Source organism: Streptopelia decaocto (assembly GCF_964273445.1).
Source record: "Streptopelia decaocto genome assembly, chromosome: 1".
Lineage (NCBI taxonomy): Eukaryota > Metazoa > Chordata > Aves > Columbiformes > Columbidae > Streptopelia > Streptopelia decaocto.
The window spans coordinates 200072022-200143011 of NC_138663.1; the positions used below are offsets into that span (position 1 = coordinate 200072022).

The 70990-nt window shown below is 46.2% G+C and overlaps 2 protein-coding genes across 3 annotated transcripts; one reads left to right on the forward strand and one right to left on the reverse strand.

Annotated features, from left to right (window-relative positions):
• The first annotated feature begins 1729 nt into the window (after nucleotides 1–1729).
• Nucleotides 1730–46210, forward strand: SESN3 (sestrin 3). 2 transcript variants are annotated; one of them, XM_082043317.1, is made up of 10 exons: nucleotides 1730–1965; nucleotides 25771–25836; nucleotides 28154–28351; nucleotides 29059–29241; nucleotides 29617–29853; nucleotides 31364–31532; nucleotides 33761–33876; nucleotides 36550–36740; nucleotides 37135–37279; nucleotides 38356–46210. In XM_082043317.1, exons 1-10 carry the CDS (start codon nucleotides 1867–1869, stop codon nucleotides 38440–38442), a joined length of 1491 nt encoding a protein of 496 aa, XP_081899443.1. In that variant the 5' UTR covers nucleotides 1730–1866; the 3' UTR covers nucleotides 38443–46210. The 2 variants fall into 2 exon arrangements, with proteins under 2 accessions (XP_081899443.1, XP_081899444.1); XM_082043318.1 differs by having other exon boundaries at nucleotides 31385–31532.
• Nucleotides 46211–58308: 12098 nt separating this feature from the next.
• ENDOD1 (endonuclease domain containing 1) lies at nucleotides 58309–66168 on the reverse strand. The gene is made up of 2 exons (XM_082071565.1): nucleotides 65686–66168; nucleotides 58309–59853 (listed from the first exon to the last, which is right to left on the reverse strand). Exons 1-2 carry the CDS (start codon nucleotides 65977–65979, stop codon nucleotides 58720–58722), a joined length of 1428 nt encoding a protein of 475 aa, XP_081927691.1. The 5' UTR covers nucleotides 65980–66168; the 3' UTR covers nucleotides 58309–58719.
• Between the last annotated feature and the right edge of the window lie 4822 nt (nucleotides 66169–70990).

The following is a 70990-nucleotide window of genomic DNA, read 5'->3' on the forward strand; positions in this document are numbered from 1 at the left end:
GCATTCAGATTAGATGATAGAACTAAGCTGTTTGGCTTTCCTTTGTCACTTCAGTTGTAATAGCACCACGCTCTACTATGTGGGATGCAGACACGGCACAGCAAGTACCTGCACTACAGCAAATGTTTTCTCATGTTGAGATGTCATTTGTGCTATACTGCTTGGAAAAAAAAAAAATAGAAGTTTTGTATGGCTGCCTGTGATTGCAGCATTTGGATATGTTCCACAAGGACTGGACCAGCAATAGCAGAGTCCGCAGTGAGCCCATCTGCTGCAGGCAGCTCTGCCTCAGGAGGAGATCCCTTTGGAAACAGATGGAGGAGGATGTTGCTGTAGATGCGGTTTTACTCACAGTGGTGAAGTCTGATCTGAGAAACTTCTCAGTAGTTCTCAAAGACAGTCAGATCTAGGTTCAATTAAGTCTCCTTTAAGAGATGTAAATTACTAATTGCATTGTGCCCTTTTTAGGCAGCCAGTTGACTAAATTATGCAATGCCTCATTTTGCAAAAATAGAAAGTATTCCCAGGCAAAGCAGACCGTAGTTCTCAAGCAGCTGATTTACAATTGTTTTGCCAGGAGAAACCTTGAAAACAATGTATGTAACACCCCTAATCTTTTTGGAAATTTCCTAGGGTTATGGCATACTGTTTCCATAAGAAAATCAAGTCCTTCTATATCATCATCTTTCAAACTAGGAATTATACAAGGCTCGACATTTAATAAGCAAACTTTTCTTGATATTGGTGGGACTACTCACATTAAAGCCCATATATGCATATTTAAAAGCTAAAGAGCAAACAAACAAGGAAAACGGCAGCGATGCTATGATGTAAAAAAGAGGTTTATACCCCAGCTATCCCAGGCTGCAGATTAGAGATTTGTTTCTATCCTAATTACACACTCCACCTCCGTGCATTAGCATGGAGCCTAAAAAACCTGACTCATCACTTCTAACAATCCCGGCGACCCGAGGCAAACACACCCGCTCGCATGCGCACTCCGAGCGCTCCCCACTTCCCCCGGAGCGAGCGCCCGGTCCCGCCCGCCCAGCGGCACAGCGGGGCTGTCCTGCCGGGCAGAGCGCGGTTCACCCCCGCACAGGCAGCCCCCGCCCTGGACGCCTTCGGCCGGCAGCAGCGAGTGCCCTCCCCGCGATGAACCGACCCGCGGCTCTGGGGAGGGGACACCCGGGAGGAAGGTCTGGCCCCAAGGCCGGCAGCCAGGCGGGGCTCATCACACCCGTGATCCCTCGCCCTGCTCTGCGCCCCCAAGCCCGGGCCCGTGAGGACCATCCTGGCGGGGAGCGCCCCCGACCAGGGCCGGGGGACCGGTCGGAGCGGCTCGGGAGACCCGAGACCCCGCGGCCCGGCCACCCCGCTCACTCCCAGCCCGACGGGCCGCGACCCCCGCTCCGGGGGCGGGGCCTCTCGAGCCTCGTTTGCATAGCGCCCGTTGAGACACCCTATTGGCTAGGAGAAGGCACGCGCCGGAGCACCGGCCCCGCCCCTCTCCCGAACGCTGCCCGGAGACGCGGCCGGCCCCGCCCCTCCGCGGCATTGGCCACGCCTCTTTCCCCGCCCCCTCTCGCAGGCTGCCTGGAGATGGGAGCCGGCGAACGCTCTGCCCATTGGTCGGCGGCCGGCGGCCTCCGGGATTGGCGGGGCGCGGCGGCGCTGGGCGGGGCGGCCCGCGCGGATTGGCGGAGCGCGCAGGGGTGTGCGCGGGGGGCAGCGGCCCGGCGCGGGTGCTGGGGCCGCGGCTGGAGGATGGGGGCGGCCGGCGGCGCGGGCTGCTGAGCGGCGCGGAGCCTCCCTGCCGCCTCCCCCCGGCCCGGCCCGCCCGGCCAGCGCCGCGCTCCCGCCAGCATGAACCGGCTCGGCTCCGGCACCGTGGGCAGCGCCACCGCCGCCTCTGCCGCCGGCCAGTACCGGGTGTGCGGCAATTGCCGGAAGGTGCCGAGACAGGTACCGGGGGGGGTCCCGCTGTGAGGCGGGCGCAGCCGAGGGGGCTGCGGGAACGGTGAGGTAGAGACTTGGTGCGGGGCTTCGGGGAGCGGGGTGGTGGGGCAGAGACTGCGGGGGGGCAGTGGCCGTAGGGTGGCATTGGGGTGGGGGGGGATCTGGACCGGGGGGTTGGCGCTTTGGGGCACCCGGAGCGGTGCGGGGGTGCGGATGGGCCGTGCGGGAGGTGAGTGCCTTGGGGAGCGGGCAGCGGAGGTGGGCAGGGTGGGGGAGGCGACCCCAGGTGTGCCCGGCGTACAGAGGGGTGCCAGGTCTGCACCCTCATCTCCTTCCCCGCCCGGGACAGCTGTCACTTGTCCTTAGGCTGCCCCCCCCGAGGGTTTGGGGGGCACCTGGCCTCCCCGGTGCTGTGGGGGGACTGACCTGGGGGCCCAGCGGTACTTGAAAAGTTTATTCACGTATCTCGCTGGCAAAATCCATCCCCGCGATCTCCGTCAAGCCCTTACGTGGGGACATTCGAAATCAGAGCTTTGCATGTTAAAAACCACCAGAAAAGCCCCTGTCCCCCCCAGTCCTCTAGACCCCGTCCCCACAGCTTTCAGCAGCTCCCTGGGTGCCCCAGGAGCCCGGAGACCCCGCACCCCCTGCTCCCCACATCTGCTCTGTGGGGAGCGCTCGCTGAGGTGCTTTTTGTTTGTCCAGTGCAAATGAATTAAAATTGCTGAGCTGTGCAAACGCGCCCAGTCCGAGCGCCCAAGATGAAGGCGATGCTGGTTTTGGTTATATTTTAATTCAGTCTCTCCGGATACATTTTGCACCAGGTTGGTTCTTGCAAGTGCTGAGAAAGCCTGTAAGTCAATGAGCTCAAATATTTGCGCTCTTTGTCCAAAAACTGTTTTTCTTCCTCTGTGGGTCAGGCCAAGTGCCAATCAAAGTTGTTTTTCAAGCCTCTCTTCCCTGCAGTAGGACTGCTTTTTTCTTTCTTCTTTTTTTTTTTTTTCTTTTAAGGGTTTGGTTTTTGGAAAGGAGGTGTGTGTTTAGGGGAGGGGGGAGGAGAAACGTTCACAGTCGGTCAGAGAAGCAGATCTTAAAAATCATGTTTCTTGAATATTTTAATGGAAACAAAATCTTATTAAATGTGCATGCTTGGTATGTGCAGTTATTTTTTCCATAAACTCTTGGATCATATTACAGTTGATACTTGGTGCTCAGCTCTTAGCTCAGCTTGCAAGAAATGTAATGGATCAGAGAAGCGCACATCAGCAGAGTCTCATTCTTAACCATTTCTTTGCAGGATCAAATCCCCTCTTGGCTTTAGCTTGCTGCTGTTACTGCTTTAAGAAAAACAAGTACTTAAAAGAGAGAAGTTCTGTGGATTTAAAGCCTGAAGCAGCTTCAGACTTGACATATGTCTAAAGACATACAAATTAACCGATGCCAAATATGTCTGTGGAGAAAGCAGGGAGGGAGCTTGCTTTGTTCTGCCAAATGATCAAAATGTTTTGTTGACAAATAAAGTGGTGCTTGGCAGAGCTTGTAGATCTAAAATTAAATGTAAATTATTTTATTTTTTTGAAGCCAGAGCCTCATCCTGCTGGGTAGGACCTTTTTGTATACCTCTTTAAAGATCACTGTATACCACTTAAGATCACTGGGGGGTGGGGAGGGGGCTAGATGCTACTTTTCCTGGTAACAGGAAACTTGCAGGATTGGATTGTTTTTTTTAATTTCATTTTTGTTTTGTTTTTTAAGTAATTTAGGGAGGATGATGGTAAAACGTAGGTGCTCGGTTGGGTCTGTTGAGGAAGGTGGCTCAGCACTGTCCTGCTTTGTGGTCATCTCAACTACCTTTGTTGCAAAATTGGAGGAAGAAAAAAGCAACCCAGCAACAGCTGGTGAAACCTTCTTGAAATATCAGTGTTTGTGCTTGCAGTGGTTGTACTAGGACATCATTGCATCTGTGTTTTAGGCTAGACAACAAACATAGAAGTACAAAGCTTTTGACTACATCTGTGCTTATTTAGAAGTTGGTATAATAAAATCACTGTAAATTTTAACCTTTTGCGCTTTATTGGCAAGCACGCAAGTAGAAAACAGGAAAAAAGAAAAAAAAGCCTTGGTGGAAGTGAGATGCAAATTTGACCTATGTCTCAATGTAATAATCTTCAGATAAGTGCTGCCTGATCTGTTCTTTTGATGGTGGTGGTGGTTTTTCTAATGCTCACGTGATAATATAGTGGAAAAATGATTGGCCTTAAAACATATTGAATCTCTTCTGCCCTCCTCAGTCTTAAGTTGTTATTTGAAGGCACTCGAATGCTCGCAGTTGAGGTCGTGCTGTTGCCACGATGATAAGGGGCCAAGCAAGCTTTCTACTGGGTGGCCTATAAGGAAATTTGAAATAGTCTACCAGGTTTTGTGTTTTTGTGGGTGAAAGGAAGTTTCTCTTTCAACAGGCAAAGAGGAGAAGCTAGATGCAGTGCTTGAGGTTCCAGCTAATTTCAAATCAATCAAAGTTATGTTTTATCATGGAAAGTTCTGTTAAACTTGCTAAGGATCCATGGGTTTAAATTTGCCTATGAGGAAGTTTTTCCATATTAAAAAGGTACAATTTCCGGTTGAGTTTATTGTTACTCGATACTTTAAATAACCAGATCTACTTGCAGAACAATTGTTGCTAATCAGAAGGGCTTATAGAGTCATAGAAATGACATCTACATCGTTACTTGATGTAGAAAAAAAATGACAACTGGAAGTAGGTGATGCTGGTTTGGATTTGGCGAGTCAGCTTGTCGAGCAGACAACCAAGACTAATGCTTTGACTCAGCTTAAAATAAAAGGAAGAATGAGCAAAACGAGATGAGCAGCTCTGGTTCGTGGGATTGATGGGCAGGCTTTGTCACAGAACTGTGGCGTATCAGTATGGAAACGTGCTTAAAATGGCCCATGAGTGCTGAAGCCAAGTGTTTCCTAGAGGTGTTGCTGTTGCAGGATCCAGGGCAGGCCCTGGGCAGGGATGCTCAGCAGTAGAAGTCTGGAGCCTGATGGAAACCCAGGGTTCTCCTGCCTAAACAAAATCAAGAGCCTAAGCGAGCAAGAAGAGAATAGATAGGAAGGGCTCAGTGTTTCTTTGGACAAATAGCTGCTTTGGGAAGGCTTTTAGGAATAAACAAAGAGTCTTCAGGGGATGGAAAAATCCTGATCTGTCAGGAAATGTAGGAGCAGGGAGAATTTGCCAACTGTTCAAGCTTAGTTGCAAATTGCAAAGCATGTGAAGTAAAAGGTTCTTTTGCATGTACATACAAGTCTGTATGATAGAAAAGAAAATGAACATAAATGCGGTTCCAGGATTAAATATTTGTTTTGTGTTAGATTTCAGTGAGGGAGATACAAGGGCAATGGCAAAAGAGGTGCTGGAGGTGTGCCGTTTATAAGCATCCATCATTGTTGGCACACTGGAAGTGAACCCAGCTTATCTGAGCCTCCTGGCTTAAGCCAGACTCTTTGCTGGAGTCCTGGATAAAGTTATAGGTAAAGGTATAGGAAATCTGGGATCTGCTCCTGGTTTTCATAGACCTCCCCAATCAGGGTGATCCTGTCAGAGGGAAATACATGTGCCATCAACATGATAGGCATAATTTTCAGTGCTCCTCATTTCCCCCCCCCCATGCCAGTCTCCTCCTTCAGTACAAATCTCAATATTATGCAAGTTACCAAAGCAAATTTTGACAGAAAAGCATACAGATATATGAAAAAAAAAATGTATGACATGATACCACCAAAAGTAGGTCACGCTAGACTAATGTTGTAGTCTTCCGTTGATGAGACATCTGCTAGAGAGTCCTCTTCTGCAAGCTTTAGATGGACTAAAACTAGGCTTCATTCATTAAACATCTGAAATAACGTCAAACATTGAATTCCTTGCTGCACTAGCAAGTCAGCTCAAATTAAACCTTGGGGTTTACTAACACAAAATGTTCTAAATTCTCAAAAGTTCAAGTGGGTTTGGAAAGTATTTGGGAAAACATAACAAAAAAATTGAACGAGACCTGTAAATAGCAATAGCAACACTTTCTAGTACAGTTTTTGTATGCTTTCCTGGATGTTACATGTCTGCTTTTGCCCCCTGGCAGCGATGGGTTAGTGGGCAATAGGGACCTTCCCGTCAGTGACAGAGCAGGGGCTGGGGAGTGGGGATGGTGCTGGGGCCGTGCTGGAAGGAGAAGGCACTGGGCTGAGAGGAGACTGCCCGCGGGTTTTCAAGGGATCCTTTTGAAACTAATCCGGTTTAACACTGTCCCCAGTCGCGATGTGAGACCCTTTCTAAAAGACAGACGCCCGGCAGAAGTGGTAAATGTTGTCGGTCCAAGGAAATTGCAGAATATTTCATAGAAAGCTGGGAGACCTTGAGTGCTGGCATGGAGTTGGGATGAAATCCGGTGGTACGAAATATAAGTTACAGGTTTGGCTGTGTGTCACTCATAACTTTTTTAATAAGAGCGGCTTCTTTGAAGGAGAAGGGAGAAGGATGTCGGTGTGCAGGAGGAGCAGCAGCTTTGTGTCACCTGCAGGGCAATGTCCCTGGGGAGGAGGGACCCAAATTAAACAGGCGCAGATGTGACCTGGTTGGGTGCTGGGAGGCACAGAGTCCTGACTTTGCAGAAGGAAACTAAGAGTTTGCTTTTTCTAATCCAGCAGAAACAAAGGTTGAGAGGGGATATGATCTGTGCCTATAAGTACATCTGATGGTAAGAAACAGTGAGGAGAAATTAGCTCAGGCACAGATGGATGTAAAATGGGCGTAAATGCATTTAGGATGGAAAATTAAACTATCCAGAGGTGTGAGGTGCTGGAAGAATTTGTTCTAGGTCTGGTATTGTCAAAAAAAGCACCTACTTCTAAGACAGAAAAGTGTGTGATCATCATTAAATGATGTGGTGCTTACAATAGCTCCAGCCTAGACTCAAGGAGCTGAGGTCATATCCAAACTTTCATTCATTTTATTGTTCTCTGTGGGTGAGTAAGAAAGTAGCCCAAAAGTGAACTAAAAAAAGTCTAATGTCAGGTCTCATAAGCCTGTGTAAGCTAAAATATGTGTCACCATGAGTCATGGAGCTGCATGGAGATTCTATTACCTGTTCTGTAGGAATCAAGAGGCCTTTCAAGGACATCTTGACTATTTTGAGGAAAGTCAACCTGTTTCAATCAGTTCTAGACACAAACAAATGAAAGTTGCTACGCTTTTGCTTGGGAAACACCCCAGTTTTCCACACTGCAGCGTCTTTGTCGTTGGGTTACATAGTGTAGTTGGCTTTGGAAACCTGCCTAAAAAACCTGAGTGTCACAGAGAATCTTATTTTGTAAAATCAAATCATGTCGTCCATAGTTCAACCATTCTTAATAATAGTCATGTCCTGCTGTAGTTGTCCTAATTTACAGTTGCCTAAATGGCTTTCAATCTCTCAAGCTCCTTTTCTAAAGGAGTTCCCAAAGCGATTTGCAAACTCCAGCATGAAAACCTAGCTCTTTTTTTATCGGCTCTAATTTTAGCAACTTTCTGTTGTGTAAAACATGGTATTTGTGTCTTCCAGTCCCCTGGAGCGCTGCCGCGGCGAAACCAGCTCGGGTCACTCCTCCATTAATCCTGCGAGCACAGCTAGGCCGAGAAGATGGGCCTTTGAAGGTCGGAAATGTAAAGCTATAAACCAAGAGCAACAAACCCAACCTTTTAGGCCAGTTAAGATTGTCAGCAGCAGGCCCCTCACCCTCATCATTTGTTTTTGTTTTCTGGAAAAAATTTTGGTTGAAACAACTTACAGAACAAGATTCTTTCCTGTGAAATAAAGTGAGTGAAAATCCAGAGATGACCGTTTCGCTCCTTCTCCACCCATATGGGTCTTGCAGTAATTGGTATCCTTTCAGAGCCTGACCCTTTTAGATAATTATTCTCCTACCCCCCTGTGGTAATTATTGGCTTCATTGCCTGGAATGGGAGAGCACTTCTGCCTTAAAACCTAGTGTAAAAACATCTTCCTTGTACCTTTCTAGTCTTATGTGCTGAAAATGAGAAGGCAGAACTATTAGATTTTCATTAGACGTGTAATGAGAGTGGCGTGAATGAACCTCTGGTGAAGGACGCTGTTTTGCAATGAACACCTGTAAGAGGTGGCCTCGTAGCAACCACACTCATTTAGAATAGTCACACAACCAAAAAAACAGTCTTCCTTGAATTACAGGGAGGGAGTGGACGCAGGGAAGGAAAGTGAGGAGGAAGATTTTCTTCAAAAGAAACTCTGAGGTTTGGTGCTGGGAGCGGGTTAGCCAAGCGTGGAGGTTGTCTGCTGTGAAGACTTAGTGCTGCTGGTAGGAGGGGTGCGTTGCATTAGCCAAATCACAGGCTGTGGTTTGGAGATGTGGACTCTGTGAGCATTTGCTTTAAATTTATGCGTATTACTTAATTAGTGCTTCAGATTTCACATCTCTTTAAATGGCGGTGTTTTGAAACCTGGAAAAAATAATATGGTTTGTTAAGGATCCTTGTGTTTTCCTTTCTCCCATGTTGGCAAGGGAGATGTTAATACTTGTTTGGTTCTTTATTTGAACCTTTTTTCCTGGCTAGGGGGATTTGAGCAAGAGAGAATAGTGGTATAATTCTCTGGCTTTGTGTAACGAAGGGAGCTGGTCTGGAGATTTTATCATCAGATTTCCATTTCCAGGACTGCAGAATAAGAAGGAATTGCAAGCATAGTTTGCTTGGCCAGGCTGAATATTGGCTTTTGTCTAACTGGGTCAGGATAGACTGGGGGGAAAAGGGGCGTTTTCAGTAGAAAAGAAATGCAAATTGTCAGGAGTGAGACCTCAGTTAATGAGAAATTGCACATCATCAGCTTTGGAAGAACCTGTATCGAAATAATCTATCCAGTTGAATTTCTCTGTTCTTTGCAGGTATTTGTACGCAGAGCTCCTTCCCCATGTTGTCTGTGCACTTGAGGTAGAATCTATAGGGAACGTGATGCTGATGACTCAAATACCTTGTGAAATTCCATTATAGGGACACAGTTTATTTTCTGCTGTTTCTCTATCAGCCAGTCAGTCCATTGAATAGGTTGAGGATAGTTCAAGAAGTTTTATAGGGTTCTCCATGTGCCATCCAGGACTAACTAGTGTTACTGATGATAGGGGAGGCCGAGATCAAGGGGTATTAATTTTAAATGTCTCTCTTAACCACTAGTTTGAAATTTTTATTATAGGATGCTGCTTGTATATCAGACATTGGATAACCATCGGTTGGGGCAAAATACTGTTGTAGATGATAGTTAATATTGCGTGTTTAAGGTCCTGAGAAACTATTTTGTTCTTAGCATAGACCATTTCAGCCATTGATTTATTCAAATATCTTAATTTTCACCTCTTATTTAAATTGAAAGCAAGATGTTTTGACGCACAGGCTTTTTTCATCTAGGACATAGTCTTTGTTACAATTGGAGAATTAAGTTAGGGAGAGGCTGAACAGGGTGTAAGTGATGGTGCTCAGGGTAAGAGATGGAAGTCAGCGCTTTTAATCTAGAGAGGTGTCTTACATCTTTCCTGAACGTCCCTGGTTACCTGAATTAGAGTGAGATAAATAAACAGATACAACTTCCTGATTAAACACCTGTTTGTTTTTTTTTTTCTTGTGAATGGCTCTCTCATGTTTCTTTCAACGTAAGCATCTTGTTTTCTTAGACGGGCAATGGATTTCTAATGGATTCTGAGCTCAGCACCCAGCTTAGTGAACTTGGTAGCAGCGTGAGGCTCCCTGCAGTCCCTCAGGGGATCGGCTGGGAAAAACAATATGGAAAGGAATATGAAGTATTCCTGGCTTCGTGTGTTGTGAGTAGGCTAAAACTGAAGGGATAACCCTGCATCACACAAGATGTATGTTCCTCGTGGACTTGCTTATATTGTGTGGGCTGTGTGTGGATCACCCTTTGGGTTGTGGTTTAAGTCTTCCAGCGTACAGAAGTGTTAGGTTAACGTGTATGAAAGCCAGGAGAAATTGCATTCTTGAGAATTATGTAGAACCGTAGGTCTCTATTATCCCTTCAAGCGCAGAAAACATTTGGAAGAAAAGAGGTGACTTTGAAATGAGGCCTTCATCTATTCAGAATGAGCAATAAATGCATAAATACAATCAGTAAGATTCAATTGCTGCACTTCAGAATCAAAATGCATAATTGTCTATCTGTTTTAAAGTGTATTAAATTTAAACTCAGTTTTGATATTAAAGTAGAGAGAATTGTGGATTCTTTAAGAATCAGCTGATACTTCAAAGGATTAATTAAGTTCTTCCTTTGAAGGGAGGAATGTTTGCGAGGATGACTCCTCACTTAATGTTTTCACACACAAAATGTGACTTGTAGGTTACCTGGGAGTTAACAATTTGTGGTTCTGAGCAATTCCACATAACCTCAGTAAAACAGAGTTATGTTGATGATAACAAAGAAGTACTAGCTGTCTTGGTGTAAGCCGTTTTTGAAGCAATACAGAGCTGCTTACTCAAAATCATCTTTTATCTGTTTCTGGGCTGTTTGTTACTGCATTGGATTTGCTCTGGCTGATACCAACAAAACAACTGAAAGCCAGCATATGTTCTCTCTTCTGTATGAATTGTGCAGTTAAAAATCATTTAATAAGACAGTATCTTAACAGCATTGAACCTGATTTAATAGCATGTGCTTGTAAATATGTTTAATATCTCTTGCTTTAGCATGTGGTGAAGGGAATATAGTTACTTTATTGGCTAAATGTATCTGGAGGGGTTTTGGCCATATGGTTCTAAATCTGTTTTATTGTAATTATCCCTATTAACTACAAAAATAAAAAATATTCCCTCCAAGTTGATTGACATTCTTCTCAGTAAAGCACCCTCATTGCTGATTAGAAGTGTGGAAATAGTAATTTGTTCTAGCATTTAGAAATTTGATTAGACCTCTAATGAAATGGAGCGCCTACACGCTGTCTAAATATTCTACCTGATGCCAGTTGGATCTCATCCACTGTGGAAGAACACTTGAAATGTTGCTTTACTACAATTTGTTTTGTGTCTTCGATGTCAGCTGTGCTGCCTGCATGCAAATAGCCGCTGGCTGCTCTGCAGGCAGCGTGAACCCTGACCCTCCTGGAAACCCGCATCAGGATTTGATTATTCTGCTGAGAGCTCATTGCCTCACTGCAATAACTGGCTTAGAGTTAGAGAATTAAGGCAAGTGTTAATGTGGAAGGATCCGTACTACTAGCTCTGTAAGCTGGGCTTTAGAGTGGCTGTGTACATACGTTATACATCGTATGATGTGTGTATGAGGTAGAAGCAGGCTGGTAAAGTTTGCAAGTTGTCACTGTTCTTGTATAGTAATGAATTGATAACAACACACTGTAAATGAAAATTTAAAGCACTGCGTTTCTCTCCCCGTTATGAGCTGGCTTGTTCTGTTGCTTCCAAAGGCTGATTGAAACACCTATTGGGTGCCATGGCAGACGTTCTAGCACACATTTTAATTCCTCTTAAACTCAGTTTCAGCAGTTTTTGCTCAAGAGCACTACTGCTAGAAAACTCTGAATCAGGACTCTTTGTTACTGTCCTGCAGTGGAAACTTCCCGTCCCCAGTGGCAGGAAACACATTAAAATAACACTTCAGGTGCGGGGTGTTCGTTAGTCAACAGTTCATTTTGACCGGTTAGCTTCTCCCTCCGAAATACAGAAGATATGCTCTAATGCATCTGAACTAGAATCAGGTATATCCTTTGGTCTTCTTCCTTGTATTTTTATTTTAATTCTGGTTCTCCACAATATTTAATATTTTTACATTTTGCAGCCTCCACATTTAAACTAACACAGCGGAAGTCTTGAACCAGAAGAACTCCAATTATTTTATGCTGTATTAGTGCTTCAAGAGACTTCAGATTTTGGTTTTCATCTTCTATTCCTTCCAGAAAACCCAAAGAGTTTAAGTACATTATTAGTTTAAGTTTTGCGTTACTGGGAGATTGGAGGAGGCGGTAACATCAGGGATCATGCTGGTAGAACCTGCTCTGAGATAAGTGACTTTTATTCCAGCAATTGAAAACTTCTTGTCTCACCTCAATGCTGCTGCTTCACAAGTAGTTGGAAGAAAAGGTGCGTTGGTTGAAAAGGTCAACTGTAGTGTAATTAAAGGCTGAAATTAGAGGCTGAAGGAGCTTGCAGCCGGTCTTATAGTCCTTCAGGGGACATGGAGCTTGGTGCTTGTTAGACCCGAGCAGAGGATGAGTAAAGAGTGAGCAGTCTGCACCAAGGGGGGTTTTCTGGAGCCGTCTGTTGTGCACGGCTTAAGAAAGCAAAATGGGAATGGAGGTGGAAGGAAGGTCTCCCTCCACATCCCTGCTCTTTAGGTCACTTACGCAAAAGGTATTAGATAAAGCTGTAGTTACTTGACCTATTTATCCAACAGAAACCTGCAGTACAGGCAGAAGCAGTTTGACTCTGCAGTGCTGTTGCTGCTTTGTATGGGACGCTCCTGCGGGTTAAGCTGTGCCTCACAAATACTCCCAGGCAGCATCCAGACATCCGACAGGAGTAATTTGTCATGTTTGAGACTCTAGGTCTGTGGCATTGGTTCTTCTTTCTCAGAACAGCTGGAATACCTGTTGCCTGGTCTAACTTGTCTGTACAGAGCTAAGCTGGGTGCAGATAAAGGCTGTGAATGTGTCTCTTAGGAGCTGGGTTTACTGATGCAAAGATCTGAGTTTGGGTTTGGTGGCTTCAATCAGAAAAAGGGCAAGTAGGCTGGAATGCAATGGAGGGTCTCCTTAGGCAATGCATGTTATTGACTCTTCCATAGCTACAGAAGTATTTATTGAGGCAGGATGTAAAATAAGGGGGTTTATTATTTCTGTAGGACTTCCTGGAGATTTTTTGTAGAGTCATTAAGTCACTGCAATGTAGTAAAAGTCCTGTTAGTAGTAAGTGGAGGCAGTAATCTGTGGACACAGCAGAGCCTGTCAGCTGAGGTTGGAGGTAAATCTGAAATTCTACCTATCTGCTGGCCTGGACAGCTGAAGAGAGCAGGAATAGCTGATCTGTCTCTGGATATGTCTCTGTATTTACATGCAATAAATCTTCTGTAAATTACAAGTCTTTGTTTTTGGAAATAGCATCTCTTTTTAAGCTGTGTCAGGGAAATACATTTGTATCTTAGGTCTTCGCTGCCACCAGCTCAGCCACGTTAAGTCAGTGTGTTTTGGAGATGGCATCTCAGTAATGACTCACTTTGATAAGATGTAGCTTAAGATGTAAAATGTTCTTTAAAAAAAAAGAAGAAGAAGAAAGAGGAATAAACTGCCTGGCTGCAAGGATTGTTATGGTTGTTCCAGCAAGTCAACAGCTTTTGAATGTGCTTCTGAGATGAAGCTTCTCCTCTGTTGGTCTCTTGTGCAAACCTCTCGCAGACTAATCAAACATAAACCAGTGGCATGTCATCTACTTGCTCCTTGTAAAACAGTCTCCAACCTTTGCAAACAAGACTCCTTGGAGAAATAATTTACTCTAATTGGTGACTATTTTGGGATTTCCAATCAGGGGAAGAATCAGAAGGGCTCACCTGTGGTTTTTCATCTGTGACCCTAGCACCTAGAAGATTTCTCTGAATTTCTTTCAAGGAGACTGTGTAAGAAAACTTATTTCAGTAAACTCAGAGGCACAGTGTAGATGCCACCTCCCTCTGAAAAATACTTACAAGTCAACTAATCAAAAAAGACTTAAACTTCTGGCTTAGACAGCAAGGCGCTTGCTTTTGGAAATTGTACCTTTAGGCTAGATGTTGAGCGTGTTAGAGAGATTTTGTTTTTCATCTGGCACGTTCTTTCTGTGTGAGTCATCAACCAAAGAAAGATGGCAAAAAAGTGCCTCTCTTAAAGCAGGAGGACACTGCTCCTTTTGGGAGGGGACTAAAGCTTTCCAGGCTGTGAGAACAGCATCAGCGTTCCTTACCTTGTCTGAGCTGTGACAAGGATGCTCAGTGGTCATCAGCCGTACATGAGCATTCATCTGAGAAACTTGTGCCAACGTGGCTTCTCATTTTTTTAAAAAGCTTTTGAATGGATCAACTTTTAAAATTTTGAGGAACATCAGCCACAAGTTCTGTTTGCTGTGAACTGGGAACCTTGCATCAGCTTCATGTTCTAATAATTTTTTGTTGGCTTGAATTTAGAATGTGAACAGCTTAACTAAAGTTCTTCATGGTGAGGCAGCACAGCCAGCGTCTGCTTGTGTTCTTCCAGGTAGATACCATCAATCTAAACAAACATCCTCTGCCTATCAAGTGAGTAGGGAAGGTTCATATTTATATTATCTTCATGTTTTAACTCTTATGGGTTTTTTCTTCACCTTTTTTAGATCTTAACTGAGGTAACTGCTGATGACACGCATTTAGCAAAGGGGAAGAAATAACATCTGCTTCCTAAAAACAGTCTTAGTAAATAATGTAGTCAAGATTATGAAGCAAATTATATGATACTGCTTGTGTTGAACAGTGTAGGAATGTGCTCACCTGGGCAATAAAGAATGATATAATGCGGGCTGCGTCTTTTAGACTGGATTAGAATGATGCTTGTTTCTACAACAGTCCAGCTTAGCTAAAATGTCTCTTTGGGTGATTACAGTTCCTATCAATATTAGAAAATATGTTTCATTTTTAATGGCATTTATAGAATAAATAGTATTCTTTATCCAGTCTGCTGCAGATATACAGTATAACAGCATTAGCGTGGGTGTAGCGGATCAGATCAAAACTCAGTGTCTCTGACAGTGGCCAAGGGAAGGTGTCCAAGGAAGAGGACACAAAATGGAGCAGGTTCATCGTGACGCTTCCTCGGAACTGTCTCCCAGCCTCCAACTATTTGCAATTTGAAAACGTCCTGTGCTGGAGGTGGTCTCTCCATATTTAATAACCGTTCTTGCATTTCTTTTCCATGAGCTTGGAAGATTCACTTTTAAACACATGCCAGCTTCAGGTGTCTGCAGCATCTTACAGCAAGGATTTCCACAGCTTAGTTGCACATTGTGGGAAGGGTGGAAGGGTTAAGTACCTCTGCTTGAGCTTGTCACCTGCTGGTCAGTTCCTAATCCTTTTATTGGAAGTGGTAAAAGTGCACTATGCATGGACTGTGACAGCCGGGAGGCAATTGATTAAAATATCTTGACATGCTCATGACAGCAAGCTCAGCAGTTCAGTGCCGCTTTCCAAGACTCAAGCTACTGTGTTGCGCAATTCTATGTGAAAAAGATGGCAGAAAGCAATCTGGGGGGACTCCAGTACTGAGCTGAGCACATTTCCCTCTTTTACCTGGGTGAGAGGATTCATTTTTCTGAATTTTGGCAAGTTATTTCCATGACTCTTAAGATCCTGCACACAGATTTAAAATAACTGTTACGATAATTTTGTACATGGGGTGTGTGGGGAAAGCAGTTTAGAAAAGCATGCTTCTGCCATCTGTGTGATTGTCCTATGTCTCAGAATACAATTTGGTTTTATGTGGTACCTGGTAGGTGAAAGGTGCTTGGGAGAATGTTGCTGAAGCAGCATATTCTGGGACACTATTTACTCAATAGTAGTTTTTATGAAGCTGAAAAGATTCCAAGGACAGGGGCTTATCAAGTGGGGGTGTTGGCAGGGACATGTGGTGAGTTTGTTTCTGGAACGTGGGGCTTCTGTGGTTTTACCTTTTCCTTGAGATGCAGCGAAGAAGCACTCCCTGTGATACACTGCAGCCAGCAAGAGCTCCTGTGCAACAGTGTGCTGCACTTCTGCTAAATTCAAACTTTCCACTTAACCACCCAGCTTCAGTGGTTTTCACCATTGGTCTGAACAGGGGAGCAGGCAGAGGGCATCGCCCACTGCATTTTTAGAGAATATCTACAAGAATCATAGAATCGTTTCAGTTGGAGGAGACCCTCATCGAGGGATAAGAATTATCGATTCCAACCATAACTCTGGCACTAAACCGTGTCCCTAAGAACCTCATCTATACACCATTTAAACACCTCCAGTGATGGTGACTCCACCACTTCCCTGGGCAGCCTGTTCCCTAAGAACCTCATCTATACACCATTTAAACACCTTCAGTGATGGTGACTCCACCACTTCCCTGGGCAGCCTGTTCCAATGCCTGACAACCTTTTCTGTGAAGAGTCTTTTCCTAATAGCCAATCTAAACCTCCCCTGGCACAACTTGAGGCCATTTCCTCTCGTACAATCACTTGTTACTCAGGAGAAGAGACCAACCCCCTCCATGCTACAACCTCCTTTCAGGTAGTTGTAGACAGTGATAAGGTCTCCCCTCAGCCTCCTGTTCTCCAGGCTGAACAGCCCCAGTTCCTTCAGCTGCTCCTCATCACACTTGTGCTCCAGACCCCTCACCAGACTCGTCGCCTCCTCTGCACTCTCTCCAGTACCTCAGTGTCTCTCTTATGATGAGGGACCCAAAAATGAACACAGGATTCAAGGTGCAGCCTCACCAGTGCCAAGTATGGGGGATGATCAGTTCTCTAGTCCTGCTGGCCACACCATTCCTGATACAAGCCAGGAGTGAGAGCTGTAAACAGACAGTAGCTACAGGCATGTGCTACATGATAAAATATTTGGTGACAAGTGGTGGAAGCGCCTGGGAAGCAGGACTATATGGTCACAGAATCATAGCTACAGGTCAAACAGCTTTTCGTTTTGGAAAGATCTCAACATTTGCCTTGAGTTAAACTCTATGGTGGATTTTCACACTTGGTGAGTAAAGATATTTCAGTGTTTGGTAGCTAGAAAACATGTCGTGTTTGACAAGAGTAATGAACATTGCTTGACTAACACCTCAGCCAGCAAAATACCTTGTGTGGCCAGGAGACCAGTGCAGCCGTGTTGGTTCTGATAGCCTATAGGGCAAGTATTAATAGCTGAAGCTGGCAAGGAAACAATTTTAGCGAGCCGGTGCGGAGGTCAGAGCCCAGCTTCCTCCCCTGTGATGCTAATCAGAGGAGGGTATTATTATTTTTTCCATTACAGCGCAGAGGTAAGACTCTATACTTGCTGTGAGCAGATCTCTTTATGATGCTATTCCATCTGAACTGTTTAGCTTCATCATTTCAACTGAAAACTCATGAGTGGCTGAATTAACATTTGTCTGGTTTCTCAAGCAGGTTGTGCAGTTGAGCTCCACATGCCCTCCTCACTTAGAAACTGTTAATCAAAAACTTCTTTAAAACTGCTCTTAACCAAAGACTTCTGTAAAACTAGCTTTAAATATTTCTAGAAGAGTTGCAGTTGCTCTAGTGACTTCGGTGCAGGCATAACCTTAAGAGTCTCACCCTCGGTAAAAGTCTAAATCATGATGTTTGAAGGCACACTGTGCGTGAATGGTGTCTCTCTGTGCTCTTCGTCACAACGAATGTGACAGCAGTGCCGAAGAGGAGAGGTGAGAGAGGACAGCTTTGCCAGTCCCTGGTTAAACAATTCTCCCAGTCTGCTTTTATAGTAGCCTGCAGTTCAGTGCATCTTTCTTCCTATAAACCCTGGGTGTGGTGTCTGCTGGAATACTCTGGCACTTGAGGATGTTCCAGCATGAATTGCAGTGGAGTCCATTCAAAGTTTTCTATAAAATATATTGTTGGAGTACTTTGCTGTATACTGCTCTTATATTAATCTAATATTTTGAACATTTAGTATCTTTGAAATACTTTTTCAAAAAAAACAAACCCCAAACTAAGCCACTTTCTTCACAGTAGAAGAATTCCATTATGCATTTACAGTATGGATGAATACCATTCAATTTTGCTTGCTTACAAGGCATGTATTTTCAGACAATACTCCTATTAAAAATTTGGTAGACCATTCTTGGGAGGCAGTTCTGCCAGAAATAGATGACAGATTTGCATAACCCTAGGGGTCTGTCTTTTTTTTAAATATCCACCAGTTATGCCGCTGCGATTGGCAGCATGCCCAATGAATCAAATGTGTGTGCATTTATGAACTGAAGCATTTAACTATTCAATTACTGTATTGTAAAGAGGCTGTGCTATCAGTAGTTAATTTAGGTGTTAATTCAGGCCTGTCAAAGCAGCTGCTGTTCTATCTGTGCTTTCTATCAAACCTGTGTTCTACCTGCCGGCGGTGGTTTGCTGTGTGGATCGCGTGGGGAAGCCGATACGGTCTCTCCGTGGGAGGACAGAGACCACACGCATGTCCACGGCTGCTGCCCATGCCCAGGCTGAGCACATGGGCAGCGCAAAGCCAGCTGGCAGCGCCAAGCCAGGCTTGGTTAGTCGGGCTGTGCTCAGGCAGGACCGAGCAGCCTCTGCCTGGCAAAGGTGGATTAAAGGACGCGCTGTGTTGCTTCGGAGACTCGTCATTAGCAAGCAGCAGTGCTGGCCTGGCTGGTGATGAGGCACATTAACTCAATGCAGTTTTGCCAATTTAGTGACTAAAGGCTGCGTTCCCCAAATGAGACAATATTGGTCTGTCTCAGTATGTCAGACTTGGACTAAATCTGAAGGTGGAAGCGGGCCAAGGCACAGATAAAACAAGTCCCAGCTTAAACCACTGAAGTTTTGCGCTGTAACTTTTGCCCTTGATATCTGATGCTCCTGAAACATAGAAAGTGCTCTTCTGCCGTGCTCGTAGGATTTTGAGTCATCTTGGTGATCACAAGATCTTCGGTCCTGAGGGCATTTCTTGGGGAGCATAAAGACTCCAGTGTTACTGCTGGGTGTGCAGGGAGGGAAGGAGGCGAGCTTCTCCATGGACTGGTGAGTGGGAACCCTTGTTCCTCTGGTGGTTTTTGTTTTGTTTTGTTCTGTTTTGTTTGTTTGTTGGTTGGTTGGTTTGGGGTTTTTGTCTTTTTTAAAATTTTGGCTTGTGTTGTTTTGTTTTTGTTTCTTTGTTGTTTTTTTGTTTTGGTTTGGTTTTTTTCTATATTTTGGATGCTGACATAGACCAGAAGACCCTTTGTTGTCTGTTGGTAGGAAGTGTCTTGTGTAGCTTCAGACCATTATTTTTGACCTGATTTACCATAGATTCCTCTTAGTCCATGGAGGAAAACCAAGCCTTTCCATGGCACAATTGATGTCATTCTGAACTAGACATGATCTTTCTTTTTCAGTTGTAACAAAGGTCCGACTGGCTGACTCTGATTTGGGTGTCTGTGTTTGATCAGTTGACTTTCAGCCTTGTTATCTAATAAGGATTGGGACATGGCTAAGAACTCAGATTTTTAAGTTTGGCTTAAATGAGATGAAAGTGAATCTCTAGCAACAAGGAAGTAGAGGTGGCCATTTGTCTCTCATCCTTTTAATTTTTTTAATAATCAATGTTTAGGTTTGGCTGCTGGCGTCTTCAGTTGAATAAAGCTTCTCATGAAGATCTTTACAGGTGTGTTTTTGATGTATTCAGGTCTATTCTGACAAAAATGCAAAACACAGTTCAACTTCTTAACTAAAGAGGTGTTTAGCAGCACACCCCTCAGGCTGACATTTCACTTGCAGCCCTTGCCCGTCTGCTCCCAGTTGCAGTTGGAGTTTTGGTTAATAGCTGGAAACAACTTTGAAATTATCCACAGGATAGGGAGAGTGATGCGACACACGTAGGACTGGAAGAGGATGTAGGATTTCTTTATGAAAAGAAGGAAATAGGCCTTTCTGTCAGTAACTGCACGTTCGCCTCTGGGTTCTTCTCCCTTGGGTTGGGAGCACTGGATCTTTCAAAGATCAAGGAACCGCTGTTGGACTTATGGTGCCTGGCCATCCATCTTGGCTTGGGTAGAAATTGCTGCCCTTTGGTTTCTAATTAGTGTGGATTGTGTTCCTAATAGCTGGTGCAGGGATGGGAACTGGGGGTAGGCTTCCTTTTATTGTGTGAAATGCTAAAGGGCTGTAACTTGTTACCAAAGCAAAAGCTCCCCATCAATTGTGCTGCCCTGGCTCTCTTCCCAGCTCCTTGCACCACTTCATCAGCTCTGAGGCACAAAGATGCCAAATTCTTAATGTTAAAAGTGACTGGTTTAAGTATTTTGAAATGCTGTTCCATAAAAAAGATTTCCTACTGTTGGACTTCCTCAGCTAATTTTCATCTTTATCGCTTAGTTTGCAGGTTTGGAACTGCACAGTCTGTTAAGAGGAAGAAACTATTGCAAAATCACTTGAAATACCCCTAACAAATGACTGTAGGCTAAGACTTTTACTTTGTGAACTCTAATGTTTTGACATGGTTTGTTCTGAACATCTCTTTTAGTGCTTCTGGAGATAAGTCCTGGGTTTAATTATAGGAACGGGTCAGTTGTAAAGAGGAGTGCACTGTCAGCAAATAAAGTCTTGTGCATCATTCCAGTTATTCCTCTTCACATTTTGTCATTTGTCTTTTCTTTCTCTTCGGAAATTGTTTTGAAAAACAGGACACCAAGGCTTACCCTTCCAACGTGTACCCAAATTTTTGAAGTTGCAACACAAACTTAGTTTGAGATGAATTTTAGGTACCTTCTGAAGCTATAAAGGTCCTGATTTTATTACATGAGATGTCATTAACAGGTGTTTTTTTTTTTAATTTAAAAATGATGCATCAATAAATGTTTGTCAATAAATTTCAAGATTTCACAGCTTTGATTAATATACTTTATTTGTTCTTGTCAATCAGAACCTCCCAGGAGTACTGACATGTGAAGGCCAGTAAACTGTGTCTTTGGTTTTCTGTTTAGTCAGCAAGACTGTGTAGCTTTAAGTATTATATTGATCTTCTTTAAATGTATGAAAACTATTAAAGGTTCCACCTAAAACGGAATGCATGTGTCCTAAACTTCTGCCACATTGCTAAGCTGCTCTTCCTCTGACAATGTTAGGTGGATAAATTAAAAGGCAACTTGACATACGTAGAAATAAAAAAAATCCCTCCTGCATCCTAAGGGTTTGAATATTAATAGAAGCTAAAACACAATCGTAGCTGTTCAGGTAACTTTTGTTTTTGATTTTTTTTTCATGGTCCCTAGACAGAATGAGCAGAGGGTTCAGCATCAGTGTTAGTGAAACCCAGAGCACTTGACTTTGATCAGAGAAAGAGGATTTGGACCTTGCTCCACGATCCAAGAACCAAAAGTGGAAATATGCTCAGTGAGCAATAGTGAGGGTAGAAGAAACCAGTTTGTACATAGGCTTTTAACCAGCAGCAGCAAATAATACCGCTTATGGCATATGAACTAAAATACACGGCATTCATGTCTGTCCGACTGAAAACCAAAAGTGGACTCTGTGGCATCAAGTCCATGAGATTAAACTGGTGTATTTTGGTTTTTAAGAACTGTAAGATGAATCTGAGACTGGGACAAAATCAATCCGTTCTGTGAGACTCAGCCCCAGACAGGGAGCCCTAAACCCAGTTCTCCACTCCCACCCAGGTGTCTCAGTGACAGACTTGACTCAGATTATTGTCACAGATGATAATGTGTATTATAAATAAGTAAACCACTGAATTTAAATGGGAAGGATCCTTAGAAATACTAGATGGTAGCAAAATTGCTTGTAGATTTTAGTATACGAAAAGGTGTAATAAATGAGAAATACATACTCATCGCCTTCCCCACCCCCCAAAAAAAACCTTGATTAGGAAAAAGAGTTTGTTTCTCAGGAGAAGCTAATTTTGGGATGCCCTTAGGCTTTATATTAGGTCTAGTGCTGTTTATTATCTTGATGCCTTTATAGTGGTGGCAGTTTTTGTTGGAGTGGAGGCTCTGAGCCCCTTTGCGAGCGTTTCCCAGCTGCTTGCACGGCCCTGCAAGTTCACAGGCACACGAGTGGCAGCATTGCCACAGCTTGCAAAATTCCCTCTACAGGTGCAAAATGTTTCTTCCCAGTGATTTCCCCCCCACGCCCCAGTTGCAGCATGACCACCTTGATGTCGAGTTCAGCATGAATGAGCTTTTATGCACCACATGCGTGAGAAGCCCCCATACCACTTGATTCTCACCTGTGCTTTCCGTGTTTCTGGGTATTCAAAAGTCCTTCCTAAACCAGCTGTTGGATCAGCCCCACCAGCCAGCAGCACCGTTCTCAAATAAAACTTGCTAAAAATAACTGCTTTTTAAAGCCTGAGGACGTGGTGACTCATGTGATAGCGAAGAGGAAGAAAGGTTATTTCTTTTGCTTTAGGCTTTGGGAAGAAAGAGGCTGTGCTGACCCAGCCCGGCCAGGCTCCCGCTTGGGCTTCACAGCCGTGTTGCCATCTGGGATCTGGCTCTGGGATCCCTTCCCTTGCCACGGCAGCTATTTGGGATGCAGGTGCCATACGTCCCAGTGCCCGCGGCCTCTCGGCTTTGCAGGGAATGTGCGTGGTCACTGCCACAACTGAAAATAAACCTGTGAGACGGCAAGTCACAGCATTTAGCGCTGGGGGAGTTTGGGCAGAACTCACCTAAGGATGAAGGCATTTCTTGCAAATTATAGGTGTGCAAATGGGAAATGGTTCCACTCCATCCTGTTAAAATTCCTGATATTTAGCTCACAACACCATCCAAGTGCAGCTCAAGGAGGGAAAGCAAGTCACAGAAAAGACTTGCTCAGAGCTGATTTTTCCTGAAGTCCTGCAGCAGCTCTCTGTGCTCTGCACAGGTCTCATTCTGCTCACTCCACAATGTGCTGCTGCAAAACCTGCATCTGGGCTCTGCCTTGCAGTGGCCCCTCTCCCCATAGCCTGCTCAAGCTCAGTTTTCTCTGCTTATCTTTGAACTTCTTCATCATCTTTTTCCTTCCAAAGAAGCGCCCCCCAAAAAGGCACTAGTCTTGATGTAAATGGAATCGGTTGCACACCTTTTAAGATAACTTATTCATACTCAGACGATGTGTTTCTGGAGGAACGTGAAGCAGAATATGGTATATGTGCATACAGCATTTTAGTTGCTGAGCATCCTGTTTCTTGCTTCAGCCACTTAGCAGAAGAATCCAATTTCAAATTAGATATTTGGGACCTTGTCTGCCTTAGCGGTAGCCAGTGTAACCAGCAAAGACTAGTGGGACAAGAAATCAAACCCGCTTTCTTGGGAAACAAGAACCTTTACAAGAACTTTAGCCATAAAGTTCTTGTAACACATGTGCAGTGTTACTTTCTAATTCCCATGCAGGACTTTTCATGTTTGGGTTCTTGGGTAGACCTTAAATCACTGTTCCAGATAAAGTGTGCCCAGGAGCAGTGGTTCTGTACAGCTTAACAAAGCCAACGTTCTCTTTCTTAATGCTTGTAAACTTCCCATGTTTTTATTAATAGCATCCTGAGAACTTGTGCAACCAGATGATATTTGCTCCTTTTCTTCTGACAAGCTTGTTTGAACCAATTTTAATAAAATAAAAGCTTTGGCATGAGGGAAAAATAATGTTGTGTATTGATGGAAGGGAAGAGTATACACTTGTAATACAGAAAAATAACAGCTTCCTGAAAGCATGTCATGATTAGACTCAGCACCTTGAATTATCATGTTTGGGGTTTCGTTTTTTTGTTCTTGTTTGGTTGTTTGTTTTTTTCCAGGCTTATGTTTTGTAGAACTGCCACTGCCTAAAAGGAGCCGGGTTTTGTCCTTTTGGTAGTATATTTAACGCACCGCATTTTTCAAGTCTGACTATCTCCTTGGCTTTCTGTCATCATTCGCAGGGATCAGTTGTAGATACTTGCCTGCGCTTTGTCCAACCAAGTGCTGTTTCCTCCACTCCTCAGCAGTAACTTACCTGCAGGGTCAGAGGAGTAACGGGAGTCACACTGAACAGGGAAACGGGAACAGAGCCCATATAGGCTAGAAGCAGCATATATGCCTTTTTTTCCCCCTGGTCTGGCCTCGAGGACCAGCTTTGTGGAGCCTGAAGAAGCAGGACACAGGTCAGCGAGCACAGTGAGCAGTGGTTCAGCTCTGGTGCAGAACTGAGCTCCAGCCGAGCTGACCGTCCAAGTTGTCTCGCTCGCACAAGCTGTTTCCTCTGGATTCTTCATTATGAAGTGAAGGGTTAAACTCTAATATCCAGATAACCTTCATCAATCAAATAAAATGCAACCTGAATAGTAATTTTGGAAAGCTTTTCTTTTTTTAAACGTTGGCAGGAGTGACTGGCTGCTCGCAGAATTTAAAGCTATGTTAGAAAACATCTTCCTGTGCCTTGTGTAGCTGTGTGAGGAAGGGGCTGCATACACAGATACCCGGTCTCTCTGTACCCTTTCTTCTTACTTTAGAATGAATACACATAATTCATAAGAAGTATTTTAGGGGATTTTGGGGCTGTGGCAGCAGGCAGGGGTTATGGTGAGTTGTCTCCTGGCTGCTGGGCCTCGCACAGTAGATGCATCTTATTTCTGCATCTTTTAGCAGCTCATTATTCCAAAGTCACAAATCTAATTGTCCTGCGAGAGTTTGCTTTGGAACATCTTTCCTGAATAATCACTGCTGATTTCTGCATGTTTTTTCATAATCTAATTTAGAAAGGACAGGATGTTTTTAAGGAGCGGGACAATAGTTACACAGCTCCAGTGGCTTCATTTTCCTGTGTGGAAATCGGTGGCATGCTCCTCCTGGGACCAGTGCTGCCGTTCGTGTTACGCTTCAGCCCCCTGGTAGAGGTATTTAAGGGTCATTTGTTATGGAAACATCAGACTTTAGGGGCATAAAATATTTAGTATGCAAATACCACTCTGCCGTTGATGGGTAACTTTTTAAGACTCACCAGTGCTGTGGTGCAGTTGGGGACTGGAGAAAGTGTGCAGCCATGGTTTCCAGACAGATGGAATATAACCATGAAGAGGGAAAGAAGGATATACAAGAAGCATTGGCTTTGAGTTACTGCAAGGGAAATTCAGGCTAGACATCAGGAAAACTTTGAGTCTGCAGAGACGGAGGGATCTCCAGGAAGGTCTTCAAGAGGAGGTTGGACCAGTGTTGGCCAGGAGTGCTGGTCCTGCCCCTGGTGAACCAGCGGAGGAGCCTCCCCAGGTCCCTTTCAGCAGCAGCCATGCTGTGAAAGCCTCCGCAGGTTATCCTAGTTCAGTTTCTTAACTCAATCAAGAAAGCCCTCTGGCTCTTGTTAGGCTGTCAGCCTGTTCTGTACTAAATATATCATCCTCAAAGAGCGTTTCATGACTTCTAGCTGGGGTTTGCACAGCAAGGCTTGTGCCGTGTGTGGGTTCTCCTCCAGGCTTGGCAGCTGAGCAGGGCAGCTGTTTTATCAGGTTTCTAGAACGAGTCTTTAACTGGGTCTTGATGGTTTGTGTGGAGGGGGTGGCCATCCTTTTCATGCAAGTATTTGGCACACAAAGTGCTTTACACTCTTCTCAACACTGAGAATCTCACTAGATGCTGATATTGAAGAAAACAGCTTCTTGCTTATGATTTCCTGAATGTGGCCTTTGTGTATATAGTAAGAGATGTTTTTCCCCTCCACTCTCCGAACTGCCAGTACATTGCTAATTTTAGCATCGTGGCAAATTCTTTATTACTGTCATCTATGTAGCTTCAACCTGGTCAATAAAACAATCAGGATTAGATTTTGGGGGCTTTTCTGTCTTGTCCCTTGCCAAAGTTGCCAAAATTCGTTTGCACAAAATATGGGGGATGCAAAACTGATCTAACCATCCACAGTGTCATGTCTTCACCTGCTCAGTGGGGCTGTAAAACATGCAGGTGGCCTTGGGAGGAGAGCTGAGTCTGGGCCTTGAAGATCTCATCTTTCAAGATAAAGCAAGTTAATATTGTTATTCCTGACACTGATGATGGAATTACATGGCTGTTTTGCAGGAAAAAAGAGTACGAGTCTCCCCGCCGTTGACAAGAGGACCAAGTGCCTTTATACCAGAGAACGAGGTAAGTTTGCGGTTAGCTGGGCTGGGTGGGCGGTAGCTTTTAAAACTGAAGTACTGAAGGATGGTTTTACAGTCCTGCTTGCCCAGTGGTACCCGAATGAGCCCCCTTGTGAGCAAAAGCGATGAGATCTCCAGAGCAGGCTCTGGTGGGTAAGAACCCCCTGCCCATTCACCCCAATGGTGCCATTTGACCCCTTTTGGGTCGCCAGCACTCCCGCAGACAGCCCGAGTGCTCGTGGGGGATGATCACGTACTATTCCTAATGCCAGGCCTAAGGGAAGGCCTGTCCATCGGTGCAGCAGTATGATTGTGTAGCTCTCAGGGCAAAGCTCGAAAGAACCCAAAAATATGACTTAACTCCTTAGACTGGAAGAGGAAGAGGGGTCAGAAAGTCTTTTAGACTTAAGAAGAGGGGGGAGAATATTAAATATTGTTTGTTAAGCAAATGGCTACCTTTTCCCCTGTTCCTGGGCATGAAATAATACAGTGGGTAGGAAGGATGTAGTTAGAGATTAGTAACACATTTAATGTCCAACAAATCTTGATAATAACACTGCTCATGTCAAAGCTTGCTTTATTATCGTAATAGAAGGAACATGGACACAGCAATAACAGCTTAATTGTAAAGGTTCCTGTTAAAGCGCCGTAAGGCTTTACATGCATAAGAAAAAAAAAAAACATGTTTGTGAATCCACAGGTGATAATAAATCACAAGGAATTACATATACAATATGAAGAGGATAGTAATATGGGTGGAGATAAATCTCAGTAGCAGTAATGCCACATATTGCTATGCCTTACATAGCAACAGCGCAATCCTACAGGATTATATTTCAATTTTGTCAGCAGAACTTTTTCTCCATAACTTGTCCTGTTGCAAGGAAAACTCCTGACAAGCTGGAGAAGATTAGAAACCTTCACAGAGACGTGAAGAAATATGATTTCCCCAAGAACCTACTAAATAAGGCAAAGATCTCAAATATATGGGAGATACACTTGGTGAAGAATAAGGGGGACTCCTTGGAGTGGAGCGAGGGATATACCGTAATAAGTGAGATAAAGTGATCTCTAATGTGTGAATAAACTTCTGATGGTAAAAACATTCTTAAGGAAAACTGGGGAGGCATCGTCTTGGGTACAAAACGCAGAAAAGCTGTCACAGTGGAGAACTACACTGGTAGAAATGGCGGAGCTGCCCAGCTGCGGAGCTGCTGCTTCCCTTTCTTTCTGGGCTCACAAATTAAAACAGGGAAGTACAGTGGTGAGAAGTGAAAATGCAGTATCTGTGTTGTTCGTGTTTCTTTGTGTGTAGCTTCTATCTAAGATTGGATGGAAAAATATTTGAGACACGGTCCATTCAGCAGCCCATCATAAAGAAGGAAAACGGTTTTTAAATAGAATATTTCAGCAAAAGTGTTGTGTCTTCTTGGCTTTAGGATTTTCTATCTTCATGTGCAGTTAACCAGATAAAATGTTTTCTCGTTTCAAGGTGTTTGTAATAGTAAGCTGTCTGGTTTAATGCTGTGCATTTTTAGAATAAATACTGGGTATTGTAGTCTTGTGCTTAGAACTTCAGTGGTGAACATGTTGGGGAATGGCTGTTCTTGGTGATAAACACTGAGTAATAGCACTAACACTGTGTCAGGGCTTGCAGTGCAAGAGCTGTTTAAGTCTTTTGCTGTTTCATTTCATCTTTTGCCCAAGGTTTGGATTGGTTGGAATAATTAAAGAACAGCTTTTGTTTAAAGAAAGCATTAAAGTCCTATTCTAAATAATACTTGAATGTTATGGACAAATTAGCATTTGATCTGCTCTTCAATTAGACAAGCACGGCAGGGGGAGGTTGCCAGGCTGTTTCTATAATTTGGTTACATAACCCAGTTCCTCTCCATTAATTTTGAAATTGGTTTTAGGGCTGAATGCTCGGGTGGTGTGTGTCTATACAGCCTGGCTTCCAGAAAGACTTCGCTTTGCATTTAGCTCTTGTTTGCTTCCAGCTCTCTCTACAGATTTGATTTTAAGCATCTGTGAGTTTGGCTCTTTGGGAAAGATGTGCAGAAAAATGGTTTTGGTTTTTGTAGGAACATACTAAAATAACACAGATACAGTGTAAAGTACTCTTCAGCTCTCAGTATACAAGGCGCATCTATATGAGTGTATTTGTGTACATGCAAGCTTACTTACAAATATACCTCCAGATCTCCACTATTGCCTTTAAGTTTGTACACAAGCAAACCTCTCACACCGCAGTAAGCTTCTCTCCAGGGCTTAAGCTGGAGAAATTCTTTTCTGTTCAGTTTGTCTGTCTTATTTTTAAGGTTATGCAAGCAAATGGTTTGGATGAACGTACTAATCTTCTTGTGGAAGAATACTCCACGTCTGGTCGCCTGGACAACATCACGCAGGTCATGAGCATCCATACGCAGTACCTGGAGTCTTTCCTCCGCAGCCAGTTCTATATGTTGCGCATGGACGGGCCCCTTCCTTTGCCCTATAGGCACTACATTGCTATAATGGTACGTAACAACAGGCTGTGTATTGTCTCCTGCAACTTTAGAAAGGAGAGACTAGTGAGATATTTTGGCAAGGGATGAATTTTTGTAGTTTATTTTCATCAGAATATAGCATGCCTAGTCAGAAGGTTTTCAATGAGGAGGAAGGTTTAGCAATGTACATATTCCCCTGTTTGCCACAATGATACATTTCTCACATGCCCACGAGAGCGAGGTTTTACAGAGAGCAATTAAAACTCTCTCACCTTATTTCTGGATATTTAACCATCAGCATGCAGCAGTACGATGACATTCAGTGCACTGAAGTCACAACAAATTCCAAGTGAACACTAGGCTAACAATTTTTAGCATGAGGATGTTGGGACATTGCAACAGGGGCCAAGAGAGGTTGTGTGGTCTCCAAGGATGGTGATCTTGTCTGGGCTCTGAGCAGCCTCAGTCAGCCCCGCTGTGAGCAGGGGGCTGGACCACATCTCCTCTAGAGATCTCTTCCAGCCCGAATCAGGTTCTGTGATTCAGAGCAAAGTAATCAAGCATATTTCCACTGGGGAATCCTCCAGACTGTATGGAAATGCATTGCAGTATAAAGCATGGCCCTTTGGAATGAAATGGTAGTTTTGTTTTGTGTCAGTAACCTGTCTTCCACCTGCAGCAAAACCAGATTACACGCTAATGTGCTGCCCTTTTCCTTCTGTGTTTGATTACTCCAGGCTGCAGCCAGACATCAGTGTTCCTACCTAATAAACATGCACGTTGATGAGTTTTTGAAGACCGGCGGGATTGCAGAGTGGCTGAACGGTTTAGAATACATTCCCCAAAGACTGAAAAATCTGAACGAAATAAACAAACTCCTTGCACACCGGCCCTGGCTGATCACAAAAGAGCACATTCAGGTACCTGAGAAGTCCTGCCTGTATTAGCAGTAGAAGAACCGTGGAGAACTGTGCAGGCATCTGGTTCGGCTTCATTACCTTGAGTTAAAAAATTCAGGGAAGTACTAGAGCTTCGAATAAGTCAATAAATTATTCTGAGTGACAAAGCCAATGAGATTTACTTGCTAGGAATAACATTGGCTAAAATAACCCCCAAATAATAAAGGTAATATATTAGATGTCTCTTTTTTTAATCTGTTGAGAGTTTGTGTGCAAGAGGAATATGGTGGTATTGGAAGAAAGGAATTGATACCTTTTTAAAATCTCTAGCGTTTGATAGAAAAGCAGGGGGCCAAAAGAAGTTTTATATTTACACCTCTTTTATTCTCATTTCAGAAACTTGTCAAGACTGGGGAAAATAATTGGTCTCTTCCTGAGCTGGTGCATGCTGTTGTCCTGTTGGCACATTATCACGCCTTGGCGAGTTTTGTATTTGGTAGCGGCATTAATCCCGAGAGAGATCTGGACGCGTCTAACGGTGTCAGACTCATCGCGGTCAACAACTTCTGCGTCTGTGATCTTGCCAACGACAACAACATAGAAAACGCGTCCCTGACAAGTAGCAACTTTGGGGTTAGTGTCACAAGAAGATTATTTTACTTGCCCGTGTTTTGCATTGGAAAATTTTCGTCCCTTCTCTACTCCTTATATTTCAGGGTAGTTTTGTCAGTTTTTATCTACTGTACTCGAATGCCTGAGTCTGGTAACTGGTAGCTCTAGCAGTTTGCAGTGCAATCTGTTGAAAGCCACACAGTAACAGTAGTCAGAGCGATGTGATTTTGATAGTTAATCTCACAACCCATTGGACAAGGCTATAAAACTACGCTTTGAGCTGAAAGTTTAAAGTTCCAGTTTCTTCAGAGAGTGTGTTGCTGAGTGGAGCCATGTGTCATCCATGGTCCTGACGTGTGGAATGAAAAAATAAATAGAAACAAAAAACCAGAAGTCATAATAATAATTTTGTCTTCAAGATCTACAATCACAAAACAGGTCAATTCTGAAAAACTTCCATGTCGATGGGAGGAAATATCTGAAATAAAATTACTTAATTCTTCGTACTGTTATTCCAATCTTGAATCAACCAGCAGAAAACTTTGATTACTAGCTAATAAACTTAAATTTGAAAGCTTTTTTTTCTGAAAGTGGCTCTATAATGCTTTGAAGATGTCCTTGAATTAATGCCAATTGATGGATTAGCCTCATCACCTTCAATGGAAGATCAGGATTATTGCACAGAGTCACTAGATATATTTTTTTAAAATTAGCAGCACAGTGTGAACATGTGATCAGTCCAATTGCTGTATCTTAAATTTCTGGGCTGTAAGACATGGTAGGTCAGATCACTGGGGTGTCTTATTCCCCATTTGTAGTGGGCAAAGGGCTGCTGCTGGCTCTGCCGCTGGTTAAGCAGTGAGTAGTGTACTGGAAAACAGTTATAGTGACGGGCAGAAAAACAGAATCAAAAGGAAACGGTGGAAAAGAAAAACCAAACTATTTATGTTATGTAAAATATGAATGATAAGTACAGATCACAGAACCCTAAAGTTTGATGTATATTTAGTAAAGAGGCCCATTTTCCTCACAAAAGCAAGAAAAAGGGTCAACATAATGGTTCTTTTGATCACGTGTAAGGAAAAGAAAAAACACTGATTTGCTGTCTCAGGTTGTGTTCCTGCATTGCAGTCTTGCACTGCATCTCTTCAGAAGCATATTTTGCATTACTAATAGACTGAAAAAAGTTACCTTAAAATGGAAAATTGATTTCTGGTACATGAAGGGCGCACAAATGGCTTTTCCTGAGCCATCTACATGGTGGCATATGTATTACAAGCGGCTCTGGTTTCCACATTCAAACACCACCTCTCCCGCTGTTAATCCTGCTGCAGCAGATCGCTCCAATAGGTGACAGTGACACGTCCCAGCTCCTTCTTCTGGCTGCCTGAACCCTGGTTGTCTGCGCTGCATGCAACAAAATGCATTCTGGCTTAAGCTTTTGTGTTTGCGGCTCCTGTCTGTTTTAAACGTTTGTTGTCAAGCATGAAATCTGAACATGACACACATTGTCTATCTTCTAATTTTGCAGAATGTCATGGTGTTTTTGCAGATTGCAGAGTCTTTAAGTGAGCTGGAGGCGTTAATGGAAAGGATGAAGAGGCTACAAGAAGATAAAGAGGACGAAGAAGCCTCTCAGGAAGAAATGGCAACTCGCTTTGAAAAGGAGAAGAAGGAGAGTCTGTTAGTAATTAATGGAGGTATTTGTGCTTTTCCAGTTCTGTTTTGTTTGTGCTTTGTAAGAACTAAACACTTGAGGCCAGTTCAGTGACTACAACCTTTTCTGTCCATTTCTTTATTCTGGCTCTTGGTCTCATAGGAGTGTAGTGAGGGTGGTCCTGCCACTTGCCTCATCTGCTTAAGATTTCTTGATTGGCAGATACCACCATGCTTTTTGCTACTTGAATTTGAGCTTTTATTTATTAAAAAAAAAGAAAAAAGCCTGTAGACATCTTTAAAAGGTCAGGTGTAAATTTATCTTTCTTTATATGCTCTATATCCTCAAATTAATTCATTCATGTAAATACTAATGTTTCACGGGTTTATGTTCTACAGTGCTTAGAACGTCAATGACACCCTAAGGAGCCTTCAGATACGACATTTAGTTCAGGAAGTAGTTTGGGATGAGACTCGACTTCTTTACCATTTACTACCCAACTGGAAAGGACATTTCTAACCTTCCGTTCTGAGTGATCGTACTGCTGTGCTGTTCCACTGCCTGCGTTGTGATATTCTTAGCATTTTTTTAATTCTTAAGTAACATTGAAAATTCTAAGCTGAAAGCTTTTTTTCCAATTTTCTTCATATGCTCTGGAGGCCTTCACCATACAAACCATACAATGAAATCTGTTTCCTATTGACTGGAAGACACATTTCTTTTCCAAAGCAGGTGTTTTAAGATAGAATGCTATTAAGACAATCAGAATCTCCAACCATTTCCTCAGAGTAGAGGCTACTGGAAGATGATGGCTTGTGTCTTTTAAGAAGTAACCCATAAAAAGCTTCACATTTTCCTGACACTGTCCTTCTCAGTTTAGATCTCGGTAGCTTCAAACCGAACATGTTTCAAGGTATCCGAGCTTTTGTGCACTGAGCACAGAAGGGAGGAAGAGCGTATGCTGGATGAGCAGAGAGATTGTTCTGTGGCTCTCTAGGAACATGCAACATCTCTTACAGACAATACATCCAACAACGTCATGGCTGGATTTTAAGAAATGGGCGTTGTCCATTCTTCTTTTATTTTCCTTTGGTCAGACAGTATCAGCAGTGTGGATGAACCCATTGCAGCTTCATTGCCAAATCGGGACTTCCATGAGCCTCTGCAACTTCAGGTGTACAGGGAAGAGCTGCCGTTGGGGACAGAAGAGGTTTTTTGATGGGGTTGCTGATAGTTTTGTTGACTTTCCTTCCTCTTTGCCTTTTGCTGATTTGAGTTGCGGAGTCTGTATGTGTTGAGCCTTTCCCCTTTCATGAAATTCGGTCCTCAGCAGGGGAGAGGAGCGTATGTGTGCAGGTTTTTTATTCTTTGCCGAGGATTTGCTGCAGCAGATGCTGCGCGAGCTTCTTCCTACGCAGTTATGTTTTGATTGTTTAATGAGGCAAAGAGGAGATAAAGCACTTCTGCAATTCTTAGATTAACTGACTTTTCAAGGTGTTAACAGTGGACATATGGCAACTGTTCTGTCAATGCATGTGGAAGCGAGCCAGGATTTTAACACCAGGGTCAAATGCAGTCAGCTGTGGAGTATTCAACTTCTGCAGAGGTAGTTACACCATCAAGCCACCTGTTTATTCGGAGGGAAACATTGATTCCTGATAGGGAACCTGCGCTTGCTTAGTGACACGTTTTGGAGCTCTTTGAAGATGCTTAGTTACTAGAGCTTCTGGCAGCATTTCAGCCTGATGTACTGTACAGCTCTTTGCTCTCATATAATCTTCTACTGATATTTACAAGTGGAGTGTTGTGTTGCTTTCTGGTTGCTCATAGTCTGGGTTACAGAACAGAGCCGGTGTAATTCTGGGCACCGTACCTGCTCAGCATAGCAATCCTGTTACCAACGGTGCATTTTTGTGTTTCTTATACAATGACTTTACTAACAGGATTCATCTTCCTGACCTGAGACACCTGGCCTCCCTCAGAAGTCAGCAGAAAGAAAAGCACACCTCCAGACAGGAGTTTAGCCCTTCTCTTCCCATTTTTTAGGGCTATGTTCAATGTCTGTTATGGGCTGACATTTAGATGACTCAGTGAAAAGGATGGATCCCATACAAGCAGATTGGGGTTGAAATGTTTTGTTGCTTTGTACCACACTCTTCTTTTGCACAACTTCTAAAATTGTTCTCTAGTCCTGTAGTAGAGAGGTAGTTGGAAGTCAGCGCTAACTCATGTCCTTGCCTAAAGCAAAGTACTTTGCTGTTCTATTCACAGCGTTTGATGATGAAATAGTTTCTACAGATGTCTCCCGCTATATTGAAGATCCTGGGTTTGGGTACAAAGACTTTGCAAGGCGAGGAGAAGACCATCTGCCAACCTTCAGAGCTCAGGTACCATCTCTTTAAAGTACATACACTCCAAGAATGTTTGTGTATCTCATTACAGGGCAAATAGTATAAAGCAGTTGTAGTGCTTGTTCCATGCTCCTTTCTTGTTCTGGTCCATGAAATAGCTCACAAGCTTCCACAAATCTACCTGAGAAGAGTCTTTTACTATTTGTAAATCTCAGACAAGGGAATAGTTAGCTTTCAGTCATATTCCAGTTATCACCAGAATTATTATTTGAAAACTGTAAAGTATATCACTAAGTCTGGAACAAAAGTGAAAGGCAGAAGAATTTCTTTTCTGTCCCTCCAGATGTTGTATAAAAAATCCGCTGGAAGAACTCCATTTCTGTCATTTTATCAAGTATTCTTTGCCCAGTGGTTATCAATACATAGATGTATATATGTCTGTGAGAGCGATTTGGTGAGTAGCATTCACATATATGCACCAAATCACTGGACTTTGAATGTCAGAAAAGAAAATGAGTTCTTAAATATGATTACTGAAGTCTTTTGTTATATTTGAATATATTATTTTAGTGCTGTTGAACAGCATGTACATTTTATCTGCATGTTGCCTTATGTATTGGCATCTTTTTTCATGACCAGACTATTGAACTTCTTCATGATACAGACAGCAGGAGGGACATTCTAGGTGGTTCTGTTCCAGCTTAATAGAGTAGATTAATCACCAGTATAGTAGTAAATTGTAAGCAATCTTAAACCAAATCAGAACAATTCAATTAAAAAAACAGTGGGTGCAGGAAAACTTCATGGTCAGAAGGTGCACCTAAGACTGTAAAATAAAGGATGCATGATCACTCTCAGGTAATGGATTTACCTGTATGGCAGTCTCTGCTGATCTGGATAATTTACTCTGTGGTCTTTATATGAGCCTAAAGTAGGTAGGTATTGCCCAAAAGAATAAGGTGGGGTCAGTGCCTGTACATCAAACATTCTACTGAACAGGCAGGAGCAGCAGGCTCCCATGGAAAAAAAAGCTCCACAGAAGATGAAATTGGAACTAAAACATCTCTGCTCTTAAATAAACAGGACAGTTTGTGGCCTCCATTCAAAAGAGTCACCTTGATAATTTAACTTGATTACTATGTCCTACCCTAAAGCAGTTAGATGTATATACCCACAGCCTCCCAAATGCTCTGCTATTAATCCTATTCAGATTGCAGTAGCATCCCAAAACCCTGCAATAAATCCAATCCTTATTCTGAAAAGACTGTCTTTATCTTTGGGGGTTTAAGTTTAATAAAAAAAGATATTCCATACACAGCAGAATATCTTTCATTTTTTTCCCTTTTTTTCCCTTTTTTGTTGTTAGAATGGATTAACAGCTGATAGTAAACAGGGCTTTCCCCCTCCTGAGGCGTCTGGTTTTCAGAGTCTCTTGTGATGCCACAGGTGTCCTGAACACGTTTACAGGGCCAGGAGCTACAGCATGTTTCTCAGAAGCTTTATGGGCTCTTGGACTGGCAGCTGGAGGCCAAGTGTGATGCTGTGGTGCATTTCAGCCTGGAGAAGAGAAGGCTGAGAGGGGATCTTATTTATGCTGATAAATAACTGAAGGGTGGGTGGCAAGAGAATGGACCAGACTCTTTTCAGTGTTGCCCAACAATAGGATGAGGGGCAACGGGCACAGACTGAAGCACAGGAGGTTCTGTCTGAATATGAGAAGAAACTTCTTTACTTTGAGGGTGCCAGAGCCCTGGAACAGGCTGCCCAGAGAGGTTGTGGAGTCTCCTTCTCTGGAGACATTCAAACCCACCTGGACACATTCCTGTGTGATCTGCTCTGGTGAACCTGCTTTAGCAGTTGGGTTGGACTGGATGATCTCAGAGGTCCCTTCCAACCCCAACCATTCTGTGATTCTGTGATTCCCTCTGTTAGGCAGCTGAATATTGTCCTACAGACACTGTCCTCCTGGGGGGCCAGGCTTGCACATGTGCTCTGAAGCCCCTGGAGGACCCTTTGCCCAGCGGTACCTTTTGAAAACAGCCAAACATGGGAAGGACATGGAGATGATGCCCTTGATTGTACAGAGAATGACTGAACACTTGCCAAGGATGTGGACAAACTTAGCACATTCTGTATAGCCACAGTGTGGAGAGCAGTTGCACGTTGTTCTCCACTGCTGCTGCTGTCGTGCCTCCCATCATCCTTGGTGTGAGCAGCGAAGCTTTTATCCCTGCGGTCCAGCTGCTTGTCTAAGAGCAAAGCAGTCTGGATTTTATTAGTTTGTTGAAGGACAGTTCAGGACTTTACCCAATGAGTGTAAATACTCCATCTCTGCTCAGAGCTAAGCATTAAAGCCTCCAAGAGGAACAAGTTTTTAAACCTACAGGCTCATCCCCCGTAAAATGACACTGGTTGGAGTGGTACAGCAGACAGTGGAAAATTGCCTCTACACTTTAAGAGAAGCTTTGGGTTTTTTTGTTCCTCCTGTAGGCTAATGATATCCAGCTGGAGGTGGGTTGTTGTGACATGATGTTCTTTGTCAGGAAGCCCGAGGGAATGGAGCAGGTGATATGGATGAAGGATTCAAAATGCAAGTTTTTTTTAAGAGAATAAATATATAACTAGCAGAGAGCAAAAGCTATTGAGCTATAGAAAGGATCGGATGGGGACTTCATCTGTACATTTATATATTTCCTTCTCTTCCTGCAGGACTATACTTGGGAAAATCATGGCTTTTCCCTTGTAAACAGGCTTTATTCTGATATTGGGCATCTCCTTGATGAGAAGTTTCGGATGGTATATAACCTCACATATAACACTATGGCAACCCATGAAGATGTTGATACAACTACTCTAAGAAGAGCTTTATTTAACTATGTCCACTGTATGTATGGAATCAGGTATGGACAAAAATTCCCTGGCATAGCAGTGCATTTTAAACTGTAAACAGGATGAAAAATGAACCATGTGAAAAGCATGATTTTAGAATCCAAGAAAGGTACTTCAGTCTGGAAGTTGGAGTGGGTTTGCTGGCATATCAGTATAACTTTTGCTTCCAGTCAAGAAAATGGTTATGAATCAGGATGGAACTTATTACAGAAATCTCTTCTCTGAAGCCAGCCCATATCCTTTGCTCAGAGAAGACAACATCCTAGTGCTAAGCCTTTCAGGTCTTCTGTTGGCAGGTGGTTTTTTAGCGTGTATAATAAATGCTCCAATTGCCAAACTTAAGAATATAATGCTGCAAAAGACCATGTTTTTAAAAGCAACGAAGTGATTGCTTGTGTTATTTAGGTATGATGACTATGATTATGGAGAAGTTAATCAGTTACTTGAACGCAGCCTGAAGGTTTACATAAAGACAGTGACCTGCTACCCAGAGAGAACTACCAAGCGCATGTACGATAGTTACTGGCGTCAGTTCAAGCACTCGGAGAAGGTACGTATTTCAAAACCAAACTGGCTCCACAGAGACCCTCATACTATTTTAAAATGAATATATGGTGACACCTAAAAATGGCAGTATCTGTCAAACAATCTGTTTTTAACCAGAGAAAAACAAATGAGAGGAAATTCATTAAGTGTTAGATGTCCATTTTACAAGAACACTTTTTAGTGTACTTGAAATACTGATTATTTTTTAATTATTATTTTGAGTGACTTCTCCATAAAATTAAGCTGACAACTGTAAGGAAAAGTAGATAAACTTGGGAATGCAGACGTGGTCAACTATGCCAGTACTTGGGATTTGGGGATCAAAAAAGGCCTTAGCTCACATAAATATATATATATATATAAATATTCATGGTGGTTTTCATCAATAAAAATGTGAACATGTCTTCAGATATCCAAAGTAAACGCTTCCTGACAAGGGTTCAGTGTGTGTGTCCCTGCAAGCTTATCTGTCATAGAGTCATAGAATAATTGGGGTTGGAAGGGACTTTAAAGATCATCTAGTTTCAACCCCTCTGCCAGTGTCAGGGACACCTTCCATTAGATCAGGTTGCTCAAGGCCCCATCCAACCTGACCTTGAACACTTCCAGGGATGGGGCATCCCCAGCCTCTCTGGGCAGCCCATCCCAGTATCTCACCACCCTCACGGTGAAGACAGATCAATATGACCTTGGTGTTAAACTTCTGAAATGAAATGCTGAGAATTAACTCGTGTTGAGTTGAGCGTGTAAACTCTTCCTTTTTCTGGCTCCTGTATAGCGGTCACAGGTGGTAATAAAGAAAACAAAATATAATTCATGAAGAACTGATACCATTAGGATACAACAGCGGTTTTATTGGGACTTCTCAGATAGAAGATTGCTTCAAGTAGCAGTTGAGGCCAGTTCTGTTCAGTTCTAGGGTTTTGTTTGGTGCTGTCTTGAGGAACCCGTGTCCTGTGGCAGAGTACAGGACATAGTTTCTTGCAGCAAGACTTTACTAAAGGTTAGAAATTTCAGCCTAAATGAATAAACGATGTTGCATTCAGAGGTGAACTAAATGGCTGATTTAATTTTCAACAGGTTCACGTCAATCTACTTCTAATGGAAGCTCGTATGCAAGCCGAACTTCTGTACGCCCTTCGTGCCATAACTCGTCACTTAACCTGAAGCGTTCGCTGCACGGGAGTAACGGAGTTTTTACTGAGTACGTAAAGACCTTTGGAAATAGATACACACCAGAAGCTGTTTGTGATGTAGCATCAGGTTATTCAATTCTCTAGTGTCAAAGTTTAGCCGTGCTTCTTGGCGGCTGTAATGTGCAATGACGTGTTTTATTTTCTTGATGCTTAACATTACTAATGATAACAAAAGTAACACTGAGGAGCACTACTCTGCATTGTGTCCGGCTGGATTTCTGCGCAGTGGTCAGGATCCTGAAACTGTTTTTATTATATCCAATCCTAGCGCTTTGTTCTTTAAGCACCGGAGTGAAGTGCTTAGAGACTTCTTTTTCCAAGCAATCATTTTTCAGATGAGTGGAGTCCAGCAGAAGCTCAGTTCTGCCTGTCCTGAGAACGTCCCACCGTGTCGTGACTCGCGGCAGAGGCGCGCGGGCTGCGTTGCATGGAATTGCCCACTGGATTCTTCTGTGTCTCCTGGAGGCTGCTAGCCAGTCACTGTCTTACTACAGCAATTGAAGGTGATGCGAGATGTGGATGCAAACATTGAGCACGCTTTAATGTGAAATTAATCACGATAAATCCTACAGCATGCTACTGAAGTGCGAAATCCGTCTGCTTTGTCGTGCCCCTTCCCCAGAGAAGAGGCCTCACCATTTGCCATTTCAGCCACGCTTACTGTGTTTCAATCATGCATAATCTTGTTTTACTGACCGTCACCCTCAGTTGTCCTTACAGAATCCATGCTCATCACATGCTGCAGTTTGTTTAGTTGGCACCTATAAAGTTGATACACAGGCTGACCAAAAAATAGGGTTGTGGGGTTTTTTGCACTCTCTTCTTTCTCAATACTTTAACTAAGGAAAGTAAAGGAAGGCTAGCATATCTTTTCTTTCATATTGGATGTATAGAAATTTATTGCCCATACCTTTCTCATAGCATGAAATTTTAATATTCAAAGTTTTGAAAGTTTCTATGCATTAGTGTGAGTGAACAAAAGAAAAGTGCAATATTTAAAAGGAAAGCGAGCTTTTTTCCCTGTCATGCCACTGCTAAAGTGTCCTTCTTATATAGCCATAAAGAAATTTTAGAACCAAATTTCTTTATTGTCTAAGGCCTAGCAGTTTCGTTTTAGCTTTTCTGGCTTAAGACAACCTGATACCGAGATGCCAAAGCATCCCCAAAACAAAGCATTCTTGGACAACCGGTAGTATTGGGGAAGGGAAGAAAGAAGTTGCCAAAAATGTCACACTTTTGTGCTGTTTTCTGTTGCTTTTGACTAATTTTTAAGAGCACAAAATGTTGATATTTATAGCTTTATTTTGTATTGCATTTAATGAACCAGTGAAGTGCCTAAAGAGATGCTTAAACTTACCCGGTAGGATGCAAGTTGTCACTGATTCAGCTTTTGTCTGTTGGTTTGGACGTTTCATATTTCTTTGAGGAGGGTGACCTTTATTTCTTGCATACATTCAAAACTAACTGGATAGGTTTATTTTTAATGTTCCATTGGCTTGTAGAAGTTAATACAGGAATCTTTTTTTCCATCGGTGATTGCAGAATAGTTTAAAAAAATACTCTCAGTCATATTTTAACGCTTTTCATTGACAAAAACGTGGACCAGTACGCTACTAAAGTTAGTTTTATTTTTTTTGTCCCTGTTCTTGATACCTTGCTATGACTTCGCATGTTGGTTTTTTCACTTTATCTATGTGTTCCAGATTGGAAAGCTAAATGATTGTACACTTTGCTGCACTTTCAGACTGCAGGCTCTGCATGTGAAAACCTTTTGAGGAAGAAATCAGTAATTAGGGTTTTTTTAATGTAATGTTGGCTATTTAGAAAGATACCCAATAGACAGCATCGGGCTCTCTGCCAGAGAGAGCATTGGGTAAAACATCAGATTTATTTATCTTGTATAGCAAAGATTTACCAGAAGTGTCGGAATGCTCGTGCGTATGAACTTAGGTTAACTCTCTAAGGTGTTATGATCCTTTTTCCTCCCTCTTATGACCGTAGTGGCCATAGCTCATGGCTTTTGTGCATAAAACAGTTCTGCTGAGAGAAGTTTTCATGCAATACTTTTGCTTTTCTTCAGGTGATGGGAACTGTACAGTACTACTTTAAATTCCTTTGCTTCGAAAAGTCAAGTAGTTCTCAAGAAGCACAGTTGAGCTCTGGAAAGGAGGCGAAACTAGATTTGGGTAACTAATAGGACGGCTTAGTTTCCCTTCAGAAATGCAAAGACTCTTGGAGCAGGTTGAATTTTACGTTTGGAAACATGAGTGCCTTTACTTCTTTCCTCATGAAATATACTTGCCAGCTCAAATGCCTTCTGAGCAAAGTACATGAGCAGATTTGAAATATAGGAACCATAAATAGATTGCTTCATAAAATTTGTAGTAAACCAGTGACTTCCCTTTTTTTTCTAAGGTGCCATATCAAGTCACATATGGCCTGCGAGACATTCCACTGTAGGAAATGTCATTGTACAACTAGTTTGCTATTTCTCTTTGTTTTTAATATTAAATGCAAACTTGAAACTTCTGGAAATATTTTCCATGTGGCATTTTTTTTCAAAGTATTGCATTTACAGTGTAACAGTTTATAGACTAGTTTTTATACTCAAATTTATGATTTTTAATAGATGTTTGTTCAGAATAGGTGTTTGAAGTCGGACAGCTCTACCACACACTTCACGCGCGCTTTAGGCTCACACTGTGCCAAATTTTCATGTGTGAGTGTTCTTGGATTTTTTACATTTTTAAAGCACTCATGAATGTGAATCTTCACACCTCGTTCATTAGTATTAAGAGTACCGTAATCATTGGAAGTGTAGATACTCTCCCTCTGTGTTCCTTTGTTGGAATTCATCTTTACCAGCATTAACGTTAGTCCACAAAGCCGCAGCCGTGACCAGCACAAAACCGAAGCGTCCAGCCTTGAGCTGCTGAAGAGCAAGCTCAGGAGGCTCGGGTTGAGCAGCACGGGGAACGCTGGCGGTGCAGAACAGAGCTCCTGAGCATGGGCAGCTTCTTACCGCTGCACAGTGGCTTCAAAATGTGGGTTGTGATCCATTACATTCTCGCTGAAATTGCTCCGTTTTGTCGGTAACGACGAGAAGGGGAAAAGGTGCTGATGGGAGAAGGCGTTTGCCTTTCCCAGAACGCTCTGCCTGCAGCCGAACGGCCCAGGAGGGACAGAAACCCTTTCAAACCAGGGTACGGTTTGTGCAGACAGCTACTAAAGCTGGTGTTGGGGTGTCCTGTGAGAATCTCAGCGAGCTGTAGATCCATCTGTTTTCATCAAACTGAAGTGACACATATATTCTTTGTCCTAAGGCCTTTATTATAACGCAAAGGATGTACTTTCAGCTTTAAGAGTGAAAGCATTGCCACTATCAGCTCTTCCCACATATTAAAAAATCTTTAGGACAGGAAGATCAGTGATTGTAAACAATTACAAATGTATGTCTCTATAAATTTAGAACAGAACAAAAAGGAAAACATTTTGCTTCTCTTTTACTGAGTGCAGAAGGTCAAAGCACCAGACTCTTCAGAAGTATTTGTGTTTGTAGTCATGCCGGTAGATGTTCTCATGGTATTTGGAAAAAGCAGCCAGTCTCCTAAATTTCAATAGCAATTTAAGCACCTCAGCACTTAACAAAATCCCACAGGGTGCCCACTTGCATTTTTGAGTCGGATTTTTAAAGATACTTAGTCACCTAAATTCAATAGAATAAAATCAGTTTCCATGGAGATGAAAGGAATAATGTGTATCAGATCCCTGTGATTTGCAGCGATTGTTAATGAAATGGGTTGTTTTGGGGACTTAATATAGGCTTAAAGGAATCCTTCCAAAAGCAGTTAAACCATGAGCTGCTGCTCTTGCAGAGCAGGTTCTTGAAGTTTCTCACGCATGTGTGTTTTCCATGAACATAGGCACACATTTCAGGCTCATTTTCCAGAGTTTGGACTCCGTTTTACAAGAGCTGGATTATTTAACCTCTGCTTGCAGAAAGGATTTATTGGCGAAAGCAAAGGGAGAGCTTGTGCCCAGACTTCAAAGTTTTAGCCAGAGGAAATACTCCAAATCTTCTTGATTTCAAGTGATGTTCTTTCAGTTACTTTCCTTAGAAGTTTGGTTCCTTCTGCCATAAATACGGGGTGATGTTGCACAAAATTGAGGGAGAAGGGAGTGGATTCATTGTAAATGGACTTTCCCAGAGTTGGTCTGAATATAAAGCTGTAAGAATTGGTTTGTCGTGAGGGATCATTCCAAGAGCTGGACAAAAATGTCAGTTTTCACCATCTGAACTTCAGATTTATTCTCCCTAATGTCCCCTAGCCCTGTATTTCTCTGAAGAGGTGCATCCACCAGCTTTTCCACATTTGGGAATTGTAAATGAACATTTTTATCTCAAAATGAAAGCGAATTTAGCATTTCATAGGTCGCGGGTGTGGGAGATGGAGAGAGCACAGTAGTACGAGGAAACTTTTGGAGCCTCTTGATCAGTGTTAATTTATCCCTTAGAGCACATTTCCTGGTCATGCTGCTGCTCCCCCAACACACGTCATGTCTCTCTTTAATTTTGTTAATCCTGCTGCTGCTCACCAGGGGGGCAAAAATTGTCATTTTCCAAGCTGCCGCCACCACCCCCCTGCATCAAGTGCTTCCGATCTTGCCAGCTCACAACCCCGAGCAGTCTCACAGGGGTGACCCCCTTGCCTAAAACAATGCTGGGTTTCTGTATCCCTGCTTGCTGTTGAGCTCAGAGGGTCTTTCTCATGTTCAGAAACACTTAATTGCCATATTGTGTTATTTCTGGACAGGAAAATTCTAAATCTGGATTGAAAGGACGACACTCAGTACTTGCTTACAACATTTAGGTAGCGTTTGCCAGTAGCATGTCAGATCCCATCTCTGCAGTTACAGTGATAATCCAGTGGATCTATTAAGGAAATGCTTTTTTTTGGGAAAACTCCCAGTGCTGGAGCCGTTCAGTCGTGCAGGTTTCTTTGAGGGACAATCTGGGGGGACTGAGGTCCTCTTGGGCTTACGGGGCCATTGGGTCGGCAGCTCCTCAGGTGCCTCACAGCCGGGCAGGCCGCAACCTCTGGAACAAGGAGATTTGGGTTTTTTTGCTTATCTAGGGGCTAAATCCAAATGCAAATGGAGTGGCTGCTGGAGATGGAGCGGGGTTGGGTGCTCCTGTGGGTACGGGGTATCATCAGGGCTGGTGGAAAACGCCGCGTGTGTTCCTGACAGTAGTTAGAGGTGGTATTTAAGCTGCCGATGAATACACTAATTGTGAGGAGCACACTGTGCTTTGAGGAGGCTCAGACCACGGGCACTCTCGAGGGGACACAACCAGCACGGGGGGAGATGACATGGTGGTCAGTTGAAGCTTCACGGATGTGTCCCAGGGGTCCTTGTGTGTGTCTGTGCGTAGCGGAGGTGGTGGGAGATGCCTCCTCCAGAGGCGGCTCCTGTAGGACAAGAGCTGGGACCCTTCCCTTGCTCCACGGACCGTTCCCTTCTGCTCGAGAAAAACGTCCCGCTGTTGAATTCCATTTCCTTGCCCCCATCAGCCCTTTGAAGGGAGCGTTCAGACGAACTGGGTGAATCGCCACGCACCGTGTCTCCAGCTGAGGGGTCTGCGGGACAGTGACAGCAGCAGGTCCAAACACACATGGTCCAAAACTGTCTCTCGTTCCACACTTCATGCTTATGTTGTGCCACTAGATCCAAACCTCCTCCCTCCGGCCGGGTGGCTGCAGGTGCAGCCGGCTCGGGGTGGTGGGAGATGCGGCCGCTTTCAGGGGAAAGATAACAATGACCAGGCTACAGCCCTTGGACTCTGCGAGGCCACACAGCCAGAAATCTTTTCACGGCTGTGACTGGAACTGGATATAAACTGTAGCTTAAAAAAAACAGGAATTTTGTAAACTTGAAATCTCTCGGTTTTACCCTTTTCTCCTTTTGCTGGAAAGCCACACGATGAATGTATATGCTTTGTCTTTCTATCTGACATAACTGAAAATCAGACTGCCAACTCCTTGTTTTCTATTAGCCTTTTTTTTAAAGGAAAAAAAAAGAGTTTGTGAGCAATATATGTAGCATGCTGTGAACGTCTGTTTTGATCTTTATAGTTACTCTTTAATCCATCAGTATTAACACCAGTTCTTTTTTGTGTTCCCCTTGGTACTTCGTATGCGGTGTAAGCAGAAGCTGTGATGGCTTTGCAGTCCTGTGCCGTGTTACTGTAACTCCTTGATTTTTTAGGAAGCACCTGACTGTGGGCGGCCCTGGGCAGGCAGCGTGCCCGGACACGACTGCCACTTTTTGGTCTCTTGTACTATGTATAGTTTTAAGTAGAATAAGCTTTTTAACAGAATATTATGCGGTTTATGAGTCACGCAGGCTGCAAGTGTCTGGTGTGTGAGAGTCTTTGTATTTATAGTTGTTGGGGGTTGTTTTTTTGTTTTTGTTTTACTTCACAAAGTAGCAAACTTGATAAACATAGCCACTTTAAACTGCTCTCGCTAACCAGACCCTGCTGTAGATACAAAACCACTGCAGAGACAGGGCGGTGTGCCGCAGACCCTCCCGACCGCGGGGAGCTGAGCCCTCTGCACAAACCACGCTCCGAGCCGCCTTTGGACCCAAAGGCGAGGAAGGCCGGGGAGCTCTGGCCTGTGTTTCAGCTCCCCGTGCCCAAAAGCCGGTTTCTCGCTCCCCCGCGGTCTGCTCACCGCTGCGGGGGGGAACATGAGCCTTGCTGGCGCGGGAGGGATGGACCGACCGCAGGCGGGCACGGCGTTTCTGCAGCCAAAAAGCTTCCGAGTCTCTCTCCAGTGCAAAAAGTAGCCTTTGACTTTTTGTCTGCAGAGCCTGGCGTGTCAGGGGCAAGCAGCGGCGTTGGCTGTTCACTGAGGGCTGTGGGTCTGAGCCCCCGTGCCTGCAGGCTGGGGTGGCAGTGCCGTCCCATCGCATCCCCCGCACCCTCTGCAAGGGGAAAAAACTTGTCCCCAGCCCCAGCCCGGCAGCTTCTCGCCTCCTCCTGCCGCAGCCACGCCGGCGTTTGGGGACGGAGGATTAAGGACAAAGCTCTAGTCCCGCAGCTCCCTCCCAGCACCACGAGGCGCAGCAGTGTGGTACCTCCCCATGGTCCCTCCAGCATCCCAGGCGGGGACACATCTGTCCCGCCCCCGGGCCACCGCCTGCCCTGAGCTCTGCAGAGATGCCACGGGCTCCCTGCTTGTCAGGCGCTTTGCCTGCAAGGTGAGGCAGCTGCCTGGAGCTCACTCTGGGTTTCCACAGCAACTTCTAGCATTTATTTCTTTCTGTTGTTGCTGGTTGGGTTTTTTGGGGGGGTTTTGTTTTGGTTTGGTTGGTTTTCATTTTTGTTATTTTGCAGAGGACAAGCTGACCTAGTGGGATGGATTTGTTTTTTTTTTAGTGTGTGACTTTTGTTAGTTTTTAAGTTACCCAACTTGAATTTACCTGAACAGATGCAGAAGGAACTTTTTTTTTGTGAGTTAAGAGACAAAAATGCATTTTTAAACAAAGGAATCATGTATTAACATTTTAACAGCAATTCATAAATCTGCACTTTTTATGAGGTTTTGAAAAATCTATTTATAGGTACGGAACAATGGGGTTTGTTTAAAACTGTATCGCATTTATACTTGCTGAAATTACTTTCATTGTTATCAGTAGGAATTTCATTGGTTAAATAAAATGGATAAAACCTGTCTCTTGTTCAATCCATCACTCGCCGTGTGCTGGGAAACGCATCTCGGGAGCAGAGAGAGGGATGAGATCCAGTCCTGGAGGTTCCCTTCCACTCCATGCTTTTGTCCTGGGTTTTAATTTATGTGTTATTTAATATATACATCAATATAGATAGTAATTCTATTTAATCTATGTGAGCATAGGTCCTGAAAAATGTGTAGCGCCTGCTGAAGGGGATGTCTCATAACACACAGGCAGCTGTCAGGGATGAGGGACGGGGCGATGGGCATCGTGATGTTCAGCCTTGATTGCCCTTAGGAATTTGTTCTGTGAAAGCTGCGGGCGGTGGGATGGACCGGGGGCTGCTCCGTCTTCCAGGGAGCCCTGAGCAGTCCTGCCGTCCGTCCCATCCAGCCCCAGAAGGGCAGCAGAGTGCTGAGGGGTCACCCCAGGGTTTGTCCCAGGAGAGATGCTGGTCTCACCTCCAAAAAGACAGAACTAGTTAAGACGAACCACGGACCTGGGGAGTTTTGGGTGTATGTTACCCTGCAGCTGCTGGATGCTCAGCTGGCCTGTCCTCACCTCGCCCTGCAATGGAAATAACCCCCCAAAAAACTCTAAAAGCCCATTTCCAGTTCTGTTAGAGGTCGTGTGTGTCCCAATAAAGGCTGTGACCAAGGGCTGTCACAGCACAGCCATTACTTGCTGGCATCCTTAGCTGGTTCAGCTTCATCCCACCTCAAAAAATACATATACCACATTAAAAAAAAAAAAAGAAGTAGATCTGTAAATATATAAAGTGCTAACATATTTGCTTTCAGTGGGAATTTCAAAATACTGAAAACAAGTCATCGTGGGTCCAGGCAGAGCTTCCCATCTGTCACCGCCAGGCACCAGTGCAGCTCTGGACAGGAGGGGGAGCAGCTGTGTCACCAACACCGTTGTGGAAAACATAAAAACCATGCAATCCGCCTCAAAGCCAAGGGCTGCTGTGCAGCTCCTGCTTTCCTTCCCAAAGGTCCCACGGAACAGGAGAGCAGCCAGGCAGGACGGTGCCCTCCAAGCAGGCCCAGCCCTGGTTTTGGTCCTTGCACCTTGACCCAGCGCGTGGTGCGAGTGCTCGGACAGGGGACCCAGCACAGGTCGGGGACAGCCCCACTCCCCAGGGACCCCAGGCCTGCCCTGCACCTCATCCTCACCTCTCTGGCTGGGTGTCTCCAGGAAAGCAAATGCCCAAACATCATTATGTGTTGGTGATTCTGCAGATCTTCACCACGACCATCCTCCCTGGTCCACCACGGCTCTGCTGCCATGGAGCCTGCTCCCGCACCGCTCCCCCAAAACACAGCCCGGGGCCGGAGAAGCGCAGAGGGGGGTGGCAGAGCAGGGACCGTGTCATGGGATGCTCATGTGCCTGCGCTGGGTGGCCATAGGGCAGTCTCCCTGCACCCCATAGGTGACCCCTGTGAGACGTCCCCGGGATCTGGGGAAGGGCCATGCCCAGGGTAAGGGCGGGCAGCCCTGCATGGGTGGTATGTCCTTGCGGAGACCTGGCTGAGCGGACCCCAAGCCCCCCAGGTCCCTCCCCAGCCTCCTGGAGCACAGGGAGACAGCCCAGTGTGCCCCATGACCAGCACCAACTGCGAGCTTGGCCACCCCCTGCCTCCCAGATGGAGCCAAAATGTCACAAGCAGCATCAGAAGCCACGTGGCCAGTGGCAGCCATGTGTCACCGCCAGCAGAGAGCAGGTGCCCATGCGTGGCTCCAGCAAGCCCACATCCATGGGGCTGGATTTCAGCTGGTACTGGGGTCTCCTTGGGCTCTTCCCGGCATTGGCTCAGGCTCCTCGTGCCGTGGCCCTGGGGAGAAATGGTGACCAGCCCCAGACCCCCGTACAGGGCAAACAGTGGATCCTCTCTACAGTAATTAAGTAATTTGTACAGCAAGTTTGCAGTAATTGCTGCTGAAGTGCACCCACCAGCATGTGGATGGATGTCAATGCTGCACGCTACTTTATCCCAAATCATAGGCCGTGTGGGAGCGTGTAAACTCCCCCCAATAACTTTTAATTTTACCAGGACGGAGCAATCTGGTGAGGCACATGGCCAGCAGGGCAGAGGCTCTGCAAATCCAGGCTAGAATTATAGACTTTATAAATAACATCACTCATCACACTAATGAGGTCATTTAATTGATTTTTTTTTTGTAAGCTTTTCTAGGTAGAAAAGAAGATAATCTCTGGATTTGTATTTCCTGCTAAATTAGAACCTACCCTCTGCATCCTCCACATGTGCTTTTTGCCTTCGGGCTTTCTTCAGCCGCTTGGAACAAAAACTGAACGTTTCTGACCTGCAGGAAAGTGCTTTTGCAGAAGGGAAGCCCTGCTCCTCCTCCTCCTGCTGCCTGGGGCTGGCGTTCAGAGCATCAGCATCTCCAGGGAATGAAATATTGCCAAAAAACAGATACAGAGAATGCAACAAAAAGTGAATTCCACCAAACCCCAAGTGTTTCAGCAGTCATGACCTGCAGCATTCAGTGCTGACTTGCAGAGGAGTGAGTTCCCCACTGCAGCGTGTGAGGGTTTAACCGCAGCCCAGGCCACCTCTCCCATGTTGTCCTCCTGGCCTGGTGCCCCTCGTGATGCACCAAAACCCCCAGGAGAAGAGCCGGGCTGGGGAGATGGTCCTGCCTCAATACAGACTTTTAATTTGTCTTGCTAAATTACCTGCCTAATCACTCATGGGTTCCTCTGCAACTGGTGGAGAGATGGAGAGACACCACCAGAGGGTGACACCTGCCCCAAGTCATCTCCTGGTGAGGCGAGTCCCCTTCCAGACCTCAGGGGAAACACGGCTGGGTTTCAGAGTTCAGCTCACAGAAGATGAAACTCCAGTGCACATCTGCAACACAGCACAGCGATAATTAAAACATCAACTGAAAACGTTTTTTGTTAGATTGAAGCTAATCTCTAGGTTTTTTCTTTCATTTTTCCCACTGAAAAACAAAACAAGAAAAATGTAAATTCTGCAGAGACCAGGAACAGAAGCAGCTCAGCTGGAGGCATCATTCGCAGCTCTAATGAGCAGACCCGAGAGCAAACCCCCAGCACTGCGGAGATCCAGGACCCCCGTGCTGTGTCCCGGGAGGCCCCGCAGCGCTGGCAGGACACGCTGTGGAGTGTGCTGGGTGCTGAGAACCTGCTCACAGCTGGCAACGGCCACTGGGGAAACAGTGAGACTTTACATATGCTCCTGAGAGAAATAAAGAACAGGTCCCAGGTTCCCAGATATGTCCCACTCCACCAAACCTCCCTCTGAGTGGGATTGGGGGATGATCTGCAGCTTTACAGGATCTGGAGATGGACAAAGTTATCGTCCATCTCTGGAGCCTGAGTGCCTGTTCCCTCGTTCTGGATGACACCCGGCATCTGAGTTGTCGTCCTTTCTCCTCAGGCGGCATGGTGGTGGGATGATGAACCTCAGAGACCACTTGCACCTCTCTGACACCAGGATGCTGACTGCTATGCCCTGAGACACATGGTGTGAACTGTAGGGTTGTCATATGCAGAGACAGGAGTTGGAGTCGATGATTCTTGTGGGTCCCTTCCAACTCAGGACATTCTGTGATTTTATGAAACCTCTTCTGCAGCCACTGGGCTCCTGGTCTCACGGATCCTTGAGATGGCAGCCCTTTTGCTCCACATCAAAGAACTCGTCTCAGTTTTGCAAAGTGCCATGTTTTTCCAAGGGCAGGCTATCACCTACAGTGCAAAGGTGTACAGTTACAGCCGACATGCCTGAGGGTGAAAGATACACTCAGCCACCCCACAAATATGCATGTTTTCCATTAACTCAAAAAATTGTGGGCCAAGTTTTTTGGGGGATGGGATGACTCCACACAGGTCAGGCCAACTCGCAGGGTTTGAGGTGCACACGGTGGTTAATCCCATCTGTTGCAGCGGGACCACACACCAAGCTCCACCACCAGGCCAATGTGGCTGAGGGCACTGGTGGTCGTTCCCAGCAGCACTCAGGATGCATCAGCCACTGGTATCATTCCTACCCACATGGAAGGACGCAGTGACCCAAGAACCTTCCAATGGGCTGTGGGACAGACCATCCCACCTGCACAACCACCTGAGTGACCCATGTCAATGTACAGCTCAAAGGTCTCCATGAGTGGGACAAGCCCCATCAGCCACCAACCCTGGACTAAGCTTAATTTGCCTCAGTTTTAGGAATCCAGCTGAGGTGTCCAGGTTAAAGCCGAGAGAGATATTTATGCTGAATGGAGAGTCCAGTGCCTGCAGTGAAGAGATTTTAAATTCCCATACTTGGGTGGCATAAATCCAGACAATTATGTCTCTCTGTCTGTCATTGCATCAACCCTCTGGAGCTGCTCTGCTCATCTCAGCAGCTTGCTGGTGTCAGGACGAAGCAGAGACCACTTCTCAGCCATCACTGACCATTGTTTAGCTACTGGCCATTTGATTTCATAGAATCACAGAGTCATAGAACACTTTGGGTTGGAAGGACCTTCAAAGCTCATCTAGTCCAACCCCCTGCCATGAGCAGGGACATCTGCAACCAGATGCTCAGTACCCCATCCAGCCTGGCCTTGAATGTCTCCAGGGATGGGGCATCTACCACCTCTCTCAGCAACCTGGGCCAGGGTTTCACTACTCTCATAATAAAATAATTCTTCCTTATATCTAGTCTGAAACCTCCTATCCCTGTGCTGCTCTTCTCTCATCAGTGAAGAGCTCCCATGGTTCCTCTCCCACCCACTGGTATCATCCTGCCCATCTGCTGCAGCTCCTGGCTTTGGTCCATAACCCATCTTCTTCTACCAGCAGACACTGGGAGGTTGGGCAAAATCCACGAGTAAAGACAGTAAACACACAGTGACATCCGCTCCAAATTTCCATTCTCCACCATGTAAAATTAGTTTAAAACATCAAGTTATTAATAAGATCAAACTGCAGAGGAATTTGAAGCCTCTGCTTCAGCTTTGCAGACAACTTTGCTGCTGTTAGCTCAGTGGAAAACAGCTTCTACCTCCCAAGAAAATGGTCACAACTTCAGTATTTTTGGAAAGGAATTTTTTTTTCACCCGTACAAATGGAAGAGACATAAGCAAAGATGAGCCATGGCTGTAAGAGCACTCCTCTGAGACACAGAGAGCCACGTTCCTGTGCCAGGCCTGGCTTTAGGCGGGAGCGGGTGCTGAATGTCCGTGTCCAAACCTTTAATCCACACCCTGGGCTGCTCTGGGATGATTCTGGTTCTTGTTCTAGCCTGGACCCAAAAAATCTTTTCCACTAAAAATGGCAAAACGCCATGAAAAAGAGAAAAAAAACCCTTTTGGATAAATCACCCCCTTCTGACAGGATATATTTCCTTGGAGATTGTCCAACCGGCTGTAACACTAACACCGCTGGAAAGTCTGTGGGTCTTTCTGCTTGGCTGGAAACACCAGTTCTGTGGAAATCAATGGCAGATGTTGCCCAGTGTGAGATCCATTCCCGCATCGAAGTAAATCCAACAGCCTGGGAGACTGTGCAATACGGAGCCCGCGGGATGGCAACCTCGTAACACGCACACACCTGGATACACCTCACGCTCCTCACTCCCCAGCAAACCTTCCTGGCCAAATGAGTCACACTGGTGTGTATTTTCCAATACCTTTCACATTTTCTGGCACTGACTACACTGGAGAGACAACCTGTGAACGAGCAAGGGCTCGGTTCCTGCCAGAGTGGAGCAGCTCCTGGCTGGAGGGAGGTACTGAGATGGTGATGGAGCTCCATGCAGAGGTGAGCAGCTCCGAAACATGCAATGGCAGCAGAGGTGGGACCCAGAGGACCTGACCCCAGGGCTGTGAGCAAGGGGACGTGCTGCTGGGGTTGCTGACCCCCTCTGCCATCACTGGTGCCCAGCCCCAGGGTGGACACAACAGAGACAAGGATCATCTCAAGGTACACAGAGAGCCCTGTGTCGAAGCATTGGGTAGTGTTGATGAGGCAAGGACAGCTTTCACTAGATCAGGTTGCTCAAAGCCATGCATCCAGCCTGACCTCAACCACTTCCAGTGCTGGGGCATCCACAACTTCTCTGGGCAACCAGTGCCAGTGCCTCACCAGTTCCTGCAGGCGTGAGAGGAACACAGGCTTCACTGGAGGGGTTCATCTGCCCAAAGAGAGGTACCTGCAAAACACAGCTGCCAACACCTGGTTTACTCATCCCAGGATCTCTCTACTGCCAGCGGAGGAAAAGAGCCACATTTAGAACAAGTGCTTGTTTTCCTTCTAAAGAACATGTGATAAAATTAGTCAAGGGAATAGCATCACACAAGAGGGAGTTTCTCCCTGCCACCTGTGAAGAATCATCCTCCCATGATGTGATTTTTCTGTATCCAAACCAGCGATTGTGCCGTACCCCAGGTGTAACCACATCTCAGAAGAACAAACCATCCCCTCTCCCACTCTCCTGGCACATGCAGAGCTATTTTCACTGCCTGCAACCCCCCCGCTTTTACCTACATATTCTTCAGCTTAAAGAATTGACTCTTTTAAAGTGCTTTGAGAGAGGGAAGGTGTTTTAAAAGCACCAAAGGGCCATTAATATCAGATGTCAAGCTGTAACAAAGAACAACTGTGCTGCTGGTGTTTTCTTGATTAGTCAGGGTGCCCCAGGCTGCATTATCTTGTTTGCAACTATGACAGAAACGTGATACCAGCCCCTCATTGGAAAAGTAACTTTTATTTTGTTAAAGCCTTACATTTCCAAGGATAGAGTAAAGCTCAGAAGCCATAAATCATGCCCAGATAATAATCTCAAACAATAGTTAGTCTGTGGCAGGATGTTGCTTGTTCTGTAATAGTTGCTCAGATTTCCCACCGCCTGCTCAGACACGCAGCAGAGAAGAAAAGCGCCCCGTGCCAGTTGCAGTTCTTGGTGTTTGAAATCTGAGCATGTTAAGACAATTTTAACAATACTGCTCCACATCTGCCCAAATCCCGCAGCACTGCAGCCCCTTAGATCTACAGGACTGCTCACCTGCAGTCAGAGGACACGGCTGCAGCACGGAGACCTGCTGGCCTGACCCCGGCTGGGCTGGGCAGTGATGGTGATGGGGCAATGCAGACCTCCCGAGGTGTCTCAGCTTTGCTGTCTCTCAGCACATGAGCTTCCAAACCACTGTAATGAGGTGATGCACTGGAGATGCTGGCGGAGCTGGGATGCGGGGGCTGCTGGGTTAAGGTGTGGAGAAGCTGGGTGCATCACCTCTGCTGTGCGGCGACACACAGCCAGGATGGGCCAGAGATAGGGTGTAAAATCTTCGAATCAGAGAATCGTTTTGGTTGGAAGAGACCCTTAAGATTGTCAAGTCCTATCACGACCTAACTCTAGCACTAAACCACATCCCTAAGAGCCTCATCTACATGTCCTTTAAACATCTCCAGGGATGGTGACTCCACCACTTCCCTGGGCAGCCTGTTCCAATGCCTGACAACCCTTTCCATGAAGAATTTTTTCCTAATATCAAATCTAAACCTCCCCTGGCACAACTTGAGGCCATTTCCTCTCGTCCTATCACTTGCTACTTGGGAGAAGTGACCAACACCCTCCATGCTACAGCCTCCTTTCAGGTAGTTGTAGACAGCTATGAGGGTTTAGTAAAGGGTCTGGAGGGGAAGCTGTATAAGAACCAGCTAAAGTCACTTGGTCTGTTCAGCCTGGAGGAGACTGAGGGGAGACCTCATGGCAGCTACAGCTTCCTCACAAGGAGAGGAGGAGGCGCAGGCGCTGAGCTCTTCCCTTTAGTGAGTAATGACAGAACCTGAGGGAATGGCAGGAAAATGTGCAAGGGGAGGTTTAGGTTGGACATTAGGAAAAGGTTCTTCACCCAGAGGGTGCTGGACACTGGAACAGGCTCCCCAGGGAGGTGTCACGGCCCCAAGCCTGACAGTGTTCAAGAAGTTACTGGACAACACCCTCAGACACATGATGTGAACTGTGGGGTTGTCATATGCAGGGACAGGAGTTGGACTCGATGATCCTTGTGGGTACATTCCAACTGAGGACATTCTATGATTCTATGAGATAAGGCCATGCAGAAGGCACAGGACAGGCAGCGTGGGGTGCAGCTGCCCCCTCCCCAGTGCTCAGGCTGCACTGGAGAGCTGCTGCCACCACACATGCTTTCCAAGGCTGCTGGGGACCTTGGGTCCACCAGGCTGCTGCCCCTGTCACCACGGCCTGGCAGCTCCTGGGACATGAGCTGGCTGCTCTCCTGCCTCAACGGCTGCCACGTAGTCCAGGAGGAGCACCAGGTGCAGGATCCCACCAAGGAGCAGGAAACCAGCTCTGCATCTGGCTCCACAGCAGGGAGGGCATGTTTGTGAAAGAAAAGATGCAAAGTTTTGTTTGGAGAGCACCCATGGGCTGCTGTCTGGCTGCTGAGAGCAGCGACCTGGACATTGCCCCTTGCAACGAAAACCCCCATATCAACAGCTCCAAGGGAAAGGAGGGACTCGTAAAACACTGCTGACTTCAGCCAGTTGGCATGCATGAGCTGCGTTTCTTTTTGAACAAAGCCAGCACTGCTTGTCAGGTGGCCTCTTTTTCTCCACAAACAAGCCATGGACAACCAAAAGTGAGACGAGGAGTTGTCCTCTGCTCCTGCTCAGCCCACCGCTTCCCCACTTCACCCCCACTGGCATCGTTGCCCATCAGGGTGCCACCTGGCATGTGCATGCACAGCTGGTTGCACTGAATGCAGCCCCTGAGCTAAGGAAACGACCCTCTGTTGCTGCCATGAACCAGTAAAATCTCCTTTAACCCCCCAAATCCAGCCCCCAACTCAGCCCTGCCATGAGCAGCATGAGGCAGCAAAGCTGCTGCGTTGAGTAGTGGGTTTTCTTCAACCTGGGACTGGCCACCAGCAGCACAGCACCACCGGGTCCCCCACAGGGACAGCAGCACTGGCTTGCACACCCCTAGGACTCCTTGTGGGGTGCTATGGGAGATCAGGGGTCCACAAACACAGGGCTGAAGGGACAGAAATGAGGGTGAAAGGCAGGATCCATCCACATAAGACCCTCAAATGCCTCTGGGAGTGCCACGGATGGAGTGAGGGATGCACTTCATTCCTAAGAGAGAAGCAATAATCAACTTTATCGATATAAAACAGTGAGGTAATGAAGTTCAAAGATTAACACAACAGTGGTTTAAACAAGATCTGATGGCATGGTACATTCGATTATTTACTGCACAGAGAACAGGGTCAGAGAAAACTGTCAGGGAGACACTCCCGTTGAGTCATGAGGTTCAGAAAACACACCCTTGCTTTCTAAACTCCTTCTCAGAGTGCAGCCTAGGCATGGCTGGATCCAATCCTAGTCCCAGAATTGGTCTACAGTTTATGTGTAAAGGATTATATATGCACAATCAATCCTTTATACCACTTAGCTAAGATTCCAAAGTTTAGCATGCTATGAGTCACTTACTGAGGATCTGTTGCAGCAAGGAATCTCAGCCTTTAGGAGAAACCTTGAGAGGAGTCCCTACCCAGGGGGAGATCCCTGCGTACAGCCCGCTGCTGTGTAGGAGAGCTCAATGGGCGTTGGGCTGCCCACTATCTGTAGAGTAAGATAGTTTACTTCAATTTGCATCCTAGCAAGACGTCTGGGTCACTGTTCCAGACAGCCCTGGGCTACCGTGTTGCCATCAGTCTCCCTGAAGTCCAGCATAAGCTGGATGCAGCCAGCAGGGCCCTCAGTGGTGGTTGTGGGTTGGGGGAGTCAGCACCACAGGGGGTCCAGCCAGGGCAAACAATGCAGAGACCCAGAGCCCCTCCTCCTGCAGGCTGCTGCAGCAAAAGATCCAAACCTGGTCCAAACGCCCTTGCTGAGCCAGGCCTTGGGGAAGGGCAGCACCCCCGTGCCCTCCGCCAGCAGCAGCAGGTGTCCCTGTGCCCCTTGCCCAGCTGCAAACCCCTGATTGTTCCCTGCAAAGCCCCCGTGCGTGTCCCAGCTCCAGCATCCCTGATGTGGCAGGACCTAGGTCACATTGGGGTGAGAAGAGGTGAAAGACAGTGAGCGAGGACAAGTGGTGCAGAAGAGGGGTTGGGTGCCCCGCTCACATACGTGTGTCTGCTTGTGCATGGGCTCACCGGGTGGCTATTTACACAACAAGGGCTGCACCCAGATCCCCCTCCTGCCTCTCCTCCCACCAGTCTGTAGTCCCCATGGGAGACAGAGGCAACGCAACCACTTTTTCCTTTCTCCAGGTTTCCAAAATTGGCAAAGGTCTTTGCTGTTAGGGCTCAGGTTGAGCTTGGCTGTGCTGGTTCTTGCAGCTGTGACAGCCACGCAGACCTCTTTTCTTTCTTGTGGGTGGCAGAAGTCTCTTCCGTGAGTGCTGCTGGGACCTCCAAGTGCAAGTAATTTGCCACGAGTACCCTACTCCCTCTGCCTTTTTCCTGCCGATTGCAGGACTCCCTTCCTCGGCGTCCCTCCGGCCAGCTTCACCCCAGCACAGCACTGAGGGGACCCACCTGCCCGCCCAGGACAGGCTCCTGCCACTCCACCCCACATCTGGGTAGGGACAAGGGCAACCCCGGTATCAATACAGGCTGGAGGAATGAAGGAATTGAGAGCAGCCCTGCTGAGAAGGACTTGGGGGTCCTGGTGGATGAAAGATTAGGCATGAGCCGGCAATGTGCACTTGCAGCCCGGAAGGCCAATTGTATCTTGGGCTGCATCAGAAGGAGCGTGGTCAGCGGGTGGAGGGAGGTGATTCTGACCCTCTGCTCCGCTCTGGTGAGACCCCACCTGGAGTCCTGTGTCCAGCTCTGGAGCCCTCAGTGCAGGAAAGACATGGACCTGTTGGAGAGGGGCCAGAGGAGCCACAGAAATGATCAGAGGCTGGAACAGCTCTGCTGGGAGGACAGGCTGGGAGAGCTGGGGTTGTTCAGCCTGGAGAAGAGAAGGCTCCAGGGAGATCTTATTGCAGCTTTTCAGTACTTAAAAGGGGATGGTAAGAAAGATGGGGACAGACTTTTTAGCAGGGCCTGTTGTGATAGGACAAGGGGTTATGGTTTTAAACTAAAAGAGGGGAGATTCAGGAAAGACATGAGGAAGAAATTTTTTGTGATGAGGGAGGTGAAACCCTGGCCCAGGTTGCCCAGAGAGGTGGTAGATGCCCCAACCCTGGAGACATCCCAGGCCAGGCTGGACGGGGCTCTGAGCAACCTGATCCGGGTGAAGATGTCCCTGCTCATGGCAGGGGGACGAGATGAGCTTTGAAGGTCCTTTCCAACCCAAACTAATCTATGATTCTGTGATTCTACAACATCAAATCACCCTGCACGAAAGCAGAAAAATCCCCCGTGCTCCCTGTGCATCTCCTCTTCCACGTCTCCTCTCTATAAGGATGTACCTGTCGCTGACCTAGACCAGTGGGAAGAGCAGAGCTGTTCCACTCTGCACATGCAGGAAACCCAGGAGGATCACTTTTCCCCAGAGAGGTGTGCTTTCAAAACAAGCCTCGGAAGGATGGCTGTGATATGACCCATCCCCAACCTGGGCATCAGCTCACAGAGACCTCAGGCATGTAAATACTGCTGCATGCCTGGGGAGCTGTCAGCTCTCAAGGGAGGCAGGGCAGGCTGGCAGCTGATTCAGAGCCAAAAAGTGTGACTACCAGATGCTGCTGGGCTTCGGAGCAGGCACAAGGGCTTCAGGGCTGGGACCTTCAGGGAATGCCACATCTTGAAGCTTCAGGGCTTAGACCTTTAGTGGTCACCAGAGAAGGCCTGGGGAGAGATGACCTTGGTATGGCTAAGGGAAAATGTTTTCCCACCACGCCAAAGAACATGCAGTGGGTCTTTTCTCACAGCAAGATCCACACGATTTCCACTGCCTGGAAAGGCCTGACGACTATGAGATACACCCGTTTGCACCCCCTTCACCATGGGACCCTGGTGCAATGAGCAGTGCAACCAACAGCAGGACCTCGGCCCAACCCTTCCTCACTCCCCACCACTTCCCAGCCCCAAATCCTTGCACCTTCACCTCCCTCCCCCTTCTCCAGGTCCCAGCAAACCCCTTGTAACTAAAATCCTGCCCTGGTCGCCACCTCCTCCCTGGCAGTGATGGGTTTCCATGGAGCTCTCTGCCAGTGCGCAGGTCTCAGTTTTATCTTTGCTGAAAAGAAATAACCTCGTAGCGCATTTAGCATGTGTCTCCCAGAGGAAGCATGTTGACACCTGAAAATCATAGAAACTTTGTGGCCTGCACTGATGAAACCCAGACACTTTACAACAGACCGAACTTGAGTTACAATGGTGGCATTCCCCAGCGACATCACCTCGGCCTTCTCTGTTACTCCCCAGTTGGTTCATTATTAATTATGTCACTACAATAAATACCAGAACAAAATTAACAGCATTTGGCCACATATCTTAAAGCATTGTCCCGCTCTTCCTTCTCTCTGTGTCTTTGCAGCCTTGGTATCCATCCCTGTCAGTCATCAGAGGAGATTTTAGGGACAAATCGTTTGAGTATGTGACCAGCCAGGTAATAAAAGCCATGCAGAAGGGCGGCTGTGGCATCGATGACCAGCGAGAAGGTTCCCCCGATGCCGGTGGCTATGTCTTTGAGGACGGAGGGAATGGCACAGATGGACTGGTAAGGGAAAGCAGCGAGGTGAAGGACAAACCCCACAGGGATGCTCAGGATCTTGCAGGTGAGGGTCACCACATCTTGAACAATTTGCAGGAAGCCCAGGAAGATGTTGACGATGACCCTCCCCACGTCATAGGGGATGCTGATGAGCACCATGCTGATGGCTTTAAGGTAGGACACCACCCCTTTCCACAGGCTGTAGACCCCATCCAGGACTGTAGCACCAGCCCACTTGATAACAAGCCACAGAAAATAAAACACGAATTTCACGAGCTCCACGAACACGTAGATGAGGAGTTCCAGAAGTTTGATGAAAGGGGTAGCAATGATACCAGCCACTTTTCTCACCAAGCCACTGTCTTTGGCCTCCTGGTTATCACTTGTTTCTACTTGCTCTCCAGAGCGGATCTGACTGACAGCTTGAAGTATTGCTTCTGTTTTCTCCTGGCTTTGGTTGTCTTCCCCACAGCTTCCCTTGAACAACTGAACTCCTGTGAGAAGCTGCTTCTCCAGCTCTCCCACTGTGAGGTCCACCAAGCTGTTTTCATCATTCACTTTTTTCACTAGTCCCAGGGACCACCCCTGCGGAGCGTCACAGCAGGCTGCCAGCCAAAGGGTCTCTGGCACGGACACCTTGCTTTTAACTCGGGTGCTGGAAGGAATCGCGCCTGCAAGGAGATACAGATGATCCTTCTTGGAGCAGTGAGGGACCAGCGCTTGCTCCACTACCCTCCCAATGTCTCTGTGCCAGCTCTTGCTCAGAGATGGGCTCAGAGGCACGGCGTTCGTGAGTGTGTAAGTGGCCATCTGGAAATCCTCCTCATTGAGTGAGCTGGGATTGAGCAGCCCTCGCTCATAACCGGAGCCCACGTAATCTGAGGTCAGAGCTTGATTTGCACCAAGGTTGGCCACAGTGCCAGCGACATCAGCTTCATGCACCATCTCATGCAGGTCATTTTCTGGATCATCTATCTGAAAGAGTAGAGAGCAAAGTTACTGGATGCAATTTGACTTCCTAGAGCAACATGTAAAATGGGCCTTGAAGTATGTTTTCCATTATGACCACTACTACATGCTGTGCCTCAGACCACATCCTGCGCTCCCTCCTTATTTTCCTTGCAGTGCTTCAGAGGAGCTTAAGCTCTGCTTAGCTGCCTTGCCAAACACATAGGTTTAGGCTGCAAGGGATGCTTGCATCTCTCCAGTCTGGTTCACAACACAACACAACACAACACAACACAGCCTCCAGAAGCCCACCAGCCATCCTGCACCAAGCTGCTAATGTGTGGTTTTCTTTCTAGAAGAGATATTGAAGACCAACAGATGGCTTGATTTAGGCCCATGTTCTCACCTCCTACGGTGATGGTACTTCCAGTTCATTTAAGCACCTACTGTAGCACCTTAAGTCTGTCCCTCTGAACTATCAAATTCAAGCCATGAAGAAAAAGAACAAAACAAAGCACAGTATATAAGATGCCTAGAGAAGGCATTTACTTCCTACCACTAATAGTGTAAGAACCCAGAATGAAGCCGGGCACCATGTCAGGTGAGCTGAACTTGCCTGCCTCGAACACAGACATGGCAGTGAGATCCCAGGGCTTGTCATTAATACTTGGAACATCACGTCATTAAGTCAGAATCTCATCCTTCGTGACTGCACACCTCCCGGCGTAACACGGGTAAGGACACCGTCACCGCAGGTCCTTGATGGAATCTGTGCACCTGCTGTGTCTGCCATTCCTGTGCTGCAGAGCCAGAGGCAGCAATTGCTGCAGCAGTAATTTGGTCTGGAGTCCTGCACATGGGAGGTAACCAGCAGTGGGAGCAGGAGCACCAAATGACAGGGTGTGCTCAGGTCTTTCACTGGTGGCCACAGCTCTGTCTGCTTCTTAATCTCTCCTATTGACACTGCCGGCAGCCGCTCCCAGGGGTGCGCCAGGTTGTCATTTTCTTCCCTAAATTAGAGGGTGAGTGTGTTGGTAGAAGCTTGGGGGTGGCAGACGGTGTCTGGCAGTCGCTGCCTCTTATAGTCTTTGTTTCAGGGGCTGTGGCCTCAGCTCCCAGCACTGTGGTGGCCCAGTTAAACCTGCTGCCTTTGCTCCTGGCCTATAGGCTGTTTACTGCACCATATAATATGCACTCTGGAGACACTTATGGGCAGACAATTCATCTTCTACCTTGAATCACTCCCCAGTCACCCTTGCCCATCCCTTGGCCATCCTGCAATGCACTTGACAGACAGATGGCCATGTCTGTCCTTGCAACCTCACCCAGAGTGCCGCATCACCTCCTTGCAGCTCTGCAGCAGCTTTTGCCGAGAGCCAGGGTGGAAGGGCCAGCGCCAGCCCCTGTCAGCAGCTCTCCATCACCCTGGAACAGGACTGAGCTCTGGCTGGCCTCCTGCAGCCCCCCACCCCCTGCGGTCCAGGCTCAAGCTCCATCTGCACCAGGGCTGGTCACAGTGCCAGCGCTGGCCGCTGCAGAGGGCTGCACTACCTCCATCTCCTGCTAGGAGGTTTCTTGCACTTCATTTGGAAGCATCTGATGCTTCTTACTTCAGGACTGGAAGGGTCAAAGTGCTGATGCACAAGTCATAGCTTTTTCTAAATGCACCAGTTAAAAAAGGCTTATCCTGCACTAATTCTGCTCCTCTTGCTCAGTCACCCCGAGCACATGGGCTGCAGCTGGCTGATGAGGCCGAACATTCTACATTCCACAAAACCACTGTCCCTTCCTGCCTCCCCAACCCATTCTCCCTGTCCTGATGAGACGAGGGTGCTGGGACACAGGATGCACCTGGTGTGTTTAATCCCACAGTGCGTTGAGAGGGGAGCGGGCACGGGTGCAAGGCTGTGCCTGGGAACTGCCCCCCGTGCTCTGGCCCCTTGGAGCCTGACACCCTTGCAGGGATGCCCATCCCTTCTCGCCCCCATGGTGCTGCTGCAGCCCCTTTCTGTATCAGGACCCTGCTGCCTTCTGGACAAAAGGAGACAGTGGAGGGGGCCTGAGGTGTGGTACCATGATGACATGTAGACCCAAGATGCGTCAGCTCTTCCTCCTGTTAGAGATTCCCAGCCTGCCTGAAGCAGATGGTATAAATTTAATTTTCTCTGTTTATGAGCTGATGCATGCAAACCTGGAGGTGCCTATCAAGAAAATACATCTCGGGTTACCTGTTCAGCGGCAGGCTTTTGCACATACCATTAGGATTGTTTAGGTGCAATTAAAACAGAACATGACAAAAATGCGTCTGTGTGCTGTCCATGCGTAAGGCTCTGACATCATGGAGTTATGCTTATAATAACTCATATTATGGTTTGTAATAACTCATGTGTAACTGGGGTTTTCATGCCTCCTCCAGCTCAGCCCCAAAGGCCAGCTGGCTGCAGCACTGCATCTAATCTGCATTGCAAGGTACCCTTCCCCACTGCTTCAGAAAGATTTTGGTCTGTGTCACCATCAAAGCAAAGCTGCGTTCATGGAGTCAGCCATGAAGCCACCAGTCCAAATAATCTGCAACAGCCACGGGCAAGATCCAAGCAGGCAGGTAAACACCTCATTCATAGGATGGGGGTTTAAAAATAAATTGTGCATCTGGACACCTGTATGGATGTGAGCACCTAACAATATTGATGTGTTGCAAGCAAGAGGGGCAAGCAGCTTCCATCAGGTTTGGTCATTTACAAAAGTAGGACACTTATATCCCACCTTCCCCATCCCAGTACTTGGGATTCCAGCCGAACTTCAGCATCCCACTCCCCTCACTACTGCCTCAGACAGGCTCACGCCTTTGATTGCAGTGAAAATATTTCATCCAGCCTTAGCGTGGGACTCATTTCTCAGGGAGGAGGCACAGTGCACCTTACGCCAAGGTTTCTGTTGTAGGATGTTCACACGAGAGGCTCTAGATGTACCTGTTTCTCCTGATTGTTTACCAGGAGAGGTGGCAAGAGTAGCTCAGAGGTGACTATACTATAGCTGGGTGATGCAAAGCCCACCTTGGTCATCTGGCTGGTGGGAGTCATCAACCAAAGGAAAACACACAGTGATTCATCCAGCCCCTCATATGTTAGGACAGAAAAAGCAATTCCAGAGTTTTCCATCTCTCTCTAATCCACAGAAAGAGTCAAAACCATAGGTTTTCAGACAACTGAAACAAGACAAGGTAAAAGCCACCTAAGTGACTTGCTCTCAATCCATAGGAAATCTGTGGCAGAGCAGGTTTTCAGACCTGAGCCTGGAGGAGTCAGCCTACCCTTCCTGCTCTCTAATTTTTCACTAATTGCTGAATTAATTTGCTGTTTCCAGCTGTCAATCGGGCGGCGGTGGCACTGACATTCCTCACACTTCTCACCCAATTACTGCCTCTGTGCTACATTTGGCATTTGTTTCTTGGGCAGGCATTCCTGAGGAGGGAGGCATGCAGGGAGTGAGACCATACCCTCACCACTTACATCATTACACACACACAGAAAAGCATGTGACAGCCCCGAGGCCCTCACCAGGGTGCCGAGTGTGTTTTTACAGCAAATTCGTTCTGCTTGCAGTGCTTCTGCATCAACACGTGCATGCACGTAGGCATAAGCACACGCCACTGTGCAGCTGAGCCAGCTCATACCCAGCTGTCCCTGTCTTGGCGAGGAAATTACCCAGAAAACAGGCAATATAACCTCATGGGGCTATGCTGCAGAGCAGGTGTGGCTAAGGGTTCCCCTCAGCAGCCATCTGACCTTCCTAACCAACTGCCCTAGCCTTGAAAGGAACACACACAATGGGTATGAAGTCTCTTCTCCACTTTCACCTCCCAGGCAGTACCTGAGAGGGGCGTATGTGCTTATTTCTTGAGTCATAGGAACTTTTCATAGTCCTGATTTCTTCCCCTTACAGATTCTTCTGTTCTTTTTTTTTTTTTTTGCTAATAGTTTTCTGTCTCAGACTGACATTCCTCCAGTGAACCACAGAGCTGCTTCCTCCCACCTCCAAGACACCTGCATTTCAGCAATGGGTGAAGGGGACCCATTAGTGTAAGCTAAGAACGGACCTACAGTAACCCATGGGGATGCTCTGAAGAAGCTGGAGCAACTAAAGGTAACACCTGGCCAATTACCTCTAGGGCTGCAGTAAGTTTTGGTGGCAGGAGACACAAGGTTTGAGTCTCTGGAGTGCTGGCAGGGATGATTAGCACTGGAACAGGCTGCCCAGAGAGGCTGTGGAGTCTCCTTCTCTGGAGACACTCAGAACCTGCCTGGACACATTCCTGTGTGACCTGCTCTGGTGAACCTGCTTTAGCAAGTGGGTTGGACTGGATGATCTCCAGAGATCCCTTGCAACCACAACCATTCTGTGGTTCTGTGATTCTGTATGACAAAATGAGGGGTGAAGAGGGATGGAGCAGAGAGGGCAGGAAAGCCAGCTGGAGCAATGCCCACTGCTCCACAGCAGGAACAGTTTTCAAGACAGCCTGAGCAGGTCTGGAGAGTCAGACCATGAGGAACAGGAGGAGATATGGGGGCTGGAGATGATGAAGGCTGTCAGTGGCCAAGGCAAATGGGATCTTATCTCTGCCGCTTTGCCTGGCTGCCTCCGTGGCACTGACCAAAGAATCTCACTTGTCTTGGTCCTATTTGTGCTTTAAAAATTCATCACCCTTCCTCAACTCCACAATGGGAGAGTTTGCAGAAAGCATCCCTCTGTTTTGAAAGGGCAAGCAGATACCTCCCACAGCCATCTGGGAAGTGGAAGGAGAGCAGACCAAAAGGCCCTTGGGACCTCCTGCAACTCCAAACCCAGCCAAGAGAGCAGGGAGGCAGTCCAGGGTGAAGACAGGGATGCAGGATCTCCTGTCTTCACTGCCTGTGACCTCATGGCCTCAGTATCTCATCACCCCCCATGAGGACAATCAGCTTAGCAGCCATTCCACTGGAACAGGGGTGAGCTCTGATTCTGGCAATGTCCAGCACCCTAGGGCCCGCTCCCAACAGGCTGTTCTGACGCTGCAGCAGTTCTGCCCTGACCAAGCACCCTTGCACGCTGCCGACCTGTCCTGAGCTCAATAGGTGGGGGTAGCTTGATGTTTGCTACAAAATTCCCCATGATCACTGCTGAAAAACCAGAAACACAGCCAAAAAAAAGAGGTCATGCGTACATGTTCTCCTAGGGCACCAGCAATTTCCATTTTTTAAGGATTTTCTTTAAATTTAACAACCTTATGGACTTGTTTAAACATGCCAAGTGTCGGGGGAGACAAAGACCACTGAGGTGCTGGAGAAATTAATTTTATCCTGCACACTTTTAACCCAACTGAAGCCTGCAGGCTTCTGGACACAACAACTCATTTCCCTATTGGCATCTGCACCACAGCAACACAAGAAAAAGCTGCAGTGTCAACTTGGTGAACCGCAAATGTATGTTTTATCTCTGTGCAGTGAAGCTAAAGGGCTCTTATCAACACTGCAATCACGATTGCAACAGAACAAACTTAAACTTGACACTGTGATGTTTGACCCTGCTGCCCACCAGCGCTGCTCCCTTCCTGTGGGAGCAGACTCGGCTGGACAGACCCGTCAGCTGGTGTAAAAAATTACTTTCCCTTCCCAGCTTTCCTTAAATGCCCCATGGGACAAGGAACTATTTGTTTGCTCAGTTCCAAGCACAAAAATAAATTCTGCTCACTTTAAATTAATATCAGAAGAAGTTCAACAAGCAGAGCTCCTGCCTCCTTTGCAAAATCCTATCACCAGCTTCACCCCAGGGGAAATGTTCTCCGGGAACATTTGCTTTTCAGTGAAGGAAAAGCTGACTTACCTGTGGTTCGACCAGCCAGTTTTCCTCCTCGTTTTGGGCTGGCTTTGTATACTTAAAAGCTGAATAAAGAGGGATTTTGTCCTTAGTGCTGTAGAGGGTTGCAAAGCGTGGCTCTTTGTTGTACTGCTGGCAGATTTTCACATGGAACGGCTCCGTAAATCCTTCAGGTGGGACTTGTCCCGGGAAAAACACGTTACACTCAGCAAAACCAATTTCATCCTCTCCAACAACTCTGCCCTGGGAAAAGCCTGGGAAAACTGAGATGCAAAGCAAAAATACAATTGACGTCTTCATGGTCCACTCCCCGGAGCTGAGGGAAGCCCCGTCTGCCTCCGCTGGGTACGGCAAAGGACCTGTGCTCCGAGTCCACCCTGCAGCCGAGCCAGAAAGCGTCTGGAATTCGGGTGTAGCGTGCGAGGGAAATGAAACACGAAACCACAGCCGATCCCTTCGGGGAGCCAGCGCTTTCTGCCGGCAGCGCCTTGTGAAACTGAACGTGCGCCCGGCTGCGCTGACACACGCTGCGGATGCCAAGTGCCCGCGGGAGATAACGCCGAGCAACCTGGAATCATCGGGGCTGGCCGGGAGGAGGAGGAGGAGGAGGAAGAGGGAAGCCCATGGCGGGAGCTGAGCAGCACCGGCTGCCCATGCTGGGGCTCAGCACCGGCGGGGGTGTGGAGTGCTGCATTGCAGCACAGTCCCCGGCAGGAATTTTGGCTGACGCAGCCAGAAATCTTCACGAGGCTGCCAGGGTGGATGCTGCAAAGTCAGATTCATCGCCCCGAAGAAGGTGTTAGGTGCCCTGTCTGGCTGTGAGCCTGGCCAAAGGAGAGGGAGAGAAAGGGGAGAGAGAGAGGAAAAGAGGTGGCAGGGTATTGGAACTGCTGGGAATGCACTTTGCCCCTTTTTGGGGTGTCTGTCATTACTATTGCTGCCAACCACGTGCTGCTAAGGTACCTGGGAAAGGCATTCTCCTCCTCCTGTCTCTTCCGGAGCTGTATGTGGCATCCAAAACCCTTCAGTATCACCTCACCTTGGCAGACCCTCCCTCAGAAGAGATTAAAAAGAGGCAGAAAGATGAAGACCCTTGGATCACATACCCCTAATCAACACCCACCACTGAATATCTTGACCAAACCTATAGAATTGACAAAAAAAAAAAAAATATCTAGAGAGAATGAAACTGCTTCTCTGAGTTTGTGAGCAGCAGAGTGACCACCTGCCCAGTGAAGAGCTGCCTGTGACACCTTGGCTACTGCTGGGTAAAAGGCTGTGTTCCTTCAGTGACTGCAAAAATTAATGTTATCAGAACAGTGGCGATGGAAAGGAGACTACAGAGCAGTTCCTCAGAGCGAAGAAAAGGTGCATTTTCCCACCCAATAAGTTAGATATGATCAGCTGTGTTGCCAACAACTTAAAAAATTCTGTGTGCCAATAAGGCACGAGTCCCTTCTGTAATGTGATTTCCAAGCAAAAAACTCCAAGTGATACCAACCCACAAGTGTTTTGCAGATGAGGTAGGAGCAGTCTCTATTGCAAATGACAAAATGAGACAGCGGATGGTTAAAGTTCCTCCTCGAGGTCAGAGAATGAGCCTGTAAAAGCACTAAAAATAGACTAGACTCTAAGACTATCATACCTCTACTCAGAGATGACTTCTAGAAGTATTGAGGCAAGGAAATACGTCAGCACCTCTTGGTGTGGTGTTATCAGCTGGAGGGAGACAGAGACAGGCTGGACAGGCTGGGGAACAAGAGGAAATCTAGTAAGTGGGCTTGGTTTGGATCCAGGCAGGTGCCTGGTCACCCAGCCCTGACAGAAAGAGTTAGTCACATTCAGGAAGGATGATGGAAATGAAAGCACAGACACAGCCCAACCTGATGACAGCAGCTCCAAAAGACAGGCTTAAAATTTCATTTTCCTGAGTGCAAAAAGCCTCTGGGGAAATCAAGAACTGAAGCTAAATCTGAGCTATTAGATGTTTTTCTGATCCCTGGCTTGCAATTACCTGGGGAACAGAGGACAATATTATCTCAAGCGCAGTAAGCCCTGCTCCTCAAGCAGATCTAGGCCAGGCGATGCCTTTAAACACCCCGCTCCAAGACTGGCACATGTTACCCCAGGGTTGGCATGGTCCCCATCAATGAAAATGCAGCATGAGGTGTCTCAAGATGAGTAGGACAGTGACCAGCATGCTGAGCAGATCGATGATTTCCACCAAGAAACAGGGACGTCCTGCCTCTGTCCTAGACCTGCACATCAGCCTCCCGCCTCCCAGCAGCACCGCTGTGTCACTGGGATGCACAGCCCCAAGCTGTCTGCTGAGCCTCAAGAGCCTCTTAGCTGCTTTTTGGGAACTGAGAAGAGAACTTTCCTTTCAGGCTGTGAGGTTGCCTGCCTATTTAGCTCTGTATTTACCAGCAAGTGGATAATCCTTGACTCAGTCTGAAGAAGAAGAGCCTCATCCTTTCATCTCCTATGAAGAGCACCAATGAAGAAGCCAGCATGGAACCCTGTTCCTTTACTCCCCAATTCCTTTTTCTCTCCAAACAAGGCCCCTCTCCAGTTTCTACCTAATTTAAGATAGCTGTTGCGACACTTGAATGTGAAGCTGTATATTTTTCTCTGTTCTTGCTACTATCACTGTTACTTAAAAGTCTAGGGTGCCATAATCATGGTGTGGCACTCACTGTGCTGGGAAGATAAAGGCCAAAGGACAGCCCAGGTCTGGGAAGATCGCTGTCTCAGCCAAGGGATCACAGACAGAGGAGACAAACAGTGAGATGGAGTTGGTCAGAGGTTCTGATGACTGGGTGCTCCAATAGCATGTCTGCTATCACAAGCTTTTATAGGCATTACAGGGGGTGATGCTGATAAGGAGTGATTGCCCAGGGAGGTGATAGATGCCCCATCCCTGAAGACATTCAAGGCCAGGCTGGATGGGGCTCTGAGCAACCTGATCTAGTTGGAAACATCCCTGCTCGTTGCAGGCGGGTTGGACTAGATGAACTTCGAAGGTCCTTCCAACCCAACTCTTTTATGATTCTATAATGTTTCTAGGGCTTGATGTAAAAAAGGAATATTAATATTCAATCCAAAACGGACCTAAGGTTGTTTATGTGAGCAGAAGGCCTCTGGGAAAATGCACATTGGGTTGGAAGCAGACACTATGAGACACCAGCAGTGTGGCCTCACAGGAGCTGGGGCTGCCTCCTCCAAACCCACTGAGGGGCAACAGTGCAGGCACCTCATGTGTGATGTGATGGAGGAGAGGGAACCCAGGGAAGATGCAAAGAGGCAGGTGGTGCGGTCAAAGGGACATGTGAGAAAAGTGATCTCTCAGTGGCAGGCAGAAGTGTGTGGGTGGACAGGAGAGGCTGTAGGCAAGAGACTGTAGGGACACAGAGTTTTGAAGGCAAACCAGAGAGAGTGGAGAGAGGACAGGGCAAGAAAAGAGGTAAGTATCCAGAAAATGGTGCTGACTGGGAGGAAAAGGAGGCGACTGGGGCAAAAATTAGAGTTGAGGGAGGATCTGCATTGCTTAACAACTGGAGTACTAAGGAAAGGTTAAGAAAGAAAATGAATGGAAGTAAGTGTGAGGAAATTGAGGGTCAAGTGAGGAGATACAAGGGAGCTGAGGAAAGCTGTTTTCTTCTGTGATAAGAAAATGAGGAGAAAACATGAGGAGGAGAAGGGGGAAAGTAGAATGAAAGGAGGTTTTCATCCATCTTCATTGACATAACATGGAAGACCAGTCCTCTTCCTCAAGGGTCTTCAGCACCAAGACCAGTGTCTCAAAGAAAAGAATACCTCCCTGAAAAGTGAACCCGAAAAGCATGCCAGCATCCGAACTCTTCAGCCGTGAAGAAGCTGACGGGCTTTCCCACACTGTGCCTGCAGCCCTGTCTCTGTTCACACGCCTGACACTGGATTTGCTACAAATAGCAAATCTTTCTCCTCGCATGCCTGACCCCTCTAGTCCAGTCTTTCAAAACATTCTTGACTCAAAATATTTTTGCAGGCCGGATCTCCTGTCTCCTACCACGACCTCTGGGCAGGACTGTGGTGCTGTATGTGACTGTCCCATTCTTCTGAGAAGGAAAGGAAGAAGAAAGTGTCCCCAAGGGCAAGCAGTCCCACTGGAGAGACACTGTCTGATTCAGTGGAGATACCAGAGATGGGCTTGGAGCACGGCAGTGCCAGCAGACATGCTATGGCATGTCAGAGAGCACATCTGCCTCCTCTCTTTCTCATGGGGAAAGAGTCTCTTTTTAAAATTAGCTTAAGAACTTGGTCTGGGAAAGGAGCCCAGTGCTGAGCTAGGGAGAAAAGTAGGAGTGAAACAATTTTCCTGCTAAAACTGAGAGATTCAAGGGCTGCGACAGCAGAACAACAATAAACTCTTTGGGGAAGATCTTAGCATCATGCTGTTGGGATTTTGATTCCCCCTTTAAACCAGGTCCTGATGCCAGTCTCTGTTGCCTGCTTGTTAGGTATTCACACAGACATCTGCACGCCTTCCCCACAGTGCCCTCGTGCTATGAGGAATGTCCCACCACCCACAGTGCCGCTTTGTTGCTCAGCTTCTGCCGTGATGCTCACAAACAAGAGTGGGTCAGCGAGAGGCAACTGACCACCTGGAACTGCCAGGGATGCTGATCTGGCTCCTCTGCTCCCTCACTTGCTGTTCCTCCTGCCCGCACTCGCGGTCTCCAGCCACAGCAGCCGGTGGATGGCTTGAAGTGGTGTTACAGCTGAAATCCAAAGAGTAGAAAAAATTAGGGGATTTAAAAACATAAAATTATGGAGGAGGTTGACTGCAGTGCACAATCAGAGGAAGAGAGTGACAACTGGGAACGGTGAAGCACCCAGACACACGGTGCTCTGGGCAATAACACCATTAGGACAGGGACCAGTTCTGGGTTTGTGCAATAACTTGCACAACGGGAGTTGGACAGACACCTTGTAAACCATGAAGGACAAATGCATGCCATAAATACTGAATAAAATTAGTGAAATCCAGAGGCTACATCCTTTGGCATTGTATCTCAGCCTTCAGACTCAAGAGATCTCTTCGTCTTCAGGCTGTTAGAAACAAACACGACAACGATCCTGTGCTTGACAGCAGAAGTGGGATAGATTTAGATTAGCAATAAAAGGCAACATTTTTAATAGTGCAAGAGATTAACTATCAAAACAAGTAATTTAGAGATGTGCTGAAAGCTCCACCACTTTCATTCTTTAAATCAAGAGATGCTTTTTAACACAGTAACAACTAAAATAAAATAATTGATGCTTCAAATGT

Coding starts and splice junctions, on each gene's coding strand:
- SESN3 (XM_082043317.1), top strand. CDS start 1,867: ATGAACCGGCTCGGCTCCGGCACCGTGGGCAGCGCCACCGCCGCCTCT. Junction 33,877..36,549: donor TGCCAACCTTCAGAGCTCAG/GTACCATCTCTT, acceptor CTCTTCCTGCAG/GACTATACTTGGGAAAATCA. Junction 36,741..37,134: donor CACTGTATGTATGGAATCAG/GTATGGACAAAA, acceptor TGTGTTATTTAG/GTATGATGACTATGATTATG.
- ENDOD1 (XM_082071565.1), bottom strand. CDS start 65,979: ATGAAGACGTCAATTGTATTTTTGCTTTGCATCTCAGTTTTCCCAGGC. Junction 59,854..65,685: donor ACTGGCTGGTCGAACCACAG/GTAAGTCAGCTT, acceptor CTACTCTTTCAG/ATAGATGATCCAGAAAATGA.